Source organism: Carassius gibelio, chromosome B18 (genome assembly GCF_023724105.1).
Source record: "Carassius gibelio isolate Cgi1373 ecotype wild population from Czech Republic chromosome B18, carGib1.2-hapl.c, whole genome shotgun sequence".
NCBI classification, from domain to species: Eukaryota; Metazoa; Chordata; class Actinopteri; order Cypriniformes; family Cyprinidae; genus Carassius; species Carassius gibelio.
Window position 1 is genome coordinate 29,301,261 of NC_068413.1, and position 60,948 is coordinate 29,362,208.

Below are 60,948 nucleotides of genomic sequence, written 5' to 3' on the forward strand. Positions count from 1 at the left end.
TGAAAGGAGACACATTGTAACTATGAACTCAGTTATGTATTTAAGATGCTGTCACATCCTACAACCTTGTCATCTGCAGAGAGAAACGGCCACTCAATCACCAAAAAACACATAATGTTGGACTTACAGGCATCATAGAAGAAAATACAGTATTTTACTGGAACTTGGTCTTCATTTTACTATTTCCAGTTTCTATTTTATTTTACTTATTTAATTATGCTCAATGTCAATTGAAATTTATTAATGTATTCTGCTAATAACTGTTGTTAGAGCACTGTCATTTTGGTAAAAATTCACGTCATAAAAAAATAAAAGTACCTAATTGACACATTGTTGTTGTTTTTATGTAAAACCCTAACAAACACTGTAGGATATTGTAATACCAGCTAGATAGAGGAGTAAAAAACAATATAAATAAGTAATATATACAGTAATCAAAAAAATATATAAATATGTTAATATACTATTAATGGGGGGGGGGGGGGTGACTATGATTAAAAAGGTTTTACCATTAAGGTCCTGTGTAGCAATTTCAAAGCATAGTTCTTTATGGAACCCTATAAAAATGGTTCTGCAATTGTTACAGCCAAATAACCTTTTTTTTTTGTAATGTTTAGAACCGTTTTTATTAAGAGTGTAGTTATAAGTCTGAATATACTCACTGTTATTTATTTATTTTTTCCTGTATTTCCACGTTAAGTTACTGGCAGTACGGTTGCCAGTATCTGTAAGTTACTGTATTTTGGATTTACAACAATGGACTGTAATGCAATTTTACAGTAGCTAGAACAATTTACTGTAAAAATACAAAACATTATTGTACTGTATTTTTTACAGTACTTAGTTTCTACTGTATTTTTACAACCCAGTCTCATATAAAAACGTACCCTGACTACGTTGGTCCAAAGTGCAAAATGTAGAGGGGTTACAATAATGGCCCTTGAATTGTATGACTGTTACGTTTTTTTTTGCCTATTCTTTTCCTATTGTTTAGCGTCCAAGTCACGTGACTTTCAAGATTCCGACCGTGAGAACAAAAAAACATGGCGGACATTTCTCTCATTTTTAGTGAAAAAAAATCAATATTTTGAGTTAGTCTCTGCATAAAAATAAGTTTTGATTACATTTCTAGCGAGAAATATATATTTTATTTTCAGAATATTCACTCAGGGGATGTACATAATCACTCGCTTGTTCGTTGTTGCGAAGATTTTTCTGATCTCGCCAGAATAACGTGAAACTGCAACGTTTTGGTTGCTATGGACGCTGCTATCGCCTAGCATAGCTGTGGCCCCAGATTCCACATACTCTTCCTTACGATTTCGCTCCGTCTGACAGATCAAACCCCTGCCCACTATATGCGTTTCGTCTGAGGTTGATTTGCTGAACAACACATTAATCCGTGGCAGCGGGAGAAACTAATGTTGACAAAGTGACGAGTTACGATCAGTCCGCTGTTTTTAATTTTGACATCTACCGGAACACCGGAACCTCCGTGCATTTTTTTATGGTTGTTATTGTCCTCTGGCATGGTTTTAATATTGTTGTATTGTTGTATATATTTTCCTTCTCATTTTAATGTTTCTCTTTGTATTTTTTTTGATGTATGGCATAATAAAAAAATAAATAAAAAATAATAACCTCCGTGCATTTGTGTGGTGCGATCTCATTGGTGGGTGTTGGGTGTTGACGCGTCAAGGCCCCACGAACAAGAAGAAGAAGAAGAAGAAGAAGAAGAAGAAGAAGAAGAAGAAGAAGAAGAAGAAGAAGAAGAAGAAGAAGACGAAGAATACGAGGGAAAATAAGCCGGAAAAGTTAGACAAGGAGGAAAAGGAAGCGTGGAAAATTAACTTGACCAAGCTGAAAATGAATCACCTTGACCACGAAGATGCCATATTCCTGGTTGATGCATTCCTGGATGAGTGCAAGGTAAATAACATTATCTCAGTTGTGGAAAAAGCATACGAATTACATACTAATTACAATGTCTAAGACCATAATAGGCTCTGAGGTATAGCAGGGAAGAAGTATCAAGGTGCAAAATTGCAACACTCCAAACAAAGTGCAACTATACAGTACCAGGTTAAATGTCTTTATTCAAATGCAAGATATAGTGCTGAGCTGAGCTGAGTTCACACGTTAGAGCCAGTGAGAGTTTAATTCAATATTCTGTCAAAACGTTTAACTTTCTTTTCTATTTTTCAATGAAGAACGGGTTTTCTAGACAGGGCCACAACCGTTGGACTGAATTTTTACAATGTAATATTATAACATTGGTTTTATAATGAGATGTTTATAGGTGGTGATAACCTTGGTGGGTGGTGGTTTACTCTGTGGCTTAATTGTTTATTTAGGTGGATCAGCATGGACAAACAAAAGGAGGTTCAAAACCATCCACAAAGTTGTGTGTTTGGCCTGATGAGGACAAAGATGGTCAACCTCTGCCAAAAAGATGTAGAGCTGGAGAGAAACGAAAGCGAGATTCAGCTACTGGTTGGTTTTTTGTCTGTTTTTTCATCATTAGTTGCATTCATTATTTATTGAGCAAGTTCTAAATTGATATTTATATTTTTGCAGTTTCTTCAGCAAGCGTTAAAAGCGTGTCCTGTGCTCCGTCTACCAGCACAACTGAAGACACAGTGATCATCGAAAATTTTGGTTTTTTTCCCTTAATACTTTTTTCCTCATTTGTTATGTGGTAATTGCCCAGATTTAACAATGCCTTCTTCCATTTTCATTTTCAGACTCCCTCATTCAAGATGTCCGAGAACTCTTGGGAAGTGGTGATGAACAGTCTTTCCCCTCAGAGTGGAGGAACAGGCAAACTACCTCTCTGGAGAATTGGACAGTAATGAGGCCCTTCATGCTGAACAATATGTTGTCATCTGAGAAGCCCAAGGAGGGGGTTTGCCATCACTGTGGACACAAGGCTGCAGTAGTGATGTGTAGGGACTGTTTACCACGATCACTCTACTGCACAGCCTGTGACCTTTCCACACATGAGGCCCTGGTGCTTCATAACAGAGCATCCATGGTGGAGGGGTTCTTCAGACAACTGCCGCCATCCACTTTTGTTCAGCAGCACGAGGGAGGGAAATTCTCCTATCATGAAAAAGGTGGTTTTTAAGTCTCAGGTTATATAGGCTGTTTTACATTTTACACAAATCCTGGTTTACTCCAACAAACATGCTGGATTAAGTTGTGTTTGATAGAAACAACACCCTCTCTGTTGAGTTTTGGGTTTCATTTACTCTAATATGTAAACTAATTCTGCTTTTTAGATTGCATGTTACCAATCGTTCCTCCCTGCTGCGACTGCTCCACTGGGCAAACAAGCTTTTCCAAGGGAAAGCCAGTTATTTTAATTGGAATGAATGGTAAAATTTTTTTTTTATTATTTCTTCATATTGTGTTCATATTGTGTTTTTTGTTTCTTGTGAACAAGAGATAATTGTTTTTGTCTGAAATTTCAGGAAGATACAACCTCTTCCTTCCATCAGTAAACTGCTCCTGTGGAAAAACCTTGCCAGTGACCATAAGTGATCTGGTTGAAAGTGGTTACTGGCCAGCCACTGTCAATTTTGAGACCTTGTACATGGTGGACTTGTTCACCACGTATGAGGATCTAAAAATCACTGCCCCAGGGATGTCCAGACAAGCTTTTATCAGCATGCTCGAGTGTCGTACAAAACTCTTCGGGCAAGTAAGTGGACTCATCATTTAGTTATCCTGTTTGGATCACCTTTTAGAGATTCATAGAACAGATTCATTGTTAGGACTTGTTGTTACAATCCCCAAAGTTTCAGCACATATTTCTTGACAGAGCCCTTTCTTCATCATGACCACAGTCTAAAGCCAACCTTCGACACAGTTACTTACTTTTTTGTTTTTCACTTTTGCTCTAAGAGTGGTAAGATTTGTGGGGACACAATGCAGAGGGCCTTCCTCGAATGGGCCTATGCCAAATTTGAGGTTGACAAGCTGTCTCAGGTCCAGCATTTTCAGTGCCCTGCATGCACACCATCCATGTTGGCAGTTGCAGTGGATGGGAACCGCAAATTATATCGTTTCAAAAGCCAACCAGGGTGTGTAACATTCATGTACAATGAAATGCTAGTGAGCCACAAATTACTTTTATACAGTAAATTTAACCCACATCTATATATTTCTTTCAAGACCTGATGGGTTTTTTGATGGAGTCTTTTTGGCCAATGATGCTGATGTGTCCTCCTTTGTTGATTACATCCATGAAACAACTGGACATGTAAGCTAAATTTATATTTCATGTGTAACACCACAATTTTACATTTTTATGAATGCTTGCCAGTTTTTTCCCCAAAATGTAAACATTATTTGGTTTGCATCAAATGCCATAATACCATGATTTACAGTTTTTTTTTTTTTTTATGTAACTGTGTAAATGTCTGTATTTGCCCTCATCTTTTTAAGAATCCAGGGAAAGGGAGATGTGGTGCGGGTCAGTGGACCGCAGCACGAGAGTCTGACAACAAGTCTGGAAGCAAACTAGACGAGGAAGGTGTTGAAGTTGCTGTCTGCCGTCATGGGGTTTTGCTCAAGGGACTGAATATGTTCCGTGGAGAAATATTTGCATACCCATTATATCTCCAGAAACAGCTAGCTTCACAGACCGTCCAGTTTTTTTGCTCTGATGTGGTCTGCAAATATTGGCCATATCTGCAGAAAGTTGTGGGCCACTGTCCAGAGTTGGAGGACTTGCTGAACATGCGCCCATTTCTCTCCATCATGCATGCAAAAGCGCATTCATGGATGTGTGAGGTAATAATGACAATTAGATGTATTACTTACCATTTGCAACACACATTATGATTGTCTGTCCTCTGCCCCTACTTGTTGTTTTCCAAATTATAACATTTAAATGTGTTACAGTTAAAATGGGGGGGACGCAATCAAGAAGGAGCTGGAACAACAATCGGGGAGGAGGTTGAACAGGTTAACAGCTTCCTCTCTCGAGCAGCCATATGTTCCAAGTACATGTCAAAAGCCGGTAAGCATTTTTCATGTAAAGTTGTGTCCAAATTGAGACCAAGTGGTTTTAACACTAATGCTCGGCCTTTGCTTTTTAGAGTTCCATGCATAGGTGCTCCCTTAGAAAACAACTGTCTAGTCAGCACTTTTACACTGATCAGGATTCTCTTAATAATAATTTAACTTCTGACACGTTAATTAATTGTATGATTATTTCCAGGTTTATGTGACAATATTAGAGAATGATCAATGTAGTATCTGACCTGTGGTCCTCACTGTGAACCTAAATTACTGCACATACATTGTGTGTCAAGTTCGCACAGACATGCTAACTATCCAGGCAAGTGGCTGGAACAAGCGAAAGGCAGAAAACCTTGACCGGACACTGGCCAAAAGATACATCAAGGTACAACTAGGAAAATATGTATAATAACATTTTTGTTTTTAAATTCTCAGCATTTGTTAACAAGGATATTTCTTTTGGATAGACTGTACAAAGGATTGCAGAGGCAACAAAGGACCTAGAGAAACTCACAACTGAGTTATCTCTACAGCAAGACACAGTCCAGCAGTGGGTGTCTGATGTGCAGCAGTGGACCTCAGGTACTTTGAAAAAATTATTTGATGCGATATTTTAAGAATCATAGGCTCTGCTCTTGTACAGGGCATCTGAAAATAGGCTGATTGTAAACTGAAATTGGCATTAATCAATTTGTTTGTTGTCGTCCAAAGGAGCAACAATCCAAATTGACCTGCAGAGGACCATCGAGGGGCTATATTTGGGCATCAAACAGCGAAAATTTCAGCTGTATCGTCAGTCTGGTGAGAGCAGAAAAGGCCGCTAGTAATGCAGATTTGTGAAAAATGAATTCACTACTGATTTATACATAGTAAAAATAGCAAAGCCTTTTATTTAAAAAAAAAAACATCTTTTGAAATAGGTTTACTACAAGTCAGGGCAGCATACTGAAAAACTGTCAAAATCATAATAAGGTTGGGTGCAATATGCAAATATTTCCAATATTTCTGCATTGTGCAGAGATATCCTGACCTACCAATTTTGTACTCTATTTAAAATAAAAAAAAGTAGATTCTGAAAAAAAAAATTTTTCTCAATTTTTCAAATGATTATGAAACTTGTTATGCAAAAATTATCACACAACATCTGTCACAATAATCATAAAACATACACACATATTGTGAAGTCTTACTTTGTATGGTGCTTTTGTGTAGTGATCGTGTGAATGTACACTCATTTTGTGTTTCTCATTGTAGGTGGGAACAAGCGAAGGCATCAACTGAGAAGAAAGATTGCTGTTGAGAAGAAAGCCTTAGAAGTTGCCATCAATGACCACAATGCTACTGTGGGGGAAGTTGAAAAACTGCCTCCTCCCAATGAACTCCTGGCTGTGGACAACTACTCCTGGCCATGGGAATGTAAGTACTTCCCCTGAAATGCACTGAATACAAATTGTTTGATTCACACATCTTGATGTAAATATGGAATCCGATGTAAAAAAAATGTTAAGACACTTGGGCAATATGCAAAAAAAAAGAATGCAGTAATTTGTAAATGGATGTGATCAGACCCCTTCGCGAAGTGCTGATGTTCTATCTCATCCTGTCAATGTTTATTTCTCTGTTGTAGTAGTACAGCATGCAAAACATCTTCTGTCCCAATATTTTTATAGGAGGTTTTAAGATAACACTTTGATGTAATGTATTGCAGGTCATGGTGATATGGAGCGAAAAAAAATGTTTTTGACAAGGTAATGCTGCTGGCTAGACTAAAAGAAGAAGAATTTATTGTGGTTCGCGAAGTCAAGCAGCACATGGAGTACATGAGGAGTGTTGCTGGACTGATCGAAGAGTTTACCTTTCAGCTGACTGAAGACACCACTGGGAAATGTAAGGACAACACATAGGAAGTCTCTTTCTTCTATTTGCTTCTCTGGTAACCATTGGCTCATTTCTTTATATTTTAATGTCACATTCTCAGGCAGTACAGAGGGCTTAATGGAGAAAGGACGTGAAGGACTACTCTGTGTGCTGAAGAGAAGATTGCGTGAAGTTGAAGCACAACTGGCTAAAGCACGCACAACATACAGAAGTATTCTTGGACTGCAAACATTGCCCTTAGATGACTTTTCTGAAGAGGAAGACTCAGAGAATACTTCCTCAACTGATGAGGAACTGGGAGAGTAGTTATTAGGGAGATGATGTGTTTACATTGTGTTGAACCCAAACGTCAGTGCTGTAATAACTTGTATGTGAAACCTGAGGTTATTTTACTGCTGTTGTAATATTTCTTTGTGTTTAGAGCATGTACTGCAAATTCCTCTGAAACTGTAAAAACCCATTATGTTAGCCCATTAGTCCCCACCCTCTGCCCCAACCCAATCACTGGTGATTCACAACTGTCAAACATGACAAATTACCTTTGTTTTTTATAGCATTACTTTTTTGGTCGAAATGTATTGCGCATCCCTACATAGCTTCACTATAGTTGGTATATAGTGTACCTACTGCGGTTTACATAGCCTATTGTATTCTTACTCTCTCCAACAGTGTGCTATTCCAGCTTATGTTTCCACATTAGTATAGTATATCAATACTCACTCACTCTCACACACTCACTCACTCACACACACACACACACACTCACTCGCTCACACACTCTCACTCTCTCGTTCACACACGCGCACACACACACACACACACACACACCCCTGATGATCATAAAAAACCCTATTCCAGTGGAGTTCCTATGTTCAATGAATTTACAATGAAGACAAGATATTTAATGTTCAAACTGAAAAGCTTTACTGTTTGTTTACAAAGATTCTCTCATTTTGAATGTCATGGGGCATGGGTATGCCATGGACACTAACACACCCCCATGGCTTTTGAACTTAGCACTGATAACAATCTGGGTGGTCCTTTTCCTCTTTATCCCGAGGTACACAACGTCCATGATTTCAAAAATCTATTTCAAATGCGGACAGCTCTCATAGCACTTGTAGTAGCGACAAACTGTGTTAACTGACAATTGTTTTCCAAGGTGTTCCTGAGCCCACATTAATATCCTTTACAGTAGTGATTCCCACCATCACATAACATCCCCAGAAGGCTCAGTCATTCACAACCAAGGATGACTTGCTCGTGAATGAATTCCGGGGATGCCCCTTTTATGCCTAATCATGACACTCACGTGTTTCCAATGAACCTGTTCACCTGTGGAATGTTCCAAACATTCCCAGTCTTGATTCTGTCCCAGGTTTTTAGGAGTATGTTGCAGAGCTCAAATTCAAAATGAGTTAATATTAGCTAAAAAACAATAAAGTTTTTCAGCTTGTCTTTGTAGAGTATTCAATTTAATATAGGTTGAAAATGATTTGCAAATAGTTGTATTATGTTTTTATTTTCGTTTTACAGTTGACCAAACTTCATTGAAACTGGGGTTTGTAAAACCCATTGAATCAGATTGACAAAATCTTCATACTTAGTAATTCATTATGTGAGACACTGTGGTCTGTGAACCATACAGCATATGGTTAAACAATTTCCATGAATTTCAATGAGTGCCTATATCTATATCTATATCTTTCCAATTGTAATGTGATATTATATATTAGTTATTGGAATAAAGGTATTTAGACCAGTCTTCATTGTAATAACAGCTACATTTCTCAACAGATATGTCTGCAAACAATAAAAAGAAGCAGCAGAATTCTGCAGCCTCAGACATGTCTACAAGGAAGAAACTGAGGGGGAAAAAATCACCCAAAGGTTATTAAGCTTTCCTAGATTTACATTTCACCATTTCAAATCAGACTTCAAATAAAGTGATTATTTTACCTTAGCCAGATGTACGTAAGTCATAAATATATCATGTGTTGCCTGTCAAAATCATTTTTTAATTAATTGATGAAGATTTATGAGGTCAAACTCATGTACTTTTTTTGCTCTTTTAGAATGTAACCATGGTATCCTAGAAGGGGAACCTTACTACCCAGTGAAGAGGGTGATCCGCTGCAAAATGCAGAAGGTTAGCTTTACAATAATTAAAAGTCTCAGATGTACTCAGTGGAATTGCAGCACCCCAACTGGAAACCCCTTAACCACATAACTTTGATGTTTTTTCAGGGGATCCAAATGAAGTTGGTGGAATGGGAGCCCTGTTCACTCTGGTATGTACAATTTATCATAGTTTTGATTGGAATAACCTAATTCTTAGTACTTCAAAACTTAAAGTAATATCCTTGGTTTGTATTTGTGGGTGGCTGTGGCTAAGTGTGTCGAAGTGTCCTTGGGCACTCTTCGAGGGGGTTGCACATCTAACGCTGGATATTTCACATGCAAGCATGTCAGTCAATGAAATAATCCATGCCATGGGACCTTTAAGGCAGATAAACCTGACTGCCATAATTGAAAGACATATGTTGAACATAAGAACCAATTTATTCTGAGCAAAAGGGGAGGTCTTTCATGACCAAATTTTCAAGACTAATATTGTGCAGCAAATTGCAGAGGTCTTTTACAATGGATACCTTCAGAGCAGAAGTATATGATTTCAAATAACCGGCTACACCGTAGGTAATGCATATTCAAACCTTAACCAAAATATTACCATAGGCAGGGAATTTACTTTTATCAGGTTACTGTAAGTTTATAAACCTACTGAATGAAGGGGTGGCTTGCTGTTCCTCATTGCCCTTAACCTTGTCATGTTTGTTTTGAATTTAATTCATGGCTGATGTAAAGACCTAAATTAATAACAATCTCTTTTTATTACAGTGGGGAAACTTGGCCGCCACAGTGGGTGACGGAGGAGAACACCACAAATTAAGGAAATGTTCAATCCCATTGTTTTGTTCCATAAGCTATGTGTATGTTGTTTACAGTATATTAAAAAAATTTAAATTCAAAAGCCTGAAAGACTCCCACTTTGTTGCAACCAGAGAACACATGCTGTTTTTACAAAAGCTTGACAGATCATCTCTCTCCTTCACACATAGATGATAGATAGATAGATATTGCATACTTCAAATAATATAAATAAAATTAATTCACCTCCATGCAGAGAAAAACTTGATAATACACCAGAAATAAGTTATTACCACTGATCTTTAATATAGATCAGTGGTTATTACTAAGACCAGACACGTGGTGGCAGCACTGAATATGTCATAAGAAACGTCATCACATCAGTGGAACACTGACTGGATATTTATTGAAATATTATGCTCGAGGAGTAATACCACAAATAACACGCCAGTCCATATTCTTGGACTAACAATGATTCCAAACTAAAAAAAGTACTTCTTCTTTTTTGTAACTCGTCACTTTGTCAACATTAGTTTCTCCCGCTGCCACCTCAGACGAAACCATAGACTGTAAAAATATATGGACGTAGTGTCCGTGACGTCACCCATAGACTCCTCGGTTTTGAAGCCTAAAGTGTGCAGAGCGGGCCGTCGCCATCTTGGCAGCGCGTCACCGCGTGACTCCTCCCGGATAATCGAAAATGGGCAAAAAGGCGGGAGCTGATTGCTGAAGCCACGCCCACCTATCGCGACGGCAATGTCAGCAGCGGCAATCCACCTGTCACTCAAGTGGCCACGCCCTTAATTATGCAGAACTTTAAGGCTTAATATAATTTAAACGGATGAGTTATAAAAAAAATCACCCCCCTCACAGTTGTCATGAAGGGCAAAATAAGCAATGTAGACCAAAATCATTTTTTGAACCAGGCTGTAAACGTTTTTTTCTGCTGTAAAGTTGGGCATTTTAACACGAGGAGTCTATGGGAATGACTCCCTTCTGCAACCAGCCTCAAGCGGCCGGTAGATGAATTGCAGTTTTAGTCACTTCTTTATTGGCTTCACGAGAGAGAGCGTGAGGTTGCCGCTCGGAAGAAACGCATATAGTGGGCAGGGGTTTGATCTGTCAGACGGAGCGAAATCGCAAGGAAGAGTATGTGGAATCTGGGGCCACAGCTATGCTAGGCGATAGCAGCGTCCATAGCAACCAAAACGTTGCAGTTTCACGTTATTCTGGCGAGATCAGAAAAATCTTCGCAACAACGAACAAGCGAGTGATTATGTACATCCACTGAGTGAATATTCTGAAAATAAAATATATATTTCTCGCTAGAAATGTAATCAAAACTTATTTTTATGCAGAGACTAACTCAAAATATTGATTTTTTTCACTAAAAATGAGAGAAATGTCCGCCATGTTTTTTTGTTCTCACGGTCGGAATCTTGAAAGTCACGTGACTTGGACGCTAAACAATAGGAAAAGAATAGGCAAAAAAAACGTAACAGTCATACAATTCAAGGGCCATTATTGTAACCCCTCTACGTTTTGCACTGTGGACCAACGTAGTCAGGGTACGTTTTTATATGAGACTGGGTTGCAACATGCGATGTTGTCATCAAACTGCACTTTCCACATGTACAGCTAAAAAAAAAAAAGACGACAAAGTGGAACTTAGTCATTTTCCAAACCGCTAAGCAAATATATACAGTTTCAGTACATCCCTTACGAAAAAATAACCATGGTTTTATTATAGTAAAACTGTAGTAACCCATGTTTTTTTGGCGTATTGACTGCCATTTGTAAAACCACAGATTTACTACAAATACCATGGTTAAACTATGGTTAATATAGCAAAACCATGGTTAATTTGTGGTTACCATGGTTTAACTACAGTAACCATTTTTTTTTGGTTTTATTTGTAGTAAAACCATGGTTAATTTTCGTAAGGGCTACCACATAGAGACGTCGTTGCTGATGCTGCTCTTGTTAAATTTCAGCCTCTGGATCTGATTCTGGATCATAAATATATGCCGAATCTGACTGTTAGCCATGGTTTGTTTTGGTTGGTTTTGTCCTCACGGTAATGTCACAGCTTCCAAACGCTCTCAACGCAAAAGCCTACTGGTGCTCGTGATTCTTTAGCTCCGCCTATACGTCACGCCTCCAGCCGGTCGTGTTTTTCCGGGAAAAATCGGTACAGACTATCTTTCTCTTATGAATATAATAAAACTAAAGACTTTTTGGAGTTATGAAGGATGCAGTACTACTCTATAGGTACTCAAGATTAACAGGATATTGAGTGAAAACGAGCATTTCACCCCCCCCCCTTTAACATTCATCAAAAATTTGTTGTAAAGCTAGGTCTAACGTGACTTTGCTTACAGATTGGCGTGAAATCAAGGCTCTCATAACAACCACGCTTTTATCTTTAAAAAAAAAAAACCCTTGGAAGGGCAAGGGTAAATCAACAGGACAACAGTACAGAGACTGACCGGTCCGATTGAAGGGCTGACGTGATATTTTACAGGAAAATACTAAAACATGAAGACAGCGGGAAAAGAGCTCAAATACATGAGAACCCCGGAAAAAAACAGGAGGGTTCACGGTTACTAACTATACTTTTGAAACACATAGTTAAAAGTACATTTGTGAATGGTTGTTAGCACTAACAGTTACTAAACTAGCAGCTAGGTGTAGCGAAGCTTACTGTTGTCCGGATTACTGTATACTGTTTGCCGGCTTTATTATCTGCAGCTGCACATGAGATTCCAATGACTTGTAGCTTCGGAACTGTTCTGAAGTGTATGCGCTCACAAAACAAACAAGGTAGCTGAAGATATCTGTAATGCAAAAGTGCGGCTATGATCACTCTCCCCATCTCGCCTATCTTCTGTGGTTTCATCCTCACTTCCTGCACTCTCTCAGTTTTCTGCTCTGGACACGAACAGTGCTACGGACACTCTTTGCTCTACTTTAACATTTTGCTTGGACAACTTTTGCCCATTGTTGTCTAGACCAGCACGCACTGCCCCATTTGCCCCCTGGCTGTCCGAGGTTCTCCGTGAACATCGCTCTAAACTCAGGGCTGCAGAGAGGAAATGGCAGAAATCAAAAAAACTCTACGGACCTCAGTGTGTATCAATCTCTCCTCTCTTCCTTCTCTGCAAATGTCTTCACAGCTAAAACATCCTAATACCACAACAAAATTAACAGCTGCTGTGATGCTCGGACACTCTTCAAGACTTTCTCTTCTCTTCTTAATCCGCCGCCTCCACCTCCTCCATCGACTCTTACCGCGGACGACTTTGCAGCTTTCTTCACAAATAAGACAAGATCCATCAGTGACCAATTCTCCACACCGCAGACTGAGGACAACTTCACAATGACCGACGCACACTCTTTATCCTCCTTCTCCCCACTCTCAGAGATAGACGTCTCCAAAATTCTCCTGTCCAATCATCCTACTACTTGTCCACTTGATCCTATCCCCACTCACCTCCTTCAAGCGATCTCTTCTTCAGTCATACCTTCGCTTACTCACATTATCAACTCCTCTCTTCTCTCTGGAACATTTCCCCTAGCATTCAAGCAGGCTCGGGTAAGCCCACTGCTTTAAGAAACCATCTCTGAATCCAGTGCTTCTTGAAAACTACAGACCGGTATCCCTTCTTCCATTTATTGCAAAGACACTTGAGCGAGCTGTGTTCAACCAGCTTTCTATGTTCCTTGTACAGAACAACCTCCTGGACAGCAACCAATCTGGCTTCAAAAGTGGCCACTCAACTGAGACTGCTCTGCTCTCGGTTACTGAAGCCCTGCGACTAGCAAGAGCAGCTTCAAAATCCTCGGTACTCATCTTACTGGACCTGTCTGCTGCTTTTGACACTGTTAATCACCAGATTCTCCTGTTCACCCTCAAAAAGATGGGCATCTCTGGAACTGCTCTCCTCTGGGTTAAGTCCTACCTCTCTGACAGATCCTTCAGTGTGTCTTGGAGGGGTGATGTTTCAAAGTCACACCACCTTGCTACTGGGGTTCCTCAAGGCTCAGTACTTGGACCACTTCTCTTCTCCATCTACATGACATCTTTAGGATCTGTCATTCAGAAGCATGGCTTTTCTTATCACTGCTATGCTGATGACACCCAACTCTACTTCTCATTCCAGCCAGATGACCCGACGGTAGCTGCTCGCATTTCAGCCTGTCTGAGTGACATTTCTATCTGGATGAATGACCATCACCTTCAGCTTAACCTTACAAAGACTGAACTCCTGGTGATTCCAGCTAACCCATTGATTCATCACAACTTCTCTATACAGCTGGGCTCGTCCACCATAACTCCTTCGAGGACAGCCAGAAACCTAGGAGTTGTGATGGATCATCAATTAAGCTTCACTGACAACATTGCTACAACGACCCGGTCCTGTGGTTTGCCTTATACAACATTAGGAAGATTAGACCCTTCCTGTCAGAGCAAGCAACCCAACTTCTTGTACAAGCTCTTTTTCTCTCCAGACTGGACTATTGTAATGCTCTCCTGGCGGGCCTTCCTGCATGTACTTTCAAGCCTCTGCAAATGATCCAGAATGCAGCAGCGAGGGTTGTCTTCAATGAGCCAAAAAAAGCTCATGTTACTCCTCTCCTCATCAGGTTACACTGGCTACCAGTAGCAGCTCGCATCAAATTCAAGGTACTGATGCTTGCCTACAAGACGACCACTGGCACGGCACCAACTTATCTAAACTCACTGGTTAAATCCTATGTGCCCTCCAGAAGTTTGCGCTCTGCAAGTGAACAACGCCTTGTTGTGCCATCCCAAAGAAATACAAAAAATCACTCTCACGGACCTTTTCCTGGACTGTGCCCAGCTGGTGGAATGACCTCCCAATCTCAATTCGTACAGCTGAGTCTTTACTCATTTTCAAGAAACATCTAAAGACTCATCTTTTTCGCCTGCACTTAACCTACTAACACCAGCACTTTTCCTTTTCATGTCTTTTTCATTTAATAAACAAAAAATAAAAAATACCTGGCTATGCGTTCTATACTAGACTAACTGAGACTTGTCATGGCACTTGTATACTGTTGTTGTTCTCTTGTTGACCTAACTGTTTCTATTTTTCTCATTTGTAAGTCGCTTTGGATAAAAGCGTCTGCTAAATGATTAAATGTAAATGTACATTCGCGAGGTCATCAACATGGCCACCACGTCCCAGAATGCAACGCGGCACCCAAGCCCTATTGTCAGTGCTGGACGAAGTACACAAATCAAGTACTTGAGTAAACTGTAAAAGTATAATAAAAGTGTAGTAAATATACTCCTTTTTAAATTTTACTCAAATGAAAGTACCAAAGTACTAGATTTTTTAAGTACTTAAGTAAAAAAGTACTGAAAGATAGATTTAGCATTTTTATATAGGATACTTAATTTAATTTTATATTATCAAATATTTTTTATAATCCTACTGCTCAAAATAACTGGGATTTTCCCAAAATAACCACTATATGGAGTCAAGATATAAGTTGTTGTTGATATGAACTAAGGCCCAATCCCAATTCTATTTTATACCCCTTCCCCTTCCCATAAGGATTGGGACACCACTACTATGCCATCACACGTCATCATTCGTCGTCTAGCTCTTACAATACACACATATACTGGTGTGCATTAGAGCCTTTAATTTCTTTACATTTTTTTTTTTTTTTTTAAATCGTTTTGTATTAATGAGCTGCTTACTGACACACACACATATCAGAAATCGATCAGCTCACACATCCAGGAGAAAATAAACTTGTCAACACTGCCCCGCGACTTTTATTAAATACAGTTTAGAATTGCTACATTATATTTTCCAGCAAAGAGAGAATACAATCGCTGTTTTTAAGTAAACTCACTCTAAAAAGATAAACGCACACACACGAATACACGCTACTTCCATTTCTCTTTCTCTCTCTCTCTCTGTTTGAGAAAATGGTTTAGCGATTTCTAATTATTGAGGGAATTTGCCCCCATCAGTGTCTACGGCAGTTATCACCCTGATCAGACAAGAAAATATGCTGTGGCACTATCACGCAGTCTTTAATGATATGACGTTAGCAAATGTTAGCGATTTTTTGCAAATGTCTTTGAGTAACATGACTGTTAATATGAACTCACAATTGAATTTAACATAAAACTAATGATTACTTTTCGTTAAAATCTTTATTTATGGCAAAAAAGCTTACATTTATGTGTCTTTTTGTTCGCCGTAGCAGCCATGTTGCTGAGATAATTCATACCCCTTCGTTTGAAGTGTGTTCCCAAAAAATCTTCATTTGAAAGGCTATCTGGTCCTTTCCCTTACCCCTACGGTAGGGGTAAGGGAAAGGACCAGATAGCCTTTCAAATGAAGATTTTCATTTGAGGGGCCCTACCCCTCCAACCAAAAGAGAATCGAGACACCCCTACCCCTTCACATGAACGTGCGAAACAGAGGGGTAGGGGAAAAGGGAACGGCTAAGGGGTAGAATTGGGCCTAATGTTCACTGAGAAGCTTACACTGCGATGTACCTAAGATAAAACAGAGTTGACCATCTGATTTTCACCAGTATGAAAAAAAGTGTTTTAAAGTTTGTTGTTTTGCAGAACATCACAATTATATATGGCATGAGAATAAGGCCTGATCAGGAAGAACATTTTAAGGAAAATATGATTATATTTTCATAATGATTTCTTCCTTCTTAAACCTTGCCTGTGGTGTAAAAGCACCTCTGGCCAAATGCCCCCAGAGCGCATTACTTTCCACTTAATTACTGTAGTTACCATGTTCTGAACATCACATCCCACCTCCCCTTACCTCAACTTAGCACAAGGAAGCTTGTTAGCTAGACAGTTAGCATCAGCTAACAATATTTATTAACTTCCAGTTATGAATAAACATTCATATCTGTCTACTCGTCTAGTTAATCGAAAAAACATTTTGGCAGCGGGGGATTTGAATGTGCATGAGTTATTTTATTTAATCTGTGCTATTGTAAGGTTTTTGTTATTTTTTGTTATTTCTTTTATTTTACCTAAAACATATAGAGACACCACCGAACGATGTGATGGCATTATCTGCATTCAAGCATTTCAGTGGGCTTAAACAGATCACTTTTTACAGCAGATTTAGTTCACAAACAACTGAGTTTTGACCTAAATATGATTTTCAGTTATAATAATTAATTGTAAATACATTTCAACATTTATACATTTTAACAGCATCAGATGCGCGCGCTCACAAGATCTCCAGGTTCTTACTTGTGAATTCAGTTCACTGGAGACTCGCACTAAACAGTTTATTTAAATCCGTTGAGTTGTTGACTCGAGAACAGCTGCAATCGGATCATTCTAATTTGTAAACGAATCGTTTGGTCTGATTTGCGATCTGATTTAAAAGGTTCATTGAAAAGATATACATTTTTGGACAATACTCTGGGTACTTTTTCTGACAGCTGGAGGATAACCAGTTTTTTGGTGGGGCCTTGATCCAGTGGATTTATATTATTTTCTCTTTTTGGGGACATTCTTTTTCGTTTTTTCATCAGGTATTTAAATTTCCTCCCTACCCCAAAGCAGAAAGAACTGTTCGGTAACATCTTTATTATTATTATTATTATTATTATTATTATTATTATTATTATTATTATTATTTTAGCTTAAAAGGATATAAACTGTTGGATTGTGGACAACAAGCCTACTCGTGAACTTTTGCTATATGCATGTTTCATTTGGGTTTATAAAAGTGTCAACAGATTGTGATATATTTGCTTTTGTCTACCAAGTGTCTAATTTGTCTCACATCCGTGTTTGCAAACATGCTATTTCTGTGTTTTACATTTTTGACTAATGAGTAAAAGGAAACAATAGTCAAATCCCCTCCTGAAAATGATTCAACACTTTTGTAAAGAGCTGGTTATATATATATATATATATATATATATATATATATATATATATATATATATATATATATATATATATTATATTAGTTTATATATATATATATATATATATATATATATATATGGTAATTAAAGAAAAAACATACACTGTTATTATGAAACAAAGTGACATATTTGTACTAGAAAAGTGTGATATTGGGGTTCAGATACTCTGAACCCCAAGTGGATTTACACAAACTTGAAATGTCTAAAAGTTTTACGTTGTGCCCCACTCTCCACTACTTCATCATAATAATAATTATTATTAGTAGTAGTATTAATTAATTAATGAATTAATAATTTAGCTTTTGTATTATCAAAAGTGACTTACTAATTACTAATAAGAAATACAACAAGATAATGTTCATAAAGTGACAATAAACCTGAGACAACGCTTCAGACATTAGAATAGTACAAACAGAAAAAGAGGGACTAAAAAATAGTGGAAACATAGAGAAAGATTAGTTATTTATTTATTGATCAGGATACAGTTAAGTGCTGATGGAAGAGGAACATTTTCAGCTCTTCCTTTCATACCTTTCATCACTCCACATTCCTCAGAAAATGCATTTTATTTCTAGATTTAACTGTGTTAAAATATTTCAAGCAATCCTATTTTTGCCTTTTCTCTGTACATTTATTACCCCTTGTGGGTTTATGTGTTGCATTCCATTTACCTTTATTGCTTTAATACTTTATTGCCTAAAGACTGAGTGCTTGAGACAGCTGCTTGGTTTAAAAGTGTCTTCAGAATAAGTAGTGCTTAATACATCACACAAAAAGGTGTTGCTTATTTATGAAGATGAAACTCAAAAGTATAAGAGGGAGTCAAATTAGAATTCTAATATTTTTTTATTTTTTTTTATCACAGTAATGTAGAGCTACTTATTTTGTGTTTCTCTTCCCATTATGTTTTTTTTAGTGTTTTTCTCTGGATGTGAAAGGATGATGTAGCACTTTGGGGCAAATATGGCAACCAGTAATCCAAAACTAGAAGCTAGGATGGCAAATATCTCCACGGCTACTGCATATTTCCCTGGTGAGCTCACATATGCTGGAACAAATGCAATCCACACAGCACAGAAGATCAACATGCTAAAGGTGATGAACTTCGCTTCGTTAAAATTATCTGGAAGGTTCCTTGCCAGGAAAGCTAACAGGAAACTAACTGCTGCTAGGAAGCCAATGTATCCCAGAAGCACTGCAAACCCGGCCACTGAACCAATGGTACATTCATATACTATTTTGGAGCTAATATACTGGCTATTTTTAGGGGTGTTGGAGAAGCATTTGAAAGCCAGACAATGCATATTATCACCTGGAGTGCTGTTAGGACCAGAACTGTGCATCTTTGTTGAGCTGCTCCAAACCATTTCATTGCACCTTTACCCTCTGGTCGAGATGACTTGAATACGGCTATTACCACCATAGTTTTGACCAGGATGCTGGAGATGCACAGGACAAAGCTTATGCCAAACACAGCATGTCTTAACTGACATGTCCACAACTTTGGCCGACCAATGAACAGTAGCACACACAGGAAACACAGTTTAAGTGATAACAGCAACAGAAAGCTGAGCTCTGAATTGTTGGCGCGTACTATGGGGGTGTTACGGTGATGAGCAAAGATGGCCAACACAAGAGCACAGAAGCAGGTGCCAAGCAGGGAAGCAGTGGTCAGAGAGATTCCCAGAGCATCATCATATGATAAAAATTCTTCTTCTTTAGGAACACACCTGTCTTTATCTGGATTGGACCAGAAATCATCAGGACATATTGTACACTCATCAGCATCTGGGGAGACAAAAATTGAAGGAGGGAAAAATAATTACATTTGATAAAATATATTTGAATGTTAAAATAGGAAATTATTATTATTATTATTTATTATTATTATTATTATTATTATTTTACTGTCTATACTGTCATCACCGGTTGTATGAGAAATTTCTCCATCTCCACATGGCAAGCAGTCAAAACAGCAGACAGGAAGACCCTTCCTCCTGGCACGTCTGGTTCCTGGGGGGCAGCTCTCACTGCACACAGACCGTGGGGGCTGGAAGAGACATAATCTGTCATGTATCTGTCATCTGTTTTACATGATAACATCTTTTCATTAATTTATTCTCATTTGTTTTATCATAACTTTGACCAGTATTCAGACTATGTATCTGCAAAAAAGATGATTAACATGCAGTGTTAATTACTTTTTTTGTCTCAAAGTTCCAGTAAAATGCTTCCTCGTCCAGTGTGAGCACCTTTCCTGTTGCTGCCCCTTCATTTACAACACCAACTGTGCGGACAACAATTAACCCATCAGAGCTTGGCTGCCAGTTCAGCACATCATAGATTGCCAGAGCATCTCCATTCTTATCAAATGAAACAAGATCCCCAAAACCTGTGGTGAAGTTCACTTTCTGTAGGTAGTGAACCAGCTGTATAGTTTGTAGACAGGATAGTTGTTATATATGGTGCTACTTATTTTAATTTGGTGTATAGTTCTTTATTTTATGTGATATAATCTGCACTATATATTTGTGCCTTACTTGCCAGGGCTGCAAGTTGGTTATATCTGCACATTTGTTCCCACTGAATGGTCCTCTCCCCTCCTCACACTGCATCAGGTCATGAAGTGCATGTGCCACTGCATAAACTGTTTTATACACATTATATGAGGCCCTCAGCTCTGAAACATCAGTGTATGATGTATCTGTGTTGCTCAGATCCTCTTGCCCTGAACACATTTTTTCTCCTGTTCCTCCAATGTTAAATCTGCACTTAAACATGTTCTCCCAGAAGATTCTCACCATATTGTTTCTTTGATCATTATTAGGACGGAGATGTAGTAGAAATTCATGAAGTCCTTGAATCTCTCCACGCCTAATGGCAATGCCCAGTGTGCCCCCTAGGAAGGGCAAAAAACGCTGAGTGTGAAATAAGTGTGAAGTAGACCAGGCTTCACTTGCAATCCATTGTCTGTCTGTTACATTCTGCAATACCACTTCATCCATCAAAGGCAACAGATATGTTGAAGTGGAAAAAACCACCACCACTCTCGCTGTAGAGGCTTGTATCACTCCCACTGTATGCTGAATGTCTTTGCGGTTGTTATCTAGAGGCAAGATTTCAGAAAAAGCAACACACCCTCCAAACACCTGCACATCCTGGAGGAAGGATTGAGCAGCGTGATTGCCATAGTCTTCATCACTGTAGACAAGACCAACCCAAGTCCATCCAAAATGTTTTAAAATCTTGATCATTGCCCTCACTTGGAAAGCATCACTGGGGACTGTTCTGAAGAAAGATGGGTATTTTTCTCTGTTACTCAAACAGGAACAGGTGGCAAGGTAGCTTACCTTATAAAGAAAAAGCAAGAGGAGAGACAAAAAGAGCAAGATAAAGAAAGACAGAGCTGCATGACTATTATTTACATACAGACATTATTTTAAGCAATAGAAAGATTCTGATCCTAATGAAAACTGGTATACAGAAACATACTGAAAAGTACAGAAAATTTAAATACAATGTATGTCATTTAATTTAATCTTACTATAGGTACTCGAAATAGCCCCAGAACACTGGAAATTGCAATAGAAGGAGTGGAATTTGAATCCCCGACAATCCCAATGACTGGAGGTGGGCCAGTGCAGTTGAGGTTAGAGAAGGACTCCTCTGTTCCACTAACCAGAGAAAAGGCAGCCCGGAATGCCATTCCTAGCATCACACAGTTGTCATAAAGATGGTAACCAAGAGTGATGTTAGGCAGCAGGTTTGGATTTTTATTGATCTCATCTATAGCAAAAGCCATGGTTTGTGCCTGCTGGAAACTTGCCATATCAAATCTAAGAAAAAGTAGGATAAATGTTGATATTTAACAGTTCTAAAAAGGTAATACAAAAAGGAAAGAAACAAATAAAAAAATAAGTGAAACAGCATTTGAGCAAATTCACATTAGCAATAAACACTGTATAGCTTGTATATCCTTGTATAGCTATACTTATCCACTCCAGACTCACTGCTCACAGTACGGTGGCTTCGGCTCTGTTCTGAAGCTCAGCTCTGGAAACACTGTGAGGAAGTGAACCTCAAACAGGCCTCCGAGTATGACATCTCCAGTCTGGTACATTCCATTCAACCTGAAGCGTCCCTGAAGCTGACAGGTACCTGATCTTAGGACTGAAGCTGCAGAAATAAATTTAAAGGAAAGATACAGGAAGATAATTAGAGTGGTCCACATCTTTCTTATTTTCTGACCCACTTACTTGTTCTTTTGACTTATTTATAATGAAGGTCATGGGGGTGTTACTTTTAGAGAGCAGGCGGTGCCAAGTGCCCATGCCTGGAGATAATGGTGTCTATATTTCATTATCCATTTCTTGAATTAGCATACTTTATTTGTAATTGTTTTTAGTTAGGTTTCAGGTCAAATGTGTATTCTTTAAAGTTAGAATATTTGACTTAATATGTATAGGGACTAAGCCTGGTAATTTAACGTGTTAATTAGATTAAGAATGGAGAAAAATAATGTGTTAAAATTATTAACGCATTTAACGCACTTGCCCCGCCCCAGACCTATGTGGATCATCTGCCATTTCATACAGTCGACTGATGACTAATATGAGGCAGGGCAACATCTTACTGCGTGATGGAGCCTAGAGAAAATCCCTAAAATTCAAGATATGGGGCAATCGGTGTATAACATCAAAGTACACGCGAACGATTCAAAAGCACAAAGAGTCGTCTGCTCTCTAAGCTCTTGTGGTACTTTGATGTTACACACCGATCTGATGGTGATGACCCGCTTCAAGACAAACACGCCTAATGATTTAATGAACCATTCATAAAGAACCATTTACTTCACTCCTGAATGAATCAGCCATTTGAACAAATCAAATGAATGAATAAATGACTCGATGAATTAATCATTAAGACTTTTACCACCACCTACTGGCAGTTTTAGTTTATAATTTAGAGTATAATTTCATTAAAGAAATTATTTAATATTTATATAGTAATAATAATAAAATTAAACAAATAAATTGTAGCAGAAATGAGTCAAATCAGACAAATCAAAGAGTCTATCAGAGCTGTGTGCATTGAAACATGAGCTGAATTCCTCAGGAAGTCATAAATCAGTTCTAGTGCCACAGGAACCAAACAAGATAACCAACCAACCAACTTGTTCACACAACAGCTTTCAACATTAACACCAATAGAACAATTATTGACAATTTTAATTCAAAGAAGAGATTGTCAAATTTATTGTTCGTGATTGGAATGCAACGCTGGACATCACATGTAAACCCAGGAGATCAAGTTAAATACTTGCATTGACTCCCCCCCCCCAGCCAGTGAAACCAGACTGAAATTCCTAAGGGGGAAGGGCTTTAAACCTTTGTCTTCACAGAAAAGTCCTTTGCCAGAGAATGGCAAAGAAACCCTTTTTATACATTATATATGGACCAGAATGAACTCAAAAAAGACTTATGAATGAATCATTCTATTGCTTAACTCCATATTCATTTACGTGTAACCCACACATTTGACTATCATGTTATAATCACTTATCGTGTATGTTTTCTTTAAATGACTATGGTATAGCTGAAGGGTACATAGTCGTGTTTGATATGTGTGTGATTGAATTTTCTTGCTTGATATTGCCCTGACAATCATTTATTTGTAAAATATATCATAATCATGTTATAGGAATCATGTCCAAAATTAGACCCTGTGAGGCAAGAACCACATGCTTGGTAAGATAAACAAATGATTTATGATACCCAAGACTCAAGAACATATCTGATTGGTCAAGGCAACATTTGAGGGGTGGCCAACAGGAAGTTTTAAATACTTTGGACACGATGTAATTTCGCTTTTAGTCATGCCTTGCTTTTAGTCTGCTTTTAGTTCTAGTCTAGCTGCTGCTATTAGCCATGTCGGCTTTTAGTTCCAGCCTTGCTCGTGCTATCAGTCATGCCTGCTCTTAGCTTTTAGCTTGTAGCTTTGCTACCTAGCTTTAGCTTGTAGCATCTAGCCATGCGGTAGTCATCATTGTTCTTTGAGCGCGGTTCCAGCGTGCCTGCCTGCTGCTACTATGAGAAGGAACACAACCTAGTCTCGTCAAACTTTATTTCTTTTCTTTTCCGTTTGAGAGTTTCGTGTTCTGAGTTAAGTTTTGTAACGTCCATTCAACTTCAACCAGCGAACACGACTCTGCACTTTCAGCCAACGCCCAACAACCACGGGCTTCCCAAGACGTCACTTCAGAGACTGAACTTCCAGCCAATCAACGACCTCGGGATAGCCCTTTCACCGAGGCTCCTTCTTCACAGGAGATGCAAGTAACTTTACCTCCAGACTGTGACCTTTACTGGTGTATCTAATATAATTTTAACCTCATTGAGGAACTCAATGCGAGCGCTAATTACGTGATTGATGGTTGTTCATGTTTATGCAATTTAACGTATTGCTGTTAACTTGGGATTCCATATTTCCATTCTCTTAAACTCATCTTTCCCTAACTTTTGACCTTCCTGCAACTTGTGTGAATGTGTGTGTGCGTGCGTTTATGTTAGATTAGTTTATATGTCTTAGATTTATCTAATAAAGCCTTATTCATATTGAAAAGAGAAGTATCTTGTGTTTTGTGCTTACAAGTTAATGTCTTAAACTGCCGATCTTGTTACTGTGCTAATTGATAGTGTTTTCACTATAGTTTGGATATTAGTATCCAGCGCAGATTTGATGTTAAACGGCTCGTTCACTGAACCGCAGGCGCGTCTCCGTGAACAGCCGTGAAACAGTGATTCTGTTCAAATTCCCTTTAAAATCTTAAATGATTCCCTTTGAGCTAAATTGACCTGTTTCCCTTACATTTATAATGGTGGAGAATGCGGGCAGTTTAATCTAAATTGTGAGCATAAACCAAGTTATTTAATCTTTGATTTTGCTAAAGGAATGAAAGATGAGAAGCATGCGAGACCTGAGTATGTGTGTGTGACGCGTGACGTAAGCAGCGCGCGCCCTCCCGCTTGAATGAAAGGAGCTAGAGGAGACTTTAACTGGAGTCCGTCTCCCCGTTGTTAACAGCAGTAAGTGAACTTAAAAGTAAACATCTGAGAACGTACAATAAGGTAGAAATTGAGCGTGTTCCTCATTTGTGTAATGCCTTGTTTTATAGCTGATTTGATTCACTGCGTGTTCCAGTGTCTCAAACGCTATCTCAGTCACTGTTTGCTGAACGGAGCTAAACTGTTAGTGTTTCAAAAGGGATATAAATCGGTGAATAAAGAATAGTTTTGAGCGGGTTCCTCAATCTATTTATCAAAGTCCCCGTATTCATATTTCATATAGTTTGATTGCCAGTGCGTGTTCCACTGCCGAATCAAATTTGATATTCGACTCCCCTAAGTTAACGTTAAACATTAGAGAACAATGTTTGTCCATTTGTATCCGTTCACAAAGTGAATGCAATCTCGCGTAACACTGCGTGTGCCCGAGAGTAATTTGAATGGGAGTGTTTTAGAAGCTTGATCAAGTAAATTTTAACTGTGTACCAACAGCGAAGGAAAACTTTTATGTTTGTGTCCAGAAAAACTGGCACGGAGAATCAAATTGCTGAGATTGATATAATAACTACAGCAGGAAGCTGCTATTTGAATTAAGATAAATTTAACTCTATACAAACTGAGAGTTTAAGTGCCACATCGCAAAACCAACTGAAAGGCGGTGTTGTTATTTGTACAGTGTTGAAATGAGCCAACATTTCATGTAACATGCTTAACTGTATTTGCAACAATGCAACGATTCATGTGCTAATCCACTAGAATGTGTTTTGGTTGCCATAGTGACGAACGTGACCCGGAAGCCTAACGTACTTCCGGAGCAACTCTGAACTGTGCACGCGCAGCGCACAAACTCCGCGGTTTCGCTAAGCTAACGAAACCATTGCATTTACATTGAAGTCTATACTAAAGCCACTAGCCTTGAAGGTTAGCCGTTAGCATTACCATCCAGTGGTAGAATAATGTGTGTTTGGGCAACGCTGACGTGATTTAACCATTTTAAACATCTTAACTAACACTTGTTAGTCTCTTTCTTTGTATCGCTCTCTTTTCTCACTAGACCACTTATTTTGATTTTACTAGAAAGGGAAATACTGACTCACAATTATTAATTGTCAAATTGAAATTTAATTGAAACATTAAATTTATTTGGAAGCATTTAAAATTTCCCTTTCAGATCATTTCATATGATCTTTTATTTCTAGTATTCTCTTTTGGGTCTAATTATTTTAGGAATGAATAAGCCTTGAACTCTGGAAGTTAAGTAAACTTATTCTTCCTAATTTATTTATTACCCATCTGAATATATGCTATTCAGACCTTTACTTATTTGAATGCGTTTTACCCCTCTTCCTGTTTTGGTTATACACTTAACCACTATTGTTTTACGTATTGATTTCCTCGTTTTAATTTCATTTTTGCATATTTTGCCCATTTATTAAATTTTTTTAATTTTACTTTTTCTTACCATTTCTTTACTTTGTGTATCCTAGCCTGGGAACGACAAACCTGAGCCCTAAAAGGAGACATTGTTATCCCTCACTACGAGTTCAAATAAATTAGAAAGACAACTCTCTTTCACTTAAAGTTTATTTTGTTTGATTAGTTGTGCAGCAACTAACACAACGCTCTCCTTGTAGTTGAGATAACCGCTACTGAGACTTACCATCTCCGTCCTCTCTCTCCTTTACTTTCCTCTTCTCTTTTTACATTTGTAGGACATGTAAGAACCATCAATCAATTCTAAGTGAAGTAAATACACAATCGTGCCAAAGACGACGAATCATCCTTATGAATTTGATTGTAATCATCCTCTCACTTGTTCTTCCTAACCTCCCTACATTTGGAAACGCAATCCAAGTTTTAGCATCTCATCCAACGTTGAGATCAATTTAATAGAGATACGTGTTGAGCAACTGTCGCCTTCGCTGACTCCCTGGTGAGCGGTCCAACTGAAAGGTGTACGGTGTCAATCCTGTCAGACTAAGAAAAGAGATATCAGAATTATTATTGTATTCTTTTGTCCAAAGCAAGAAATATAATAATATTGTTTACGTTTTTGATAACATTTAATTGGAAAAAATAATTTTCCTCATTTGAAAAACAGATATTTTGCTTGTCATTTGAATTTGTTTTTCACCTCTGTCTCTCTTTTCCTCTTCCTCATTAGAGTGACAAAGTCGTCGCATCTCTAGTCTACTTAGACACCCTGAGACCAACACAGCCATCACCACATTTCACTAGTGGTTCACAATCACTGATACAACACTTAGTTGTCCCACCACACATAGGCTTTTACTCCACACAGATCTGTGTCAGTCTCTCTTCTCCCCAGCGTGCCAACATGCCGCAGACTGCAGACCCCATTGCCCATGGGGAAGATGTGAACATTTGGCTGAGAGGCATGACAGACAGCCTCACTCCAAAGACATTTGAACTGTTATTATTTTTAATAATAATCCTAATCCTGAGAAGATTCCTGACACAAGATTCAAGCCAGAACAACAACCACGAGGAGCTAGTCAAGATCACAAGCTCACTAAGCTATGCCTTCACAACCCAGCTGAAACTGAGCGACAAGCACATCACCCACCTTCAAGAGGAGCTGACACGTGCTGAACGTCGCATAGACAAGCTGGAAGTGAAAGTTCAAGATCAACTCAAAGCACCCAGCGAGAGGGAGCAGGATACAACAGAACAAGTTATGAAGCTCCAAGCAGCCCTGGCAGCAGCTCAGCTCGACCAGCAACATGCAACGGCTGCTCAGAAAGACCTGGTAAACAGACTCCAGTATGCCGAACAGCTACTAGAGAAAGCCAAGATAGACATCAGAAACAAGAATTCTGAAAATAGTGCTTTGAAAGACCACCTTGAAAGGTACAGAACTGAAACGGACAATCTGACCCAACAACTAGACGATACCAACGATGAGCTCTACATGGTCAGAAAAGAACTCCAAAATGCTTACAAGCACAAACAAGAGCCAAGGAAAGAGAAACCTCTCTTAGCCTCATCACTGCTGAGCAGAGCAGAGTCCCACGTCCAAGAACTGGCATATGACGAAAGGAGCGAAGGGCCACAACCCAAAACCTCACCTGCCTTCGCCACACAACCCTTTCCTGCCAACGAAAGAAAACCTCCCGTCCAAGGCCTTGAAGCTGCACACGGGATGACCATCAAAGACCTCAACAAGCTGTCTAAAAACATCAGCAGGTTCAACCCGAACTCCACAGAGAGCCCCGACATCCAAGCTTATCTGCGAGATATCGAATTTCACCTGGAAGTGAGACCTCATGTGACTGACAGAGACTGGTTATACCTCCTTAGAGCCACGTCCAGTTCCGAGGTACGAAACTTTCTAGATCGACAGCCCAGTCAAACCAAGTCAAACTACCAGCGACTTCGTGAGGTCCTGATTAAAGAGTTTACAGACCCAGAGTCTGAACATGGACTGTTAACTGCCTTGGAAACCAAACAAGGTCGTCAAGAGACTCCACAAGCTTATTACAACCGACTCCGACAAGCCTACTTTGGTGCACACAACAGCCCTGACCTTGAAGAGGATGTGAACTTCAAAACCCTCTTCCTAAAGAATCTGCACCCCGGAGTAAGTCACCATCTAGGTGTCATGGCCTGTCCGAACTCCATGACCATCCAACAGTTGCGTGACCTAACACAGAAGGCCTATAACAAGCAGAAGTTGGCCTCAAAGAAAGGTAACAAAACATCCACACTCTTGAACTCTGTCAACAAAGACTCAAGCCTTGCACTGGACGACACCCAGCGGCATCACAACACCAGAGTCTTCCATCAAGAGCACAGAGAACGTGACGCCCATATCCACGACCGCTTTCAGCCCAACTGCTGGAAAAATCCATGGGACCAGCCACGCTTCTCAAGAAACCAAAAGGATAACATCTGGAAACCTAACCAGATATCCAAAGGTAATCACCTGACTCATCCAAGAGCAACTCGTGTGGGTAAGCGACAACAAAACCCACCTCAGCACCACTCAGACATGCACAGTGCTGAGTACTCACAAGAACATAACCGCTTACCATTAGAAGACACGGAACAAGTCATGGAACAACTAAGAGAGTTCCTTCAAGACAATTTACATGCAGGTGACCACAAAGTTGAGTCATGCTCGCTGTGACCAGCGACAGAACGGAAGGCCGGTGATCACCTGGTGCACCGCATCAGAGATGACAAGCACCTGTTCAACAACAACCCAGAATGAACAAGTCTTTCACGGCCAACTGTTGATGAAAAATCTGAGGTACTAAAGGACATCACCTCAGTCACTAACAAACTGTCAAATGAACTCCAACTCCAAGTACCACATTCCCTGTCTGTGCAACAGCAACCACCAGAGCACAGAAGGTCAGAAAGTCTGCTACAGCCAGAAGGCATCACAAGAAGAATGCAACATAGGAGACAAGTTTTGCAACTCAGCTTCACACAGCCATGCCAAACTGCCTCCGACGGCGTGCTAAAGAACTTCCTGCCTTGCTGGACTGACCCTCATTAGACCATGGACACGCCCTCATCCAAGCCAAAGATGCAGAGAGCCAGTCTTCAGTGACATGCTAGAAAAAGGGGGAGACAACACAGACTTGAACAGATCTGACCACACATGCACTACACCAGTAATACACAACATTACCTACACCCAGAGGTAAACACATCTACTGATAACACAGTCAACAAACATATTCTTCCCACAGGTAGAATATCCAACTTTTAGCGTAACAAAGTTACACATACCCACCATGAAGAAACGTGCAGCCATCCTCACAATAGGTAGAACACCTGACACTAAGTTAAGGTTCACGACACACTAGCTGCACCTGACATCCTAGCTCAATAGTAGTTGTAACACATGCTAGGAAAACCCACAGCAGCCTTGTTTTGTTTTGTTCTTCTTTTACCTATCCTTCTCCTTCCCCTCTTTCCTGAGTAGGTGAAATGCCTAGACACCCTGCGAGGGTTGAAGGTCTGATATTAGGATTGACTCGCAACACCTAATATCCGCCAGCCACTCTAAACTGAATGGAAGCCAGAGAGCTCCATGCATGATAGGTCAATCCATTGAATTGAAAATGAAATTACTAGAAAACTAATGGTAAACATGTAAAGTAAGACAACCTAGAAGAACCAAACAAAGTTAACCACAAATTTGATTGATGAATCAAAATAAAAACAATTTCCAAGACCATCTAAACTATCCTCAATGTGCTAAACTACATTGACTAATTGAACTTAACCACGTGTACCTAAATAACCTGATGCCTGCACCAGTACAGTAACTGTCATGGAGGTGTTGTCTTGCTGTTTGCTGTGTTTGTCTGCTTCTTCTGCCTTTGTTTCTCCAGCGATCGACGATGTCTTCACCTAAACACCTCGCCGATCGAAAGGGGGATATATGTAGCAGAAATGAGTCAAATCAGACAAATCAAAGAGTCTATCAGAGCTGTGTGCATTGAAACATGAGCTGAATTCCTCAGGAAGTCATAAATCAGTTCTAGTGCCACAGGAACCAAACAAGATAACCAACCAACCAACTTGTTCACACAACAGCTTTCAACATTAACACCAATAGAACAATTATTGACAATTTTAATTCAAAGAAGAGATTGTCAAATTTATTGTTCGTGATTGGAATGCAACGCTGGACATCACATGTAAACCCAGGAGATCAAGTTAAATACTTGCATTGACTTCCCCCCCCAGCCAGTGAAACCAGACTGAAATTCCTAAGGGGGAAGGGCTTTAAACCTTTGTCTTCACAGAAAAGTCCTTTGCCAGAGAATGGCAAAGAAACCCTTTTTATACATTATATATGGACCAGAATGAACTCAAAAAAGACTTATGAATGAATCATTCTATTGCTTAACTCCATATTCATTTACGTGTAACCCACACATTTGACTATCATGTTATAATCACTTATCGTGTATGTTTTCTTTAAATGACTATGGTATAGCTGAAGGGTACATAGTCGTGTTTGATATGTGTGTGATTGAATTTTCTTGCTTGATATTGCCCTGACAATCATTTATTTGTAAAATATATCATAATCATGTTATAGGAATCATGTCCAAAATTAGACCCTGTGAGGCAAGAACCACATGCTTGGTAAGATAAACAAATGATTTATGATACCCAAGACTCAAGAACATATCTGATTGGTCAAGGCAACATTTGAGGGGTGGCCAACAGGAAGTTTTAAATACTTTGGACACGATGTAATTTCGCTTTTAGTCATGCCTTGCTTTTAGTCTGCTTTTAGTTCTAGTCTAGCTGCTGCTATTAGCCATGTCGGCTTTTAGTTCCAGCCTTGCTCGTGCTATCAGTCATGCCTGCTCTTAGCTTTTAGCTTGTAGCTTTGCTACCTAGCTTTAGCTTGTAGCATCTAGCCATGCGGTAGTCATCATTGTTCTTTGAGCGCGGTTCCAGCGTGCCTGCCTGCTGCTACTATGAGAAGGAACACAACCTAGTCTCGTCAAACTTTATTTCTTTTCTTTTCCGTTTGAGAGTTTCGTGTTCTGAGTTAAGTTTTGTAACGTCCATTCAACTTCAACCAGCGAACACGACTCTGCACTTTCAGCCAACGCCCAACAACCACGGGCTTCCCAAGACGTCACTTCAGAGACTGAACTTCCAGCCAATCAACGACCTCGGGATAGCCCTTTCACCGAGGCTCCTTCTTCACAGGAGATGCAAGTAACTTTACCTCCAGACTGTGACCTTTACTGGTGTATCTAATATAATTTTAACCTCATTGAGGAACTCAATGCGAGCGCTAATTACGTGATTGATGGTTGTTCATGTTTATGCAATTTAACGTATTGCTGTTAACTTGGGATTCCATATTTCCATTCTCTTAAACTCATCTTTCCCTAACTTTTGACCTTCCTGCAACTTGTGTGAATGTGTGTGTGCGTGCGTTTATGTTAGATTAGTTTATATGTCTTAGATTTATCTAATAAAGCCTTATTCATATTGAAAAGAGAAGTATCTTGTGTTTTGTGCTTACAAGTTAATGTCTTAAACTGCCGATCTTGTTACTGTGCTAATTGATAGTGTTTTCACTATAGTTTGGATATTAGTATCCAGCGCAGATTTGATGTTAAACGGCTCGTTCACTGAACCGCAGGCGCATCTCCGTGAACAGCCGTGAAACAGTGATTCTGTTCAAATTCCCTTTAAAATCTTAAATGATTCCCTTTGAGCTAAATTGACCTGTTTCCCTTACAAAATGATTAAAGTTATAGTTCACCCAACTAAAAATTACATTTCTGTCATCATTTTCTTACATGGTCTAAAAGAGTATATGTAATAAAATTTTATCAAACAAAATATTTCTTGCTGAACCTACTTTTTCTAATCTCTGTTTGATTCTTTGTACGGCAATGATTTTAAATAATCTGTCTTCTCCAAATTTGATGTGCGGTTAATTGGATTAATCAATCACCACATCATGTAATTAATTAGATTAAAAAAATTAATTGCTTACCAGCCCTTATAGTCACATATACAGTATGTAAATTATCTTAGGTTGATTTCATAGAAAAGTGTGAAAACTTATTTTTATTTTAGTTTTTATTTTAGTTTTAATAAAATTTCCATGTATAATGTAATAAAAAAAGAATGCATATAATTATGAGTGCATTATGTTTACTGCCTTTCTAACTGTTAAATCTGGGACCTGAAGCAGTACAGTGTCCTGCATCCTGCTGGTCGAATGTGATAGTGTGGAAATATAAAACAAAGTGTTTTTTTTTTTCTTTTCAATTTTGAGAAAAACATTATATATAAGTCAATCCTTTGGAGAATCTCAGTGAGAAAGTACAACAACGTCTTTATAAGGTCTTTTATTTCTGTTTAGGAAGAGTTCATTTTACCCTCTGTTCATGAGTTCATTTTATGTCACCCAACTGTCTACTGTCACCAGATGGATTCACAGAAACGAGCTTATTTTTAATAAGACACTGCAGATTCTTGACAGGAAGCAGATTGTCAGAGGGGGGTGCTGGTGGTGGTGGTGGTGGGGGGGGGGGTGTATACAATGATTCAGGTCTTGAACTCAGGACATGTAGTGCTATATTTTGGCGGGCTGCTCATGAAGCAAAGTCATTGCCCTAACTGCCCCTTTTGCATGTAAGCATCAACTCTTTTTAACATGTTTGACTCTCAAAACGAACCGTAGATCTGTCTCTGTGGACAGGTCACTTGAGTCTACTTAACTAACTCAAAAACGATGCCTGTAAACAACAGGTGTTTTTTTTTTTTTTTTTTGTGGTCTAAAACAGCGCTTCCCAATTCCAGTCCTCACTCCACCTCCTGCCCTGCCGACACAAACACGGGTATTTACAAATCCGCAGCTTTTTCTATGTGGTTTGGCCATCAGACCACATTTAAATGCAGTCCCTGAAAACGGAATTTTTTGAAAATTCCTGCCAGGGTGAAGATTTTCATAAACTCTGGTTGCAGTTTTATTATGTAGAAAGCGAAACCAGAGATTTGGCTTGTGATGTCAGAGTATGGCTGTTATTTCTGCCCACTGGAAACCTTTTCAGGCTTCTGATTGGCCAACAAGGTTTTAAGGTTGAGATTAAATCACCACTTGCTGGCTTGGCATGCTCTTGACAGTGCTTCATAACATGCTTTTGCAATTTCATGTGGACAGAATTTTTGTTTTTTTAATAAAAACGGAAGAAGGAAAATCTCTGGCCTTAGTTAACACACTTGATTCAGAGAACCAGCTCGTTAAAAGAGAGCTTTGTGCATAAACTTTGTTTCGATTCATGTATATGATCCCTACACCGTATCCATTGCTTTCTACTCCCTGAGTAGGGGAAATCCATTGTGCGAGGACTGGGATTGGGAAATGCTGGTCTAAAACATTTCTTCCCCAATGCAATGAGTTTTAGCAGTTGTGGATACAGTATATATCTTTATGAAACCATTTAAATGCTAAAGGCCTGTTTTGGTAGTGATAGGTGGGTAGATTATTTGATGATGTCTAGGGAGCATTAGTGTTTACACTAAAATGTGGTCACACATTTCAAACGAAGTTCGTTTTCGTTCTTCGCTTGGGGTCAAAAAGAAGTTATAAAAGGCATCATTGAAGCCAACACTGATTACAACTTGAAGTATTTGCCAGAAGGAACGTACTTATTTATTTCTTTTGAGTGGCTCTTCCCATGATGGCTTTTTTAGTGTTTCTCTCTGGATGTAAAAGGATGATTGTGGGCAAAAATGGCCACCAGTAATCCAAAGCTAGAAGCTAAAATGGCAAAAATCTGCCATGCAAATGCAAATTTCCCTTGTGAACTGAGCTCACATATGCTGGAACAAATGCAATCCACATCGCACAGAAGATCAATATACTGAATGTAATGAATTTAGCTTCATTAAAATTATATGGAAGCTTTCTCGCCAGGATGGCTAACAGGAAGCTTATTGCTGCCAACAGTCCAATGTGTCCCAGTAGCATAGAAAAACCAGCCACTGAACCAACAGCACATTCATATACTATTTTGTAGGTAATATACTGACTGTTTTTATAGGGTGTTGGGGATGTAGTAGTTAACCAGACTGTGAAAATCACAACCTGGAGGGCAGTTAGTGCCATGACTGTGCCTCTTTGTTGAGCTGTTCCAAACCATTTCATTGCATTTTTACCTTCAGGCTGGGATGACTTAAACACAGCTATTACCACCATAGTCTTGACCAGGATGCACAGAAGCAGGTGCCAAGCAGGGGCCACAGTGGTCAGAGAGAGGCCCAGAGGGTCCCCATAGGACAGAAACTCTATGCATTCAGTCGCATTTGTGAAAAAAATAAAAAATAATAATAATAATAAAAAAGAGAGACAAAGATAAAAAGCACAACAAAGTGAGGTTGTAGTTACATTTTATTAATTTATTTTCAGAGCATAAAAAGGATACATTGTTTGTTATATTAGAAATCTCTCCATCTCACATGGCAGGCAGTCAAAACTGCATACAGGAAGGCCCTTCCTTGTGGCTGGCCTGGTGCCTGGGGGGCAGCTCTCATTGCATAAGGACCGTTGGGGCTGAGAGAGTTAACAACTGTTGTTATTCAGGCAAACACTGATATGTCTCTATTGTGTTTGCATGATCCGATGGTCTTGGGAATACACTGCACTATTATTAATTTACATTTCATTATTGTTATATTTTAAATATATAAATGATAATTAGCACAAGATATGGCTTTTAAAATAAAATAAGTACTTTGTTTGTTTCAAAGTTCCAGTATATTGCTTCCATTATATGTGAGAAAGATTAACCGGTAACACTTTACAGTAAGGTTCATTAGTTAAAATTAATTAACTACCGTAGATAACATGAACCAAGATTTAACACAACTTCTATACTTCAGTACTTCACAAGGAATGGACTGAGGCTGGGGTCAAGGCATACAGACGTGTAAAGGAATTTGGCTACAGTTGATGGATTCCTCTTGTTAAGCCACTCCTGAACCACAGACAATGTCAGAGTCGTCTTACCTGGGCTAAGGAGAAGAAGAACGTCTCGGTTACGTATGGTAACCCTCGTACCCTGAAGGAGGGAATGGAGACGTCACATCGGTGGCCGACGCAAAATGGGATATCAATTCGATAGACCAATCTACTTTGAGTGTAAACTAAACGAGCCAATGCACATTGCAGCAGGAGGTAGCTCAGCAGCAGTAAAGCAGCCATGGCGATGGGACGTGGCATCTCCGTTCCCTCCTTCAGGGAACAAGGGTTGCCATACCTAACGGAGACATTCCCTTTCAGTAGGTCACTGGTCGGTGACTGATGTAAAATGGTATCTGGTATGGTATCTGGCATACTGTACGAGTACCGCTTAGGTCTCAATATGGAACCCAGCCTTCCATGGTTCTCACAGATTCATCATGAATACTTTTTGTTGTTAAAAATTATGTAGGAACAGTAATAGATTAATTTATGACAAGAGTGCACCTCAAAACATATACATCATAACAGGAGTTCTGACCTTTGTCACAAAAAAATCTGTGCATCCTTTTTCCCATCACATGTTTTAGTAATCATCATAAATGATATATCATTCGAAAGCTTAAACACTCCAAATTCATCCTGTGAAAACCATTTTGAAATCGGACACTGCATTACCATGGAAATCGTACTTTAAAATATTTTAGCGTGCTCCTACCCCTTAGTGGCAGGTGTCATATTCCAAATATATTATGGTCTTTTAGAATGACAACTTTTCATAATCTTAAAAAAATACATATTGTTGGAAAGGTCTTAGTCTCAAGATTTCATATTTGGTGGATTTTGTCATAGACATAATATTGAGAGAGGAATTCATACATTTGTGACTGAAAAATGCATCCCAAAAATTCAATGGAATTTCAATGGCACCTGGTGGCTGTTTGTGGTATAACACCTAAACAAAATGAACCTACATTTTTATATCAACTTTAAATTTGGAACACAACTTATTTAGACATATGGCTTTAATTTTATAGCAATTTTGGATTAAAACATATTTTATAAAACATTTATTTTATATAAAATATAATAAAAATAGTACAGTACATTTTCTTTACAGTAAATTTAAAATTCTATAACATTTATATGCTTCCATTTTTTTAAATCTGGAGATTGTCTTCTTTAAAAAGAGACCAACCTTTGGTCTGCATTCAAAAGCGTTTATGAATAATAACAATTTAAGTGTGAATAGTGTACTTTCACGTCTATGTTCAAAAATGGGGGTGACAGTTAAAGGGTTAAACACATCAGTTTCTGAATGTATCTGAGTTATGAGAATAGGTATATCATTACTACATAGAAAAGACAGCGCGCGAGTAACCAGCTACTCTGTTCAGTTTTTTCACGTCTTGTGTTTGGATGCTTTAATGTTTAAATCGACAAGCGGTAAGGCTTAAAAACATGAAAAAGATACGCTTTCGTGATGATGCGCAGCAGTGGCCCGTCAACTGTCCTGAGCATCTTTTTAGGCTGGCCTCAGCCAGTGAGTTATATAAAATATAAAGGTGAAAGTCATCATAGCTTGCATAGTATAGACCCAGCTCCCAACCCAACTTTGAGAATAGATTAACGACGATATTTTTTTTATCGCCCGCTAAGAGTCTCACGTTAATGCAGCACATTAACACCGATAACGGCCCACCACTAATATATATATACGTCTCATACACAACAAGGTCTAACCTGTGTGCTTACTCTAAGGATTAACTACCACTCTACTTACCTCTCTCCAGCGATCTCAAAGTCTCCAAGTCTTCATCGTGTGCATGTATGTGTGTCCACTACCTCCAGAGTCTTGAACCCTTCACCAACAGATCCCTTCATCACTGCCTCCAGCACCATTGCCTCACCCTACACTACCTGCTCCTCTGCTAGTGCCTCAATTAACTGAGTTTCTTATACTTTCAGCCTCCTGTCCTGGTTTTCCGTAAAAGAAGACCTGACCAAGACCGATCGGCACAAGCATGAGCCTCACGGACCCCTTCCAGGACCTTGTTGACGCTTTGCGTTGAACACTCACCACTCTTCCGGCATCCCCATCACCTGCGAGCACTTCAGCTGACAACACCACCACTTCCTCACCTGCCCTACTCTGGTTCGGAGGATTGCAGCGGATTCCTGCTCCAATGCTCGCTGGTCCTGGAGATGCCCTCACCGAACGATCTAAAGTGGCCTTTCTGATATCTCAACTCCAAGATAAAGCACTTCAGTGGGCCGATTCTATTTGGACACAAAATAACCCTGTTATCCAGTCTTATTCTAGCTTCATCGACCATTTCTGAGAAGTTTTTGGCAGACCCGCATGGGATTCTTCTATTGGTGAGAAGCTTTATAATTTAAAGGAGAAATGTCTGTCAATGAATATGCTCTTAAGTTCAGGAGTCTTGCAGCAACGATGTGGATGGAATGAGCAGACCTTGCTGACCACCTACCGTCAGGGATTGGAACCTTAAGTGCGGTTGCATCTCGCTGCATACAAGGACACCATCTGGCTCGAACACTTCATTCAACTCTCCATCCGCTTTGCCACCCGTATGCAGTCGTGCCTCCAAGAGCACCAGGGTCAGGCGTATTCAAACTCGCCACTCTGCCGACCTGAGATCGTCAGCTCCCCAGAACCAGCAAGCGAGCCCATGCTCGTCGACTCTTACCGATTCACTGCTGCTGAACGGCAAAGACGCCTTGCCCAGAATCTATGTCTCTACTGTGCATCTCTGGGGCATATCATCTCCGTATGCCCCATCCGTCCTCCTCGTCCCATGGTGAGTGCCATTCTCCCTTCGAAGTATCAATTGAAACCACTCACCACTATAGTGACACTTACTGCCGCTGACATCTCTCTTCCATTCTCTGCCCTCCTCAATTCTAGGTCAGCGGGCATATCATCTCCGTATGCCCCGTCCGTCCGTCCTCCTCGTCCCATGGTGAGTGCCATTCTCCCTTCGAAGTATCAATTGAAACCACTCACCACTATAGTGACACTTACTGCCGCTGACATCTCTCTTCCATTCTCTGCCCTCCTCAATTCTAGGTCAGCGAGATTGAAGATGAGTTGAAGATGCATTCATCATAGTGTTGGTCCGATAACCCTCTAAACCGGGCTACTTCATAAGGAGGAGATCCATCTGCTGGTTCTGGAGGAATCCACCACTGATGTCAATCCTAGGGTGCCCGTGGTTGTAGCAGCATAACCCTAGTTATTTCATGGAAGACAGGTGAAATCCTGAAGTGGGGCGACTCCTGTTTCTAGGGCTGTATCACTGGATTCCCTTTTCCAGCCAAACTCTTCCCGGAACCTCTACCTGTCTGTACCACATCCATTGAGAGCCCGGTAGAAAAGCAATCCATAGCCATTCCAACCCCCCTGTACAACGCCCCCTTCAGTGACGTATTCTGCCCCAAACGGGCCTCCAAGCTGCCTCCACACAGGCCATGGGATTGTGCCATCGATCTTCTTCCGGGTCAACCAGTGCCTAAAGGAAGGATTTATCCTCTTTCCATCCTGGAAGAGAAGGCTGTGAAGGACTACATTAAGGAGGCGCTGGCGCAAGGTTACATCCGTCAATCTACCTCCCCTGCTGCATCCAGCATTTTCTTTGTGGAAAAGAAGGACGGAGGCTTGCGGCCCTGCATTGATTACCGTGCCTTCAACAATATAACTGTTAAATTACGTTTTCCTCTTCCCCTCATCCCAGCTGCCCTGGAATATCTCCATGGTGCCACTGGGTTCACAAAGTTGGACCTCTGCAGCGCTTACATCCTCATCCGGATACGTGAGGAGGATGAGTGGAAAACTGCTTTCATCACCCCTACTGGCCACTATGAGTACTTGGTGATGCTGTATGGGCTTGTCAAGCTCCCTCCGTATTCCAGGATTTCATAAATAAGGGGCTCCGGGAGTTCCTCCACAAGTTCATCCTCGTCTACATAAATGACATCCTCATTTACTCCCGGAGCTTAGCAGAACATCATCGCCACATTGCGGAGGTCCTGCAATGCCTGAGGGCCTTCCACCTATACCTCAAGGCAGAGAAATACTCCTTCCATCAGCCCTCAGTGCAGTTACTTGGGTATAACATCAATAGCAGTGGCAACCGGATGGACGAGGGGAAGGTGAACACTGTCAAGAACTGACCCACTCCTACCACAATCAAATAACTCCAACGATTCATTGGCTTTGCCAATTTCTACCGGCATTTCATCCAGAATTACATCTCCATCACCAACCTTCTCATCAGCCTCCTCCGTAATAAACCCAAGTCTCTGTCCTGGACCCCAGCCGCCACGGAGGCCTTCAACTCTCTCAAGGAGGCTTTCACTACCGCTCCAAACCTGGTGCATCCTGACCTCAATCGACCCTTCATCGTCGAAGTCGACGCCTCCACCACCGGAGTGGGATCGGTCCTGTCCCAGCAGCAGGGGAGTCCCAGCCGCCTCCATCCATGTGCCTTCTTTTCTCAGAAGCTCAATTATGAGTGGAGTTATTGGCCGGAGGGAGCCAAACACCCTTTCCTAGTTCTCCTAGTTTCCTAGACCATCAAAACCTAGAGTATCTACGCATAGCCAACAGGCTTAATCCAAGACAGGCCTGCTGGACGCTATTCTTCACCCGCTTCAACTTCTCCATCTCGTACCGCCCAGGGGCCAAGAACATCAAAGCTGATGCCCTATGTCACGCCCTGGTGGAAAGCCTAGAAGAACCTGAACCTCTACTTCCTGAGAAGGTAATCGTCAGTCCTATGATCTGGTCAGCCAAGACCCTACCCTCCTCCAATCCCTTCACCAACACTCCGCCATTGGTGGGGCCTGGCCACCAGGACGGCAATACATCCACAGGAGACAGCGCACTCCACTCATCCACTCTGCACACACGTCTCTTGGTACTGGTCACCAGGGGGTCAATGAAACCCTCTCGCTGCTAAGGGAACACTTCTGGTGGCCCAACATGTCATCGGACATCAGAAGGTACGTGCACAGATGTAAAGACTGCGCCATTTCGAAGACTCCACAGCACCTATCATCAGGCAAGCTCCACCCTCTGCCCGTCCCGAACTGCCCGTGGTCACACCTAGGGGTGGACTTCATCACAGATCTGCCTCCCTCTGACAAACAACACTTGTAACCTTGTTATAGTTGATTGGTTCTCTAAATCATGTTGTCTTCCCTTGAAAGGTCTACCCACAGCCATGGAAATGGTCACTCCATTCCAGTGCGTGCTTGGCTACCAACCACTGATCTTTCCTTGGTCAGGTGAACCCTCAGACATCCCATCGATTGACTACTGGTTCTGTGAAAGCGAGAGGGTCTGGGACGTGGCCCACCACCAACTGCAACGGACCCTACATAGGCGCAGGATGACAGCTGACCTTCGTCGCTCTAACGCCCTGGAATACCAACCTGGACAGAAGGTCTGGCTGTCAACCCGGGACATCCGCCTGTGCCTACCATGCCGCAAGCTTAGTCCCAGATTCATTGGACCATTTACCATCACCGAGCAGATCAATCTGGTCACTTTCAAGCTCCACCTACTACCTGATACCGGATTCAACCCACTTTCCATGTTTCACTCTTCAAACATTACCATCCTTCTGTTTCTCCCTCCACACAGCCTGGTGTAGCCTAAGCCCCCCTTCCTCTCCTCCTTGATGATGGAGCTGCCTACGAGGTTCATGACATCCTGGAGTCCCGGCGGCGTGGTGGACAACTTGAGAACTTAAGAGGACTGGGAAGGATATGGTCCATAGGAAAGCTCATGGGTCCCACGCAATGACATCCTGGATCCAAACCTACTAGACACCTTCCACTCCAATCACCCTGAAAGACTGGCTCCACAAGGAAGAGGATGTCCACCACGTTGTCAGGGTCCTTGGCCCTCAGGAGTGGGCCGTGGGGAGGGGGGTACTGTAACAGAGACGCCAGGCTCCATCACCAACTAATCACAGCACACTCCCTCACCTGAGTACTAATCACTCCCACCTGCTTCTCATCCACCTGCAATCACCAGCTCACTACAAATACCACATACACACACACACACACAGTCAGCGTCCGGTCTCGTTCGGAACAAGGTCTAACCTGTGTGCTTACTCTAAGGACTAACTATCACTCTACTTACCTCTCTCCAGCAGTCTCCAAGTCTTCATCCTGTGTGCGTGTGTGTGTGTCCACTACTTCCAGAGTCTTGAACCCTTCACCAACGGATCCCTTCATCACTGCCTCCAGCACCATTGCCTCACCCTAAACTACCTGCTCTTCTGCTTGTGCCTCTATTAACTGAGTTTCTTATACTTTCAGCCTCCTGTCCTGGTTATCGGTAACATACATATATATAGAAGCACTGCTGGTGGGTGATGTGATGTGATGACCATGTGAATCCTCATGTTCTCTTGTGTGCTGCTTTTTGCACATGTAAAATGAATTCACGGAAAACAAATGTTAGTATTCTTAACGGGTCACTCAATTTGACTTATTTAAAATAATCTTTTCTGTTAATGGCTAATAATTGATTAACGAGTGTCGGTTAGGAAAAAAATCTCTATTCGGAAGTTTTTTTTTAAACATATGTTTCTTATTAAATTGGCTCCACATTGTTTGCTGATTTTTACTTTATTTAATTGTTGTGCAATTTATTTATTTTATTTGACTTAGAGGTGTATGTCGTGCCTCCAAGCTTTCTTACTCATTTTGCTAATAAACATTCTACATTTCTTATTTATTTGTTTATATATTATGCATGTTTATTTAGTCATTTCCAGTTTTGTATACCTATTTAAAATTTATGTAACTTATTTGTTATTTTATAGGCATAGCCTGTCTTATAGCTGTAATGGGGCTGACGAGTCGTGAGATGTGTGGATCCCATGTGCAAGCTTTTATTACACAGAGATGTGGTCACAACAGGCATGGGTCAAATACTGCCAAAGAGTTGTATGTATAGGGCAAGACAAAGAATGTTCCTAGGGCACGCGTGGGTCTATGATGAATGAACAATATCTAGAGGGCTAAGCAAGTGGGTAATCCAGAATCCTGAGCAAAGGGTCGAAACACGAGTAACAGGGCAAAGCAAGAAAAAGACTAAACTTTGAAATCTATAAACAGAAATAGGATTATGAAAACTATAAACTGAAACAACTATGAAAACTATAAACTAAAAAACAATATTATGAAAGCTATAAACTTAAACAAGAATTTGAAAACTATAAACTGAAACAAGTCTATGAAAACTAGAAACTAATACAAGACTATGAAAATACACACGGAATGGCTTGGTATCGCAGCTATCGCTAGGGGAGGGATATGTGCAGAACAATACTCGGCAGTGTGTGAAAGGAAGTCCAATTCTTAAAAACGTGTCTGATGATTGTGCTGAGTGTGTGTAATTGGTGGCAGCTGTGTGTGATTGTTTTCAGGTGAATGTGATTCATGAGTTCACGCTTACATATAATTAGCTGAGGTATGGTATGCGTATTTGGCGTGCTGTCCGGGGAAGGGCTCCAAGCTTGGGAATGGCCCGAACCTAGAATTAGCATAGCATTGCTGAACAGCTAGATGAAGGCTACAGGATTGGCATTAGAAGGCACAATGAAGAGGTCACAAAAAATATTCTGTCTAGAATAACAGACTGTGTGAAATTTTGTTTCGTGTTTGAGCTGGCTTTGCATGGTCATGACGAGAACGAGACATCAGACAATCCTGGGATATTCGTGGCCTGGTCGATTTTGTTGCCGCTGTGTTTAAGGAAACTTCAAACGAGCTGTTGGACTGAATGTTGTCTATTGTTAGGGAGCACATAATCCAAGAAGCACAGAGCAGTGACTTTCTCTCAATCCATGCCGGTGAGACCACCGATATTGCCACACAGTGTCAATTTGTGCTTGTGCCGTGGTACATTGATGCTAAAAATAACGTACATGAGAGTTTTTTTTTTGTTTATTCTTCTGCGTTCAGCTACAGCTGATTCCATCGCCACAGCACTAAAAGAGCATCTTGCTGTCATCCTTCCAGAGGATCAGAATAATAAACTCATCTCCCAAGTGTATGATGGAGCCACTGCAGGTGTTCAAAGGAAGATGCAAGATGTGTACCCAAATGCCAATTACATCCAATGCTATGCACATCAGCTCAATCTGATAATGCAACAGGCCACTTCTCACATACCCAAAGTGAGAGTTCTTTTTTCTGACCTTGGAGGATTTGACAGCTTTTTCTCAAGATCACCCAAGCGCACCGATGTCCTTGATAAAGTAGTTGCCCATAGACTACAAACAAGCAAAGTCAGATGGAACTTCCACAGCCATGCCATCAATTCAGTGTTTGAGCACAGAGAGGACCTCATCTGCTGTTTTCAAACTATACGAGACTCAGGTGACTTTGACCCTGTTACCGTCAGAGAGGCAGGAGCCTTTGCCATGCTGCTGGAGGATTAGGATTTTATTTTATTTTCATGCAACATGTGGACCTCCTCTATGCCAAACTCCAGAAGAAGGACATAGATTCAATCCACATCAGGGGGATCATCCAGCAGTTCCAGCAGGATATACAGAAGATCAGATAGCAGCTGTATTCCTTGTTTTGCATTTATTATTATTATTATTATTGATATGTTTTCTTATTCATCTACAGAAATTATCTCCATTCCCTGGTTGACCAAAGCAGTGAAGGTGGTTCTCAACCGAAGAGGTGGCGGTCACTCAGTCCAGAGGTCCATGAACGGATTGCAGCAGAAATTAGTTTTTATTGCAGTCAAAATAAACCATCACCAACAAGTTAAACTGCTTGTTTATTTATTTTCTATGTGTACTTGTAAATCTCTTTGATTTTATAAAAAAAAAAAAAAAAAAGAAAAATCCTTAACTATTGTAGCAAAGAGTAGATCCTTAAGATAAAGAAACATTTACATAATATGAATGGATATAAATAATTATGATAATTTGGTTCTGATAACTTTACTATGAGAGGATTACTATTCCATGTTTGTGGGATCAATGTGTGGAGCAATACTATTGTAGTCACCAAAGACAATTACCCAAAGAAGTTAAATGAAACAATGCAATTTAACTTGTTGCAAATTAATTTGTTGCAGGCACAATGGCTTGTGTAGATGATACAGTTATACAATGACCATATCTCTTTTCAAATAATACTCCTTAAGTGTCTCATTATAGAAGCATTATGTAACAAAAAAGAAAAGAAAATAATAATAATTTACACAGTCTTTAAACTGATGTAAAATTATTTGTTTTTCTTCGGTTTCCTCTTGTACCTTTACATTTTTACAGCCTTCATCTCTGAGTTTGATAAAATAAATGGCTGGTGTTTTAAAAATTGCTGTTAGCATGAACATCAGAAAAATTCTAAGAAGGAACATGGCTTTTACATTACTGCGTTACTTACACTTTGAATTACTGTTGTTTGCGCCCCCACACCCAATTTTTTTTGCACCAGCCACCACTGGTGGAGAGACACAGAGGAGATTGTTGACAAAGGAATTGTTGAATAAAGTCATTATTTTTTGTTTTATACAAAAAGTATTCTCGTCACTTCATAATGTTATGGTTGAACTACTGATGGCAGATGGAGTATTCTGATGATGCTTTTCATACTTTTTTTGGACCTTGACAGTGTAACTTACTTGGCAGTCTATGGGACAGTCTCAAGCCTCTGGATTTTCATCCAAAATATCTTAAATTGTGTTCCGAAGATGAACAAAGCTTTTACGGGTTTGGACCAACATGGACATAAGTGATTAATGACAAAAAATTTATTTTGGGGTGGAGTATACCTTTAAGAGCCTTTATGTGAATTTGTTTATTTATTTAACATTTTTATTCATTAGGCTGCAGCCTACGAATATCACATTTTGAAATTTACTTTCTAAATTCTAGGTAGATTTTTAACTATGTTCTAATGTTATATTATAATATTGGATAACACTTTATAATAAATGCATGCTATGAATCATTAGGTAAGCATTAGTAAATAGTCAGTTCATCCTTTATAAAGCATTATCCCAACATTAATAGTCATTATTAAGCAGTTTATAAATACAGCTACAAATGCCTTGTTCTTGATTCATAAGCAAATCTATTACAAAGGCAACAGTAATAGGCTGTTTGTTTGGCCACATAACGCATATATACATTGTATGATTTAATAAAAAGTCTCTCAACTTAAGTGTTACAGTTTTATAAAAGTATAAAAGAGGTTATTGTTTAAAATATACTGTACATAAATAGTGTAATTTTAAAGCAAGTGAAAGAATAACTTGTATTTTAATGATAATGATGTTTGTTTGTTTGTTTTGTTTTGTTTTGTTTTTTTTACAGTGGTGAACCCCAGAAATGATTAGAGTAAACAATAATGTAAAACTATTTATTTTGTGTTTCTCTTCCCATGATGGCTTTTTTAGTGTTCCTCTCTGGATGTAAAAGGATGATGTAGCACTTAGGGGCAAATATGGCCACCAGTAATCCAAAACTGGAAGCTAGAATAGCAAATATCTCGACAGCCACTGCATATTTTCCTGGTGAGCTCACATATGCTGGAACAAATGAAATCCACACAGCACAGAAGATCAACATGCTAAAAGTGATAAACTTTGCTTCATTAAAATTATCTGGTAGATTTCTTGCCAGGAAGGCTAACAGGAAGCTGACTGCTGCCAACAGCCCAATGTATCCCAGCAGCATAGAAAAACCAGCCACTGAGCCTATAGCACATTCATATACTATTTTAGAGCGAGTATACTGGTTGTTTTTATGAGGTGTTGGAGAGGCAGTTGATAGCCAGACTGCACATATCACAACCTGGAGGGCTGTTAGGACCAAAACTGTGCATCTTTGTTGAGCAACTCCAAACCATTTCATCTGGCCTTTGCCTTCTGGCCGAGATGACTTGAATACGGCTATTACTACCATAGTCTTGACCAGGATGCTGGAGACACACAGGACAAAGCTTATGCCAAACACAGCATGTCTTAACTGACATGTCCACAACTTTGGCCGGCCAATGAACAGCAGCACACACAGGAAACACAGTTTGAGTGACAATAGCAGCAGAAAGCTAAGCTCTGAATTGTTGGCTCGTACTATGGGAGTGTTACGATGATGAGCAAAGATGACCATTACAAGAGTGCAGATGCAGATGCCAAGCAGCGATGCAGTAGTTAGAGAGATGCCTAGAGGATCCTCATAGGATAGAAACTCTACATCTTTGGGGACACACTGGTCCTTATCTGGATTGGACCAGAACTCATCTGGGCATGCAGTACACTCAATTGTATCTGTAAGTAAAAAAAAAAAAAAAAAAAAAAACATAGAAAACAATAAATAAACAAGAAATAATTTTGTAATAAATCTCAAGTTTTATTCAGTTACAATTATATTTTGCCCACAATAATCTCCTCACCTGTTGTATTAGAAATCTGTCCATCTGCACATGGAAGGCAGTCAAAACAGCAGACAGGAAGTCCCTTCCTCATGGCTTTTCTAGTGCCTGGTGGGCAGCTCTCACTGCACACAGACCGTGGGGGCTATCATTGGACAACATATGTTGTTATTTATTAGCACACAGTGATAGAGTGAATGCTTAATATTGTGTAATAGTTTAATTTTTATGATATATAAGAATGAATGTAACATGTTTATATATATATATATATATATATATATATATATATATATATATATATATAATTTATAATTTAATAAATAACTGAAAATGATTACTTTTTTAAACTGAAAGTTCCAGTATAATGCATCCTCATTCAGTGAAAGCACCTTCCCATTCCCTGCCCCTTCATTTACTACACCAACTGTGTAGACCCGTATTGATCCATCAGAGAATGGCTGCCAGTTCAATACATCATAAATAGCCAGTGCATCTCCATTCTTATCAAATGACACATGATCCCCAAAGCCTGTGGTGAAGTTCACTTTCTGTAGGTAGTGAACCAGCTGTATAGTTTTTAGACAAAACACATTTAAAATTCAAACATGACAAGTATACATTTATAAATTGTCATTCATACATGACTGCAACATTGTACTTTAATGTCTTTTTTGTAATTCTGTTATAAGAATGTGCGAATGACTGTTTCTTAAAAATTTAATTGTTATGAAGAAATGTTGTCAATATAAATGTATCTTCTTTGATTACTAAAATATCAATAATATAACTGGGACAATATCAGTTTAATTAAGATATCATATATGAATCTATGTAGAGCACAGATTTTGCTTTTCCACATTTAGCTCTACTATATGCCTCGACAGAATCTCCAATATACATGTGGGCCTTACCTGCCACGGTTTTAGGTTGGTTATGTTGGCACATCTGTTCCCACTGAATGGTCCAATACCCTCCTCACACTGCATTAGGTCATGAAGTGCATGTGCCAGGGCATAAACTGCTTTATAGACATTATAAGCTGCTCTCAGCCCTGAAACATCAGTGTATGGTGTGTTTGTGATGATCAGATCCTCCTGTCCAGTACACAACTTTTTGACTTGGCCTCCATCTGTCGTTGCACCCTCAGTTTTAAAACTGCACCTGAACATGTTTTCCCAGAAGATTTTCAACATATTATTTCTTGGATCATTACTGGGACAAAGACGTAGCAAAAACTCTTGAAGTCCTTGGATCTCTCCACGTCTGATGGCAATGCCCAGTGTGCCTCCCAAAAATGGCAAGAAACGTGAAGTGTGAAACACAGGTGAGGTAGCCCATGCTTCACTTGCAATCCACTGTCTGCCTGTCAGGTTTTGCAATACCACCTCATCCATCAAATTCATCAGATAGGACGAAGTAGAAAAAACAACCAACACTCTCGCTGTAGAGGCCTGAATCACTCCTATTATATGTCGAATGTCTTTGGGGTTGTTGTCATGGGGTAGGATTTCAGAAAAGGCAACACAACCTCCAAACAGCTGCATTTCCTGTTTAAAGGACACAGAAGCATAGATGCCGTAGTCGTCATCACTGTAGAGGAGTCCAACCCACGTCCATCCAAAATGCCTCAAGATCTGAATCATAGCCCGCACCTGGAAGGCATCACTGGGGATTGTTCTGAAGAAAGAGGGGTACTTTTTCCTGTCACTCAAACAGGAGCAGGTGGCATAGTGACTAACCTAATTAGGAAAGACGTAGAGAGAGAAGACATGAGACAGAGAAATGGATTATGATTTACATACTCATGGAGAATCAAAGAAATTGATTCAGGATATAAATGACTAAATAGAACAAATGGAATTGAACAGTACAAAATATGCATATAGTGCATTTTTACTTTTTTCATCCCATCTTACTATAGGTACTCGAAATAGCCCCAGAACACTGGAAATTGCAATGGATGGAGTTGAACCTGGATCACCCACAATCCCAATCACTGGAGAAGGGCCAGTGCAGTTGAGGTTGGATAATCTTTCTTCTGTTCCACTAACTAGGGAAATGGCAGCACGGAATGCCATTCCTAGCATCACACAGTTGTCATAAAGATGGTAACCAAGAGTGATATTAGGCAGCAGATTTTGATTATTATTGATCTCGTCTATAGCAAAAGCCATTGTCTGTGCCTGCTGGAAGCTTTCCATATCAAATCTAAGAAAAAAAAAAGTTTTTATAAATCAATGTTAAAAAATTAAACAGAAAATATAATACATACAAAATGAGCATTAATATATTCCAATTCAGAAATCATGGAATCCTCCTATGGTACACATTTGTTTTAATATAAAGAGCTTTCAATATATATATATATATATATATATATGGCCAAGATAACATCACATTGCATATTTCTTTGTCATTTTTTTATTGTTATTTTTTAAAATCTATGTCTCTATCATATTTTATAGTTAAGAAGGCATTCTGGCTCCAGACTCACTTTTCACAATATGGTGGTTCTGGCTCAGTTCTGAAGCTCAGCTCTGGGAACACAGTGAAAAAATGAACCTCAAACAGGCCTCCAAGTATAACATCTCCATCCTGGTACATTCCATTTAACTTGAAGCGTCCCTGGAGCTGGCAAGTACCTGATCTGTGGACTAAAGCTGTAGAGATGCATTTAAAAGACAGATACAGGCAGATGTTTACAGTGATCCACATCTCTCTCTTTCTGACCCACTCACCCATTCTGCCTGCTAATTTATGACGACAGTTGTGTGGGGTGTTGCTTTAAAGAGCAGGAGGTGCTAAGTGGGTATCTCTGGAAATCATGATGTCACTTTCCCATCCTTATCATTTCTTTTTCTAATCTATATTAAGAAATGGTAAAAATATTTAGGTGTTTACATTGTGGGTTGTTAGATGAAAAACAAAACAAACAAGTTTATAAAATATATTTACAATACATTTCAATGCTTATTTAGAGGCGGTGAGCAGGAAAACTTGGAACTAAAAAAAAAGTATTGCTAAAGGATAGTTAAACATTTAGATGAACAGACTACAGGACTCAAACAAATGATTATATCTACTGTATGTCAGTTCTGCTTTTGACTTTTGCTGAACAATAAAAGAAGAATTTTATATGTAACAGAGGCCAGTGAGTAAGTGCTGTGCATTTAATTTTTCACTCCCTTGATCTCAAGAGACGCACTAGCAACAGAGGCTGGTGGCTGCAGTCATTTTGCAACAACATCATCATGCAGCCTCCTTGTTAGTGCGTCCGCCTCCCATTCCGGAGACCCAGGTTCGAGGCCCATGATGTGTGTTAGCGAGGACCCGGGAGAGAGGAGTCAGATTTAGATTTATTATCTTTTAGTATCTGATTAAATACATTATGTATCTATGTATCTGAACATGACTTCTAGGACCTCCAACAGTAAAACAGGCCCACAACATTAAGATCCATCAGTATATTTTACCCTGGACAAGGGGTACTTGGTGGGTTTGGTGCTCAAAAGCTCTAGTTTTTTTTGTTTGACCATAGAAGCCGGTGCCAGTTGAAGTTCCAGTTATGTAAGTGTGACTAGCCCAAGGATACTTCTATCCTCTTCACCACTAAGTAACAAAAATATGTAATTAATGTTTTTTTTTTGTTTTGTTTTTTTACTAAAACAAATGAAAGGAGACACATTGTAACTATGAACTCAGTTATGTATTTAAGATGCTGTCACATCCTACAACCTTGTCATCTGCAGAGAGAAACGGCCACTCAATCACCAAAAAACACATAATGTTGGACTTACAGGCATCATAGAAGAAAATACAGTATTTTACTGGAACTTGGTCTTCATTTTACTATTTCCAGTTTCTATTTTATTTTACTTATTTAATTATGCTCAATGTCAATTGAAATTTATTAATGTATTCTGCTAATAACTGTTGTTAGAGCACTGTCATTTTGGTACAAATTCACGTCATAAAAAAATAAAAGTACCTAATTGACACATTGTTGTTGTTTTTATGTAAAACCCTAACAAACAATGTAGGATATTGTAATACCAGCTAGATAGAGGAGTAAAAAACAATATAAATAAGTAATATATACAGTAATCAAAAAAATATATAAATATGTTAATATACTAATATTAATGGGGGGGGGGTGACTATGATTAAAAAGGTTTTACCATTAAGGTCCTGTGTAGCAATTTCAAAGCATAGTTCTTTATGGAACCCTATAAAAATGGTTCTGCAATTGTTACAGCCAAATAACCTTTTTTTTTGTAATGTTTAGAACCGTTTTTATTAAGAGTGTAGTTATAAGTCTGAATATACTCACTGTTATTTATTTATTTTTTCCTGTATTTCCACGTTAAGTTACTGGCAGTACGGTTGCCAGTTTCTGTAAGTTACTGTATTTTGGATTTACAACAATGGACTGTAATGCAATTTTACAGTAGCTAGAACAATTTACTGTAAAAATACAAAACATTATTGTACTGTATTTTTTACAGTACTTAGTTTCTACTGTATTTTTACTATTGTTTAATCTATGTGTGTGTGTGTGTAGTTGGAATACTACATAAATATAGTTAGTAAAATTATGATACTACTATACTTCACAATAACATTACAGGAGGCTTCCGGTGACGCCATGCTGACAGCAGCTTGAGGGACACGCTCCGTCCAAAATGTTAATAATTTCCTAACAAAATCGGCATAAAACTTGGCGATTCTAAACAAATTTGACATGTCAACAACTAGAGGCAGAGGACAATCTAAACAGGATTCAGCTAAGGAAAAAGGCAAAAACTTGAAGCAACTAACTCTGATGCAAGCGCAGAGTGCACAACCGGATGATAGCATGCGTGATTCCGAGTCAAAAATACTTGCAGAGCTTGAGAAACTGAGGAAAGACAGCCAAGAAGGGCACACTCAGACTCAGCTATCTTTAACAAGGCTGGAAACGTCCTTCGGTGAACTGAAATGAGAGCTTATTGAACTGCAAAAAAGAACAGCAGAGGTGGAGGCACGTATTAGTGTTAATGAAAACACGGCTAGGCATCATGAGCCTTCATTACTTACTGCACCGAGAAATGGATTTGAATGCACAATGTGAAGATATGCAAATAGTCTAAGGCGAAACAATCTGAGAATTTAAAAGTTGGCTGAAGGGAGCGAGGGATGATTTGCTTAAATCTGTTCTTCAACTTTCCCCTGAAATTCACATCATCATTGAAAAGGCACACAGAGCACTCACTGCCAAGCCCCAAAACCCTGAAGCAGCTACTCGTTCGCTTGTCGTTAGGTTTTTGGACTTCTCGGTAAAGGAAACCATACTAAGACAGGCCTGGGAGCAGAAAAAAGTTATGTACGAAGGAAAACAGATCTACTTTGATTATGACTTCTCGCCCGAGCTGCAGAAGAAAAGAGCACTGGTGCGTGATAAAGTAAAGCAACTAAAGATGAAAAACAACATTAGGGCAAAGTGTGTTTTCCCTGCACAGCTGAGACTTTTTATGGAGGAAGAAGATTCACGTTTGATCCAGTCGGGTATGTGTAAGCCTACATTGTTCAATTTGTTAGTTATGTTTTCTTTTGTAAGTGTTATTTTTGTCCTGAGACTTTTGATGGGTTATATTGTTATTTTTTGTAATGATTCTTTTTATAGTGATTATGTGAGATTCAAGAAAGGGTTATAGAATAATAATAATAAGAATAAGAATCACTTTATTCGCCAAATGCATCAGCAGATACACAGGAATTTTATATGGCCATCAGTAACACACAATCTCAACACACAAACATATATGCGTATAGCTGCAAAAGCATGCCTAAAACAATCAATTAAATAATAAAATAGTCCAAAAATAGTGCAAGATCAGCTATTCATAAGGGAAATGGCTCTTGGAAAAAAACTATTAAGATGGCGTGAGGTCCTTGTCCTCACTGCTCTGTACCTTCTTCCTGAAGGAAGCAGCCTAAAAATGTCACTTGCTGGATGGGACTGATCAGCAGCAATTTTAGCCGCCCTCTTCCTGACTCTGGCCTCATATAGGTCATTAAGTGACAGCTGCCTTTGTCCAGTCAGCCTCTCTGCTGTGCGCACAATACGCTGTAGTCTGACCTTCGCCTGGGCTGATGCGGATGCAAACCAAACAGTAATGGATGCTGAAAGAAGGCTTTCCACAGTGGCTCTATTAAATCTAGACCTAACAGAGCTAGACACGTTTAATTTATTTAACTGTCTCAAAAAAAAAAAAAAAACATTCCACTATGAGCTCTCTTAAGAATGGAGGAGCTATTTCCCTCCCATTTCAAGTAATTTGTGATAACAGTGCCTAAAAATTTAATTGACTCGACCCTCTTCACAACGGAGCTCTTGATAGTTAGAGGAGAAAGGGAGGTGGGTGTTCTGTGAAAATCTATCACCATTTCCACAGTCTTTTGCTGATTAAGCTCCAAGTTGTTCTCATCACACCACGCAACCAATTTAGACACTTCCTGCCTGTAAGCAGACTCGTCGTTTCCCTTAATAAGGCCAACTAATGTAGTATCGTCTGCAAATTTAATCAGCTTGATGGAACCATTATTGGAAGTGCAATCATTGGTATACAGTGAGTAGAGAAATGGTGACAGCACGCACCCCTGAGGTGCTCCAATGTTAGTAGTCTGAGGATCAGACATGTGCTGGCCAAGCCGCACATACTGTTGTCTGTCACTAAGAAAATCCATAATCCAGCGGCAGATAGAGGGTCCCACTCCCATCAGTGACAGCTTCTCCCAAAGTCGCTCTGGTAGAATGGTGTTAAAGGCTGCACTGAAATCTATGAACAACATCCTTACATAGGAGCCAGGAGAGTCAAGATGGTCCAGAGCATAATGCAGTCCTAAATTTACCACATCATCTACCGAGCGGTTTGCCCTGTAAGCAAACTGTAGTTGATCAAGATAAGGAGCTGTAATAGGTTTAAGATGTGACAAAACCAACCGCTCCAAACATTTCATGACCACTGATGTAAGGGCCACCGGTCTGTAGTCGTTTAGGTCCACAGCTTTGTTTTTCTTCGGCACTGGAATAATGGTTGATGACGTAAAACAACTTGGAACCCTGCATAAAACAATTGATTAATTAAAAATGTCTAGCTGACTAGCACAGTACTTTAGGGTGGCAGGTGAAATCCCATCAGGGCCACTCGCTTTCCTTACATTTTGTGGGCTGAATAGCTGATACACATCCTTCTCCTCAATTTCAATGTCAATATCAGAGGTGACTTGATCTTGAAGGCCAATGTTCTCCCCCTCTCTGAGTGTAACACCTCCGGGAGGAAAAGGGTGAGGGCATGGAGGATGTATAGTAGTTAGATATACAACATAATAACAGATGGATAATCTAATATGTGTTACTTAAAATGTTAAAGGCATAGGTAGTCCAATTAAAAGGAAAAAAAGTGCTGAATCAATTGAAAAAACGTAATTGTGCCATAGCAATGTTACAGGAAACGCATCTCTCAGATAAGGAGCACATGAAGTTGAGGAGAGAGTGGGTAGACCAGCAATATAGCTCCTCAAATCAAAGTGGGAGGAAAAGAGGAGTTGCTATTCTTGCTATTTTCAATAAGTCAGTGTATTTTTGCAATGAGAAAACTTTTAGTGACAAGGAGGGGAGATTTCTGATGGTGATTGGATGTGTAGGGGGCATTAAAATGACTCTAGTAAATGTATATGCTCCAAATTAGGATTGTCCTATTTTCTTCAAAATATTGCATCATTGATAGCAGGCAAAGCTGAATTGACTATTCTTATAGGGGGAGATTTTAACTGTGTTCTGAGAGCATCTGTAGATAGACTCCCTGCTGACTTTGGTCCAAGGACCAGGAAGTCTTTAACTCTCTGTCCACTGATGAATGAGTTGGGTTTGATAGATGTTTGGCGTTGCCTGCATCCCAAGGAAAAAGATTTTACTTTTTTTTCAAATGTACACTGTATTCACTCAAGATTAGATATGTTTTTAATGACTGGTGTACTGTAGATTCCTATAGAGTGACCCAATGTACTATTGAAGCAATTACCATCTCAGATCACGCTCCAGTCTCTTTGACATTAAAGCTGAGTCCAAATAGTAATTTTAAGTACTGGAAAGAAAATGTATCTATACAAAATAACAAAGTGATTCAACAACAAATTAGGAAAGTGTTATTAGAGTATATTCAATTGAATGACAATGAGACTGTAAGTCCATCAGTATTATGGGAGGGAGCCAAATGTCTCCTAAGAGGAAACATTATTGCGATTTCATCAAGATTAAAACGAGAGAGGCTTGCAGAACAAATAGGATTGGATAACTAAATTAGACAATTAGAGAAAGAATACCAAACAGTACAAAATAATGAAAAGAATAATCAGAAATTAAATGACTTATTATCTTATAAAGCAGAGGGGCAAATAAAAAGTATTATGAATTTGGTAACAGGGCAAGCAGATTGTTAGCATTTCAGTTGCGAAAAGAACAGTTGTCCATAGAATCAGGTATCAAAATTCTGGGGAAATGCTATCACAACACAAGGATGTGGCAAAGGCGTTTGCCACATACTACCAAGAATTGTACAAGGAAGAGACCTGTCAAAACAAGGGGGAAAAAACAGAGAACTTTTTCAAATCAGTATGTCTTACTAAATTACTGAGGAGGAAGCCGATCTATTGATATGCCCAATCACAAGAGAGGAAATAAAAAAAACAGCATTTTAAAACGTAAAAATAATAAATCTCCAGGAGTGGATGGGCTCCCAGGTGAATACTATAAAATATTTGAAAAAGAGCTTACGCCTCTTTTGGATAAAGTTTATAATTATGGACTTTCAGATGGAGATCCTCCTCAGTCATGGTCTGAAGCGATTATTAGTGTCATTCGTAAAGATGGTAAAGACCCTACTCTGTGCTCGTCTTATCATCCCATCAGCCTCCTTTGTGTTGATCTAAAGATACTTACTGCCATCATTGCAAACAGAATACATAAATTCTTGTGAAAACTTGTGAAACCCGATCAGACTGGCTTTATTGCCAATAGACAGGGGACTGATAATGTTCGGAGAGCTTTAAACCTCCAAATAGTGGCACAGAAAATTAATACCCCATCAACGCTTCTCAGCTTGGATGCTGAGAAAGCTTTTGATCGGGTGGACTGGGGCTTCCTACAACAGACATTGAGGCACATGGGCTTCAATGAGACGTTTATAAAGAGGGTCCAAACCTTTTATAAAAACCCAAAGTCACGAGTAAGGGTCAATGGGCACTGGTCAGAATTGTTCCCACTGAGAAGTGGTACTAGGCAGGGTGAAGTTCTTTGAAGCCATTAGTCAAACTCATTAGATCCAGTCCTCTCATACAGGGAATAAGAGATTAATCAAATTGTGATAAAGTTCTTATGTAAGAGAAGGAAGGAGACCAGGGTCGGCGTTTCTGAGGCTCGTGGGTTTTTTATTGATCAACAAAAATAAAACAAAGTCGTGCCACCTGCGCATTCCCTTAATTCAAACCACTGATAGTTCACGCTGAATCCGAGCTGTGGGAATTACAACACGCACATTCATCCTATCCTCCCGAAAACACATAATAAGTACGCGGTAAACTGGGAGAAGAGCAGAGTAAACTTTAGTTACCTACACAATCTGTATATGATATCAATAAAAACATGTCGTCAGATTATATTTGTAAGAATCATTATTGCCGTTTCCAAAGACATCAGCATATATTTTACAAACTGTAAATGTATGTTTTTGCTACTACTCATGTGTATTTAAATGTCTGAAACCCTAAATAAGCATTTAATGGTTTAAAATACTGAATATGTGTGATAATATGACCAGTGCTCAGCGCGTCTGATCTGGCTCTGCGCCAGCCAAAGCGCGAAAGCGGATTTAAATTCATCAGTTGATGACGCGACTTACTGAAAGTTCTAATCACACCGGTGTGATCGTATGCTTCAGGGATCAGCCAAGACTGATCACACTGGTGTGATCTAAAGGGTTAAACTTGAAAAATGTGTATTTCTAATTTTAAAATAAAAACGATAATAATTCAAAATGAGTGGTAAAAGGTGTCATGATGATTTACATCCCCACAGTTCAGAAGATGAGCAGAGGTTATTAAGACCCAGGTATGATTTTCAAAACAATACTGAACAGATGTGAAATTATTAACAATCATTTACAAATGTTACCGCCTGATCAGCTTAACATGGTGGATAGATTACATGAGTTTATAGACGAGCAACACAAATGGTTGGGTGCAGTCATAAACAGCGATGAACAGGTCGGTGTAGGGCCTTCTAATAACGACCCCTCAGGTAATGATCCCTCAGCTCCAGATATCGGTCTCAGTCAGACTTGCATAGATAGACTAGTGAGAAAAGGAGGATGTTTGGGTGATTTTACGATTGTCCCAAGACCCAGATTTAATGGTTTAGAAATTTGCAGAACTTTACATTTTCGTGAAATAGCAACAGATGATTTTAAAGCCTATACTATAAGATTGTAGCATTTTCCAGATTATTAACGGATGAAGGTGGTTTTATGAACATATCTCTGCAAGGTGCAAGTCTCCCCACAGATATTAATGCCGTTCTAACGCCTAACAACAATTACAACATTAACATATTTGTTGACCAACTCGAACAAGCTGTTCAAAGCAATATGGCTGTAGGTTTTGATACTGCTTTACAAATATGCATCTCTGTAGCACGAAACAAACAAGGTGGTGGTGCGCGTAGGAAGTTGGCCGAACTAGCTCATAATCAGGTCATACAGAAAAATAGAATGCATTTGTTTAGCCCGAACAATTTAGCAGACAATATGTGTTTTAGCATGTGCATAGATCACTTTTTAAACACTCAAAGTCCCGACGCTGAATTTTTGACAATAGCCAGAAATATACATACTGATCTGGGTTACGATTCACTAGATAAAATTGCATTGCATGATGTTTCTAAATTTGAAGCCTTTCTGGGTGTGAAAATGGTTATCTTTCACAGATCGGGATCAGATAAATTGAATGTGTATAAAAATACAGATGAGATACATCACAAGACATTACATTTGTCCCAGCATGAAGATCATTATTATGGGGTAAATAATATGAAAGATTTCTTAGGTTACACCTATGTTTGTGAGTACTACTATCAAGGGTTTAGTGATCGTGCTTTACATTATTGCAAATTTACATGTAATGTGTGCGCGAATAAGTTGTGCAAGAGGCATCCCAAGAAACCACTGCAATGTAACGATTGTTTGAGATATTGTAGATCTGATTTCTGTTAAGAAATGCATACACAAAAAAAAAAAAAAAAAAAAGTGACGGTTCAAGATCTCATAAAATACTGTGACAAATGTTACAGACAATACGGAACAAAATGGTCCAGTGATTAACTATTAACGCATAAATATGCATCATCCAGATGTGTGCATTGTGTGCACTGTGTGTGAAGTTCTGATGGGTGAAGATCAGCACTGTTGCTATATTCAACCTGCCAAGCCTAGCGAACATAGTCAAGATTATATTTATTTTGACTTCAAAACAACGTATGAAAATGGCCAGCATACAGCAAATTATATTTGTGCATCAACGCAAGCTGGAGTTGAGTTTACAGCGGAAGGGGTAGACTGTGTAGATCTGATGGTCAAGCATTTCAGACGACCGAAATTTCCACATTTATCGACCACAATTCTTCGGGTTTCAACTCGTTTGTATAGCTTGAGTATTTTACTAGTCAGGGACTAATGCCAAAAATCAAGGCTGTAGACTAGTTTGCATGTACGATCCAGTCTTTAAACAGAGATACATTGACAGCTATATATTCCTGCTGATGAAATTGTCAAAAATGACCTCTACTTTAAAGCTACACATAGCGAAAAAGGTTTTTTCCAGTTCATTTTAATCGCTGGCAGAATGCAAACTATATCTGACCATATCCGTCAAAAGAATATTATGGATATCAGATGATGTCTGACGCTGAAAATGCAAAATTTGATTTGTGGTACGAGAGCGTAGTTGGAGAGGTGTTTAACTTCAAAAAGCAACTAGCTTTGTAATGCAAGAATGACGTAGTTTTGCTACGAGAGGCTTGTACAAACATTCTTTGAGAGAATGTACAAACACAGACCCTTTCGGTTGTATAACGTTAACCGGATGTGCTATGAAAGTGTTCAAAACACTTTTTTTTAACCAAAGACACAATTGCCTTAACGAACAAAAATGCCTTCATCAATCAGTACAAGTCTTACTCAAACTCTTCCATCCAATGGTCAGAATACATTAAAGCAAGCAGAAATATCGTTGTTCATCATGCTTTAAATCAGGGTGAAGCCAAATTTGGACCATATCATGTGGACGGCTATTATGAGACTGAAAACGGCAATAGAATAGCTTTGGAGTGTTTAGGGTGCTTCTGGCATGGACATTGTTGCCGTTTTAATCCTAACGAATTGAATCCGGTATCAAAAACACCTTTTGGCATACTCAGAAGACAATCTGACAATAAACTGAAGGTTTTGCGTAATACCTATAATCTCAAAGTGCACGAGATTTGGGAAAGTCAGTGGGAGGACGCTAAACAAAACGATCCTGATGTCATTGCTTTAATGAGTAATTATAATGCGCCAACGAGACTAAACCCCAGAGAATCGCTTTACAGCGGTCAAACGAATCCCCTCCACTTGTACCACAAGGCCGCCAAGGGCGAACGCGTGTCATATCTGCATTTCACATCTCTCTATCCTTATGTACAGTCGTATAAAACCAACCCTATCTGACATCCCGAGATAATTTTAAAAGATTTTGAACCGGTCTAATCTTATTTCGGCCTTATTAAATGCAGCGTACTCCCTCCACGTACACTACTAAATCCGGTGTTGCCCGTCAAATCTTCTCAGGGGAAATCATTATTTGCGCTGTGTTGCACTTGTGCTGAGGCACAGTATCAGTGTCAGTGTCAGCACAGTGATGAGGAAAGAGTCTTTTCAGGAGTTTGGACCTCTGTCAAGCTCTCCAGAGCTATTGATAAAGGTTATTCGGTAGTCAGAATTGAAGAAGTCTGGCATTTTCCACAGACATCAGACACTTTATTTAGCAGTTATGTTAAGACGTTTCTCAAATTCAAACAGGAAGCTTCAGGTTTTCTGTAACACTTAGTGACAGACGCTGACAAGGAGTATTACATCAGAGGTTATTTTGAGAAGGAGGGAGTTCAGCTTGACGTTGACAAAATCGAACTCAACCCCACACGCAGATCTATGAATAAATATTTATTGAATTTGCTTTGGGGTAGGTTTTAACAAATCCTGAAGATTTTGCCCACTTTATCTTTGGAAATGGACATGTCATTAAACACTTCTCATTCGTGTCAGACATCACAGCATTAGTTCAGTGGTGCTATGTGGATGAAGACCCCGCCCCCGAGAGGGATGTTAACATGTTCATCGTCCCATTTAACACGGCTTACGGGCGTTTGGAGTTATATGATCTTATGGATCAGTTAGGACCCTGTGTTTTTTTACGTAGATACAGACAGTGTTATCTTTGTATCGAAAAATGGAGATTGGACACATAAAACAGGTGCATATCTTGGTGAGGAGACTTCATATTGGTGAGGAGATTTCATAACGACTTTTGCGTCGACTGGACCGAAATCATGCTGCTTTAAAACGGCTAAAAATAAAGTCCCTGTTAAAGTGAAAGGGGTCATGCTGCATTCTGCTTATGCGAAAATTGTCACTCTAGAAAGCATGACATGTCTGATACAGGGGTATGTAAAATCACGTGACACTAGCCACCTGGTCACTTGCACAGAGACCACTGTGCGGAATAAAAAAAATTCACACATAAATTCACGCATAATAGAGCAGTTTTTAAAAGATTCAAAGTGGTATACGACAAGCGAGTGCTACTACCTGACTACACCACACTTCCTTATGGCTATTAATGTTATTTCTAGTTCACAAAATGTGTATGTTGAAGAGGATTTTGACTTTTGTTAGCAATTTCCATGTTCAACCGCAATCTCTGGTCCTTCTGGAAGCGGGAAGATGGTCTTTGTAAAAAAATTATTGTGTAATGCACACAAGTTGATCAATGTAAACATTGACAGTATTGCATTTTTATACAGTA

General features: G+C 39.4%; 3 protein-coding genes, 3 long non-coding RNA genes and 2 pseudogenes across 6 annotated transcripts; 5 read left to right on the forward strand and 3 right to left on the reverse strand.

Moving 5' to 3' along the window:
* The first annotated feature begins 2,381 nt into the window (after window positions 1-2,381).
* On the forward strand, window positions 2,382-3,724 carry LOC127977498 (uncharacterized). The gene is made up of 5 exons (XM_052582384.1): window positions 2,382-2,493; window positions 2,578-2,658; window positions 2,745-3,116; window positions 3,282-3,377; window positions 3,474-3,724. The coding sequence occupies exons 3-5, from the start codon at window positions 2,852-2,854 to the stop codon at window positions 3,722-3,724; spliced, it is 612 nt and encodes a 203-aa protein (XP_052438344.1). The 5' UTR covers window positions 2,382-2,493; window positions 2,578-2,658; window positions 2,745-2,851.
* Window positions 3,725-3,726: 2 nt separating this feature from the next.
* LOC127977454 (uncharacterized) lies at window positions 3,727-4,498 on the forward strand. Its single transcript, XR_008158229.1, has 3 exons — window positions 3,727-4,085; window positions 4,177-4,264; window positions 4,450-4,498. It is a non-coding gene; the product is annotated as an uncharacterized LOC127977454 (long non-coding RNA).
* Window positions 4,499-4,511: 13 nt separating this feature from the next.
* Window positions 4,512-6,461, forward strand: LOC127977499 (uncharacterized). Its single transcript, XM_052582385.1, has 6 exons — window positions 4,512-4,797; window positions 4,909-5,026; window positions 5,322-5,413; window positions 5,496-5,610; window positions 5,740-5,829; window positions 6,283-6,461. The coding sequence occupies exons 1-6, from the start codon at window positions 4,588-4,590 to the stop codon at window positions 6,459-6,461; spliced, it is 804 nt and encodes a 267-aa protein (XP_052438345.1). The 5' UTR covers window positions 4,512-4,587.
* Window positions 6,462-8,702: 2,241 nt separating this feature from the next.
* On the forward strand, window positions 8,703-9,901 carry LOC127977450 (uncharacterized). The gene is made up of 4 exons (XR_008158226.1): window positions 8,703-8,796; window positions 8,982-9,055; window positions 9,154-9,197; window positions 9,805-9,901. It is a non-coding gene; the product is annotated as an uncharacterized LOC127977450 (long non-coding RNA).
* An 8,773-nt stretch (window positions 9,902-18,674) lies between these two features.
* LOC127977352 (extracellular calcium-sensing receptor-like) lies at window positions 18,675-22,030 on the reverse strand (annotated as a pseudogene).
* A 12,048-nt stretch (window positions 22,031-34,078) lies between these two features.
* On the reverse strand, window positions 34,079-34,599 carry LOC127977500 (extracellular calcium-sensing receptor-like; annotated as a pseudogene).
* A 9,253-nt stretch (window positions 34,600-43,852) lies between these two features.
* LOC127977452 (uncharacterized) lies at window positions 43,853-44,180 on the forward strand. The gene is made up of 2 exons (XR_008158228.1): window positions 43,853-43,968; window positions 44,032-44,180. It is a non-coding gene; the product is annotated as an uncharacterized LOC127977452 (long non-coding RNA).
* Window positions 44,181-45,776: 1,596 nt separating this feature from the next.
* LOC127977343 (extracellular calcium-sensing receptor-like) lies at window positions 45,777-49,512 on the reverse strand. The gene is made up of 6 exons (XM_052582218.1): window positions 49,292-49,512; window positions 48,714-49,005; window positions 47,709-48,536; window positions 47,136-47,363; window positions 46,816-46,939; window positions 45,777-46,690 (listed from the first exon to the last, which is right to left on the reverse strand). Exons 1-6 carry the CDS (start codon window positions 49,510-49,512, stop codon window positions 45,777-45,779), a joined length of 2,607 nt encoding a protein of 868 aa, XP_052438178.1.
* Window positions 49,513-60,948: the final 11,436 nt, after the last annotated feature.

Excerpts from the sequence above, each read along its gene's own strand:
- LOC127977498 (XM_052582384.1), top strand. The coding sequence starts at position 2,852 with ATGAGGCCCTTCATGCTGAACAATATGTTGTCATCTGAGAAGCCCAAG. Across the intron at positions 3,117-3,281 it reads ATTCTCCTATCATGAAAAAG|ATTGCATGTTACCAATCGTT; the intron begins GTGGTTTTTAAG and ends TCTGCTTTTTAG. Across the intron at positions 3,378-3,473 it reads TATTTTAATTGGAATGAATG|GAAGATACAACCTCTTCCTT; the intron begins GTAAAATTTTTT and ends CTGAAATTTCAG.
- LOC127977499 (XM_052582385.1), top strand. The coding sequence starts at position 4,588 with ATGTTCCGTGGAGAAATATTTGCATACCCATTATATCTCCAGAAACAG. Across the intron at positions 5,414-5,495 it reads TGGCCAAAAGATACATCAAG|ACTGTACAAAGGATTGCAGA; the intron begins GTACAACTAGGA and ends TCTTTTGGATAG. Across the intron at positions 5,611-5,739 it reads TGTGCAGCAGTGGACCTCAG|GAGCAACAATCCAAATTGAC; the intron begins GTACTTTGAAAA and ends TGTCGTCCAAAG.
- LOC127977343 (XM_052582218.1), bottom strand. The coding sequence starts at position 49,512 with ATGTGGATCACTGTAAACATCTGCCTGTATCTGTCTTTTAAATGCATC. Across the intron at positions 47,364-47,708 it reads CCAACCTAAAACCGTGGCAG|CTGGTTCACTACCTACAGAA; the intron begins GTAAGGCCCACA and ends AAAACTATACAG. Across the intron at positions 46,940-47,135 it reads GGAACTTTCAGTTTAAAAAA|CCCCCACGGTCTGTGTGCAG; the intron begins GTAATCATTTTC and ends GTCCAATGATAG.